This window comes from Pinus tabuliformis, chromosome 6 (assembly GCF_031772625.1).
Source record: "Pinus tabuliformis cultivar Carrire ecotype Pingquan chromosome 6, CPIR1, whole genome shotgun sequence".
NCBI classification, from domain to species: Eukaryota; Viridiplantae; Streptophyta; class Pinopsida; order Pinales; family Pinaceae; genus Pinus; species Pinus tabuliformis.
In genome coordinates, this window is record NC_142292.1 from 622,873,114 (window position 1) to 622,945,202 (window position 72,089).

Consider the following 72,089-nt stretch of genomic DNA (forward strand, 5'->3'; position numbering starts at 1 on the left):
TCTATGTAGGAAAATAAATCCCAAACATAGTGTTAAATAAATTGACAACAACCATATTTGTGGTACACGAGTAAGTCAATCAAGTAAATTTTTATTGCATGTTGTGGATTTGGTTTGCAAGCTAAAGGGCAATGGTTAAATGAAATTGTTAGCGGGAGTACAAACTTCCCATTCTACAACACATAAGATAATTAAGAACAAATGGCCATTTAATGGAGGGTTGGTAAAATGTATGGTCCACACATTTATTCCGCAGTTGATATATGAACTACACAACATCTGTAAGTTCAAAAAATCACATTTTAGTACAAACTTCCATCCTAGGTTTTAAATGTCTTATCTTGTCATGTATTGAAATATTCAAAACGTATGCCTTAAACAAAGCAAGTATGTCGAAGTTTTTTCCTATGTGACAAATGTAAGTATGAGATGTCAAGGAGATAGAATAGTGGAGAAATTTATGGTCAACATGTCACATAATTTAGTTATAGGGATTACAGTAGGTTACTCTCCACAACTCCTAGTGGAGTGTAAATCTCAGTAAGAACTCATAGTTTTACTTCATGAAGCCTCCATTTTTCATATGGATGTATCTTTCATGTATTCAAAAATATACTTTAAAGTATATTGTTTTGTGATATCTTTCTAGAGTTTTTAGGCTTAAGTTTTATGGCACAACCACTTTTTTTTCCCTGTTCTCAAAGTGTGTAAATTTTCTTGTGTTTTTAGCTCTTTTTTATTGAAAAATTCAATTGAGTGAATTAATTTCCATGTTTTTTGTCCAAAATAGAACACTTTGTCTCAATTTCCATGCTAATCAGAAATGGGTGGGATAACATCATAATCATGGTTGTGAGTGGCATTGGCTTCTTCTCTAGTATTGCTTCGTTTACATCTCTCTTATATTGGGTGATATTGGAATTTCAACATATTTCCTTAATGTAAATAGTATAACTGAAGAGTCACTTGGATAAAATTGATGCACCTTGGAGGGCCTTGACTTATTTTCTCTCTCTCTCTCTATAAATTGTTTGTAGAGGAAAATAACCAAGATGGTCACTTGCGCGTTGGTGGTGTTTGGGACTATAGTGATAGCCAGGGAAAATTTGAAGGATCGAAAATTATCTTGAAGTTTAAAAACATTGGTGAATCTCACTAGTCCCTAATATGAAAATTATGAAATATTTATTGATATATTTGTAAAATTATTCAAATTTACAATGATTTTATATATAGTCTCTATATATTGGTTGTTATTTTTAAGGTAAATAGTTTTATATTGTAAAAATTAGGCGAATCATTTTCAGAAGAAATGGAAATTGGAAAAAAAAATTACTTTTAAAAATCATGGAAAATTACCCCACATGCGAATATTAGCCCCTAAAATTTTCCATGGCGATAGCTTCATTTTGTTTTGCAAATGATCAAAAGCATAAGAAGGTCCTTGTAGGAACTACAAAAATAGTAGCGACAATTATTGCATACGCTTCGCCGCTATCTGTAATTGTAAGTTTTACATTTCTTTACTCAATTTTCATAATTTTGGCACACTATACGAGCGATTTAAGAAAAATATTAAAAGGCTCAACAACTTTCAGCATTCATTATTTCTACTTATAATGCTTACAGTTAATTCCTTTTTACTCTGTTTATTACTATTGAGAGACTGGTAATCCAAACCAAGAGTGCATAATTCATGTTGAGCTTATATTTCTCGTTATTCGCTTTCATTAGAAGTGTGATGTAGATGGTGTATGTCTGTCTTAGCAGAGATATTGTCACCAAGGTAATATCATAATTAGGTAAATTAGATAAATGTTGATTTGTATTGTAATTTATTAAATTTAATTATTATTAATAATAATATTTAGAGTTTTCTTAATAGAAAAAAGTTTAAAAAAAGGATATTGTTGAGTGATATAATTTACAATTTATTATGAGAAAAATGTATCAGTTTTCAGTTGGTATATGATTCTTTTAATATAAAAATAATATAGACAGGCCCCATTAAATAAACATCACAACAGACATTGTTTTATTGATTTCAAAAACTAATATCTATGCAATGCAAAACCAGCGGGAGAAAATTATGTATGAATAACTTATCCATAAAATATTAACGTGAAATACATGGAAAAACTAATGAACTAATACTAACTAATATACAATCTAATCCTAAAGGATTAGTTAACTTCCCCCTCTTAATTCGAAGGGGCATCTCACATGCCAAGTAAAATTTTGAAATTTTCAAACTTTTCACGTCCCAATGCTTTGGTAAGAGTATCTTCAATTTCCTCGGAAGTAGGAAAATGTGTTAGACTCAATTGTTTTGGGATCTACATGATGTCGAATAAAATGATACTTTGTGTTGATATATTTGGTTCGGTTATGGAATCTAGCATTCTTCACCATTTGAACTGGTGATATGTTGTTAACGAAGGGAGGGGTTGAAATATTTTGTTTCTCTTCCAAATATTCAAGTATTTTTCAAAGCCAAATGATTCATTTTGTATCTTGTGTTACAGAAACATATTCATCTTTAGTGTAGAATGAGAAAATTTACAAATTTCTTTTGTGATCTCCAACTGACAACTACTGATCCAAGAGTCATCAAATAACTAGAAGTAGACACCCCATGCTCTTTATCACCACCAAAGTCAACACCTGAATAACTAGTGAGATGGACATCTAAAACTTTGTAATATTTGATGTCATATGATTGAGTTCCTTCAAAATATTTGAACACTAGTTTCATAGGAATGATTCATAAATCTTGAAAGTATTCCTACAACAAATTTATGTCAGGACGAGTAGTAGCAATATAAATCAAAATTCCAACAAGTCGATTGGACTTTTTTTGATCTTTTTCCTTCATTTGAAGTAAGATTTAGCTTTTTCTCTATTGGAGTAGAAAAAACATTACAATCCTGCATTCCAAATTTACTCAATAATTGAACAACATATTTTTTTGAGAAATAAAAATATGTTGAGATTTTGATCGAATTTAATTCCCAAATAATAATGAATTAAATGCAAAACTATCATAAGAAAAACATGTTTAAGCTCCTTCTTAACAGATTCTATGTAATCGTCATTGTTCCATGTCATCATCAAATCATTGACATAGAAAACTAGATATACAATTGATCTTCCAATTTTCTTGACAAATAAAGGTGCATAATCTAGATCAAAATGCTTATAATTCAAGTTGAGAAGATGCTCAGTTAGTTTTTCATACCATGCTTGGGATGTTTGTTTCAAACTATACAAGTACTTCACCAATTTGTATTATTTTTTCTCTTTTCATTTAACTGAAAATCCTTTTGGTTTAAACATGAAGACATCTTCTTTCAACTCACCATTGAAGAATGCAATTTTTACATCCATATGATGTATTTTCCATCCTTTTTTGGGCTGCAATAGAAAATAAGGTTCTAATAGTGCCCCATTTAGTTTTAGGGGGAAATGTTTATGTATAATGAACACCTTGTTTTTGTGAATACCCCTTTGCCACAAGTCTTCCTTCTGTTTTTCAACTGAACAATTTGCCTTATAATTAATTTTATAAACCCATTTGCAGACAATAGTTTTGATGCTAATAGGAGGATCCACCAACCTCCTCATAGAAGCAAGTCTTCCCCTATCAAAACACAACTACAATTAGGTACTAATGTATAATAACAAGATAGAAAACATGGATGACAAGAGGATCCCTAAAATTGATTTCTACTCCAACCAAAATAGCCAATGATTTAAGCAAGGATGCCATAAATATGTTTGAGTCTTGGATAAATAATTGGGCAATAAAGAAGTTATTTTGTAGAATATTGATGATATTAAAAATATTAATATTTTTATGTTTAAGGATAAACATTATGTATCTCTAATAAAAAAAATAGAATTTGGTTTGTTGTACCTTAGAGATGTGTCTTATGTAAGTGATGGTTTCTCAATGGTTTAGAAATCAATTTCAAACGGGTCATCTTAGTATTATTACTATCACATTTTTCTGAGACTTTTCATATTGTAAAAATCTTATAGATCATACAAGGCATACAAATGTACCTCAAGTAAACATTGCATAACTATATTTAAATAATTCGACATGTGAAATTTTATACAAGTTTTCTCTTAGGAAGAGGCCAAAAATCAACAAGTTTTAGGAAAGCTACCATAACATTTACTTGGAAAATCAAATTTTGGTTAGAGTTTTGGAATCGTAGAGAAGACATACCAAAGTATTATAGATTGATGTCTCATATTCATAAGGGCTTAAATATTAGAGATATATTAAGAAAATTGTCAACTACTAGAATATCCATTTTTTTAGGTGACTAGAAAATGTAAAAGATAGCAGTACTATTATTATTTTCTCGTGTGGATCCAAAGAAAGGTCAAAAACCTACAACAACAATTAAATCTCCAAAATTTTCATCCAAGAATTATGAAGAAAGTGGAGATTTTGAAATTAGGTTCTCCCAATTAGAGAAGAAATTTAATGAAATGGATGGTTTTATGTTGAAAAAGGTGGATTCATTAGGCTCTCAAGAAAAACTTAAAACAGAAATAATGGGTGAATTGGAAAAATAATATGAACACAAGTAAGGAAGAAATAAAAAAATCCATAAACGAATTATATGGAGATCTAAGGAAATCATGAACATAAGGAGAGGAATGGTGTTGAGACTCAATCACATATGGTAAGTATGTTATCACAATTGGAGAGAGAAAATATTGAATCATGAAACTATAATCATGAATTTTCAATCCAAGATACACATCATAAGGGCCTCAAATCAACACCAAGGAATTACTACATTCTGAAAAATATCTATGAGGAAGTTTGATGGTAACAATATTATAACATGGTTTTTCCAGATGGAGCAATATTTTGATATACACTAGGTTGCATCCTTAAAAAGGGTCAATATTGCATCCATGTTCTTAGGACAAGACCAACATGTATGGTATCAATGGCTTTTTTAAAGGAAAAAGGATTTTATTATACCATTCCATATTTTTACAAAGTGATATAAAATTATGAGGATATTAAGAGAAATAAATTCTTTAGACAATTGGTAAATATTTGACAAAAATTTCCAAATAGAGCACATTCAAAAATTCTAAAATTTGAGCCTCAATTTAAAGAGCAATTCAAAGAATAATTTTTTAGATATGGGAACTTGAAAGGAAAGCATCTAATATGAGATATGTCTCCTTAAATATAAATCCCTAGAGCATGCTTTATGTATAGGAAGGAAAGTTGAAAGTATAAATATGATGTTAGAAAATTTATCACCAACAATTGTAGGAAACATAGTTGATCATCAACATGCATCCATTATAAAATAACGTGCCTCTACTATAAAACCATTTAGGTACAGTTAGGAATTTTCTGACCAATATACTTGAGCTCGGAAAATCAACGGTTGACTGCATCAGACCTGATCCCAACCATGAATCCTTTGATTCCCCCCGAGCTATGACAACTTTAGAGGCATGATTAACCTCTACTTTGCCTTGATAATTCTTATTTATCATTTTCATGTTCACAGATTTTTCCCAGGCAACATCCTGCCGTCAGGTGTTTTGTTTCCCCTCAGCCTAGGCTTTTTCCATGTTTTTCCTTAAAGCTAAAAGCCTACCTTTTTCACTTGCAGCGATTTTATTCCTGGTATTTATCTCCCACCGGGTTAACACATATATATATATTTCTATCTATATATTTCTTTAATAAAAATCATGACAAATCTGATTCCTCTCAGATTCTGGCAAGTTTCATCCTCTTCTCTATGGTCAGTCCATGAATTTTTCATCATAACATTAATAACTTTATTAATAAAATATAAACATTCACATAAACATGTTTATCATATACTAGCATAGGTCTTTATAGCCATTACATAACAATTCAAGTTCTTGAAAATGGGAGGTGTTACATCATCCCACCCTTTAACTTAACAATGTCCTCAGTGTTATTATTCAACACATAATAACTTAGGATAAGAAGCCCTTATGAACTCTTATTTTTCCTTGGTTGCCATCGCAGGAGTAAAGTGTTGCCACTGCACTTTAACATGAGATATGACTCAATTCCGCACTACAGTTTCCCTCCGTTCCAGAACACAGAGTGGCTCGGGCAAGAAATCTCCTTTGGGCTCCACCTTTAGAATATGCCAATCAATTATGTGAGAGCTATCATGCACATATTTTTTTAATAGCGACACATGAAATACATTATGTACATTAATCTAAGCAGGTAGAGCTAATTGATATGCTACTAAGCCCATTCAGTCAAGCACTTCAGATGGACCATAGTACTGTGGTGCTAATTTAGCATAACTACCAGTACTCAAGGTACTCTTGCAAGGCCTGATCCTCAAATACACATGTTCCCCGATTTGAAATTCCTTCAAAAATATTTTTTTATCTGCATAACTTTTTTGTCTATCTTGAGCCGTTCTAATATTTTAGTGAATTTTTTGCACCGTCTCTTCCATTTCACCCAAAAGTTGAGGCCCAAGGATCAACCGATCCTCTGGTTGAATCCAAATGAGAGGGTTATGGAATTTTATTGCATAAAGAGCCTCAAAGGGGCTCATTTTAATGGAATCCTGATAACTATTGTTATAGGAAAACTCAATTAAATGTATATAGTCTTCCCATTTTGTGGGTCTATCCATCACATACATTTGAAGCAGGTCCTCCAAGACTTGGTTTGTTCCTTTAGTTTGCATATCCATCTATGGGTGGTACGCCATGCTAAAGTTTAATTTTCTACCAAACTTCCCAAACATTGATTTCTAGAATTTTGAAGTAAACTTGGAGTATTGATGTAATATGATCATTTTTGGTATACCATGTAATCTAAAAATATCTTTCATGAAGAGATTCACGATTTGTGTTGTTCCAAAGGTGGATTGTACATTAATAATGTGTGTTTCTTTTGTCAATACATCTACTATCACCATAATGGAATCATGCTGATATCGAGTTCTTGGTAATCCAGTTATGAAATCCCTGGAAATAATTTCCCACTTCCATTATGGAGCATGTAATGTATTCAACAGAGCTTCCGACTTTTGATGTTCTATTTTCACTTGTTGACATTATAGGCACCTTGCCAAGTAATCAACTACCTCCTTTTTTATTCTAGCCTAGAAAAATTGTTTCCTTAACATAGTTATCATTTTCTGGTATCCTCGGTGACCCAGATATGGACCTTTATCTTTCTCATAAAAAATTATTTGTTTGAGAGGGTTTCTATTAGGAATAACCCATATACCTTGGTAGGTGATCAATCCCTTAGAATTTATCACATACCATGTTGTCTTACCTTGATGTATTTTCTTGTGCAATTCTTGGTATTGGGGGTCACGTTGCCCTGATAATCTTACATGTTCCTCAAGATTCATTCTTACACTTACTCCCATGTGCCCAACTGTAGCCTGAGCATGTCGACTTAATTCATCAGTAATATTGTTCTCCTACCCCTTAATATGTTTGATTTCAAATTCAAATTCACTGAGGAAGGCTAACCATCCTTCCTGTCTTGCATTCAGGTCAGATTGACTAAAAGAATATTTAAGGCTCATGTGGTCGATCATTAAAAAAAACTTTTTTGGCAACAAATAATGTCTTCACATTCTTAATGCATGAATTACTATAGCCAACTCCAAATCATACACAACATAATTTTTCTCGTGTTTTTTCAATTTCTGGGATTCATAGGCTATCACAACATTGTTTTGTAGAAAAACCCATCCTAATCCCTCAAGGCACGCATCTGTGCATACTACAAATTCTTGATCTAGATCTGCTAACCATAAGACAGTAGTCGTGGTAAGAATTTTTTAAAGTTTATTGAAACTTTCTTGGCACTTTCCACTCCATTCAAACTTCATTCCATTTTTATATAATGAGGTGATGATGTATGCCAATCTAGAAAATTTCTTCACAAATTTGTGATAGTATCGTGCAATCCCCATAAAAGAATGAAATGCAGAGACATCCCTTGGTACTGGCCATTCAAAAATGGTTGTAATCTTCTCGGGGTCCATTGCTAATCCTTCTTTAGATATGATATGTCCCATGTACTATATCATGGTTTGGAAAAAATTGCACTTGATACTTTTTGTGTACAACTTATTCTCTCTTAATGTTTGTAGTAACATCCTTAAATGTTCTTTATGCTCCTCCTAATTCTTGGAATATACTAAGATGTCATCTATAAAGACCAATACAAAGTGATCCAAATACTAGTGCAGCACATTGTTCATGAGAGACATGAAAGTCACAGGATCATTGATGAGACCGAAAGGTAGCACCACGAACTCATAGTGCCCATACCATGTTCTAAAAGCAGTCTTCTATATATCTTCCTCTTTAATTCGCAACTAATGATACCCCATTCTCAGGTCAATCTTTTAAAAAACTAAGACCCCTCTCACTAGATCAAATATATTATCTATTCTTGGTAGGGGGTATATTTGTTTTACTATTAACTTGTTTGGCTGATGGTAATCTATAAACATTCTATATGTATTGTCCTTCTTTTTCACAAAAAGAATCGATGTCCTTAAGGAGAAATGTTGGGTCTAATATATCCTTTGTCCAATAACCCTTGTAACTACATTCTTAACTATAATAATTGTTGATTTCTCATATGATATGGAGTCCTAGACACCGAAACAACCCTGGGTGTGAAATCTATATCCCTGGATGGTGGTAATCCTAGAATTTCTTTTGGAAAAAAAATTTAGGAATTCCTTGATCACTTGGATTGCTTCCAACTTTTCTTGTTCAAACAGCTGAGGGTTGGCCTCCACCTATTCCAAATATAGTTTACAACCTTTCCTGTCTCTTCTTTTGGGCTATAAGGTGGAAATTTATCAAACATTACCAGTTTTGGCTTTCCCTTAATGACCATCAAGACCACTTAAGTTCCTACACATGTCATTATTTTATCGAGACAATTTATAATAACAGCTTGTTGTTCTAACCAGTCCATTACCACTAATATGTCATATGACTCAAGTGGAAGAAGATTGAATTCAAATTCTGAGAAATAACCATTAAAATCAACAGGGCACTATTTCACATACTGAGTTATTTTTCTCTTAGTTCCCATGCCTAGTTGTACTAGCCATACATTTCTAATTTTTTATTTTTTTAGATTGCATCTCTCTATAGCTTGGGGGCTAATATAGTTTAAGGTAGCTCCCAGATCTGTTAAAATAAACACAGTCTAGTTTGATATTTTACTTTCTATTTCAAGCATAGTGGCTTGATGTTCAACTTGCTCATTTTCCAGGGTAACGCTGATCCTTGGCATTCTCCTTGCAACATCATTTACTGTAGTGGCCTCCTGAACTGTCTATATGTTGTACATAGATTGGGAGTTATGTGGGTATTCTCTCATCATATGAGGTCCCCCACATCCCCAACACCTTAGTGATTTTTTGGTGGCATCATACTTTTTGCTATTTGGTTCAGTTACTCTTGAGCCCATGTGAGACTGAGATGGAAAGGTTATTTATTCTCTAACCCCCTTTTTTCGATGATCTCTACCAAAATTTCTCAAATAGAGTGGATTTTGCTTCTTCACTCCCCACTAGTTCTTCCACCATCCTTGGTCTTCCATGGTTTTCCACCTTCATTTTTATATCTTGAACTGTTGATGACATAGCCTCGCTTTTCTGATTACTTTTTCCATGGTTTTTGGGTTATCAAAACTCAATTATCTCCTTATAAGAGACTGGAAAACAGTTTAGGAAACAATGAATTTTAGCTTTCTCTTCTTTCATATAGGGTTCATAACGCAACAAATTGGTGAATTTGTTTACAAATTTGTTCACAGTTAGTTCCCCAATTTAAGCTCATGAAATTCCTTAGCCTTATCATCATAATACCTCTCACTTAAGAATTTGGCCTTGAATTTCTATGGAAACTCTTCCCACGATACTGTTTTTTCTTCTAGCGCTTGAACACTCTTTCACTCCTCCCACCATAGAGTGGCTTTACCCTACAATTGATAAATTTTCAATCGTGTTTTCAAGTTGCTTTCATATTCATATACTAGAAAATATTTTGTCATATTCAACAACCATGCCACTGCATCCTCCTCCATCTCACCATCAAACACTGGTGGTTTGATCTTTTTAAATTCTCCTTGTAGTTCAACCTTCCTTCATTTATTATATGCCTTTGGTGATTCAGGATCGATTTCTCGCCCACTTCATGACTTTTCAGATCCTATGTTCCTTGTACCTTCTCAATTTACACTTTTTTTACTACACTTCTCTCTCCATTCTCGAATTAGCTTCTCCTGATCTTCACTGGCTCTCAACAATTTTTTGTTACTGCCACGAAGTTGAACTAACTCTCATTGTAGTGTCTTTACCATTTCCACCACTGAGAGATTATGCCAGTAGTACTGGCAACTTCCCCCATTTCAACTTACAATTCCTCATTTTTAGTATTTGGCAGCAGAGATATTTCCATACTTGTTCAATTTCAAATTTTCTCACCTACACCATCATTCAGATTTGATAAAAATAGTTAACATAGTAAGTTTAAACATACACATACATAAAAAATAATTTATTTTCTGCAGTGTTTGTTTTGTGTAGATTCCCCTATACAAGCAAAAAGTAGAACTATGCTCTGATACCATTTGTAACGAACCTAACTTTCACTCCAAGATTTTTTTTTATTTACCATTTTTATTTACTACATTTGCAATCTATGCTATTATAGGAGTTATAACACCCCAACCCTAAACTCACTAGTCCTAAGTCCTCACCCTTAACATTAGACTATGTGGTTATTGGTTGAGTAGATGAGGCATGATCCACGTTAGTCATGATGCTAGAGTACATTAATGTGGTTAAGCTCAGTAATGATATTTTGATTATGATTTGATGACATATATGTTACCTTACTCTATCCTCCTTACATCACTTCGCTTGGTGTAATGGTAGAGGCGCTTGTCGTTTTCCGGTGCATAATAGTTGTATACATTTAATTCATATTTTATGAACCAATTTGTACTCCATGCTATCACCATGCCATTTTTAATTTATGTCACTTCAACAGGACTACACTCTGTGCATCCATTCTGTAGGTGTGCATCCCAAACATTGAGTGGGTCGAGGAGAGTTTCAATGCTCAAGATCGATTATGATCAATCTACAACTCAGATTATCCTCACCAACACTAACCTCGTTTGTCTATCTTCTCCATTGGGTTTGTCATTTCCTCTTGCGACCTACAAAGCCAAAGTGGAGAGGAGGGTTTCGGCTTCCTGTTGTGGTGCTGATACCCTTCTCTAATCAGAGAGTGGACATCTACCTTTCCTCCTTCCACCCTTGGCTTATGACGAAGAGAAGGTTTGTCCTGTGATGACACAATTAGGAGATCACTGCAGGCAAAGTAAGGTAATTCTTTGATTCTCTAGTTGTATGCATGAACTCTATTTTTTTCTTTTATCATTCACATTTTCCTTTTGTTAGACTTTGTTTTGGTTTATCACTTTTTTTTTAACGCTGACAGAGGAATACGTGGACTTCCTCACTATCATGCTTCCCTTTGTAAAGGCTCTTCTCCAGTCTTAGGTGAGTCCTTCCTTGGATAGTTTGAAAAATCTACTCCTAGTGTTTACTTGTTTTATTTTCTCTTAACCTATTATTCTAATTCCTTTCTTTTGATTCCTCATGCAGGTCTGAGGAGCGGTGATAGGTTCACATGGTTCCACAGGTAACCCTTTTACCAATGATTTCTCCCTTAAAATAGGGTTGCTATTGTTTAATCTCTAACCCAATTTTGTTTTTCAGTTATTCTACTGATGTGGGTGTTTTTTCTTATCCCAGTTATACCCTAGGTCGATAAATCTGAGACAGAGATATGCAAGATTACAACATATAACTCATGATGGTTGTCTACTGAACAGGTTGGTGACTCCCGCTGAAAATGGGTTCTGATGCTTGAAATTTTATCCCCGTTGCTTCTGTTCTACTATCTGTAGAGGTTGGTTTGATTCCGACTTAGTGAAGTCGTTTAGGATCCACAATTTGCTTAATTGTATTTCTGGTTCTTTAGGGGTTTTTACCCTGGACTCTTGACGTTCATAATTTTGGTGGTGGCAGTTCTACTACCCAGAAGTGACTTTACATCCCTAGTTACAGGGCTTGAGTCCCCTTTTGTTGATCCTTTATTAGTCATGTTTATATGTACATTTGATTTCTAGCTTGAATAGAGGAGTGACTATGTTGAATGTATAGGTGCTATTGAAAGTCACCACGGTTGTTCCAGTCTGTCCCTGTCTTTTCTCTAATATGAGATTGATCTAGACTGTAAGATATCTTGTAATTTTTTTTTTGCTAAAGAGTTGAATTAAACACCGCTCATGAATATGGATATCTAAGTCAGTTTGCTCGTAATTTAATGGATGCTGTTTTCAAATTTCAAAGTAACTTAGGTTCCTTTTGATTCGCATCTATATTTTTTTCTTTTACACATGTGAATGGAAATACTTTATGAATGCCAATGGAAGAATCACATTTTCCCTCTTGTTTAATTATCTTAATTATCTCTTGTTGAATTACCAGTTTATCTTATATCTACAGTTAGAATGGTATGGTCGTAGGGTATCGATTAATTACATTTCACCTATGTAGTCTCACTCATCTTCATCTACACTTAATTAACTTCTTCATGCATATACAGAAGTGGTCACTGTACCATTTCCCTTAAATAGAAGACCATCTCAAGGATGAAATTCCCATTCAGAACCCCTACATGCTCGTTTCTGTGGTATTCTCTTTACTACATTGGCTGCATAATTTCAATTTAATTAAAACAAAATACCTATATTCAGTATTCACTATATGAGCTTTAAGATTTCCTACATGCAACCAAGTCGTTCATAATACCATAATGGTTAGCATATTCCTTTGCAACTGTTCATGGAACACCTTAATATGCAAGCCCTTCTTCAGCCATTATACCTTATACAATTACTATTCAATACACTACCCATCATTTATATAAACTTGTACCAAGAAGAATATCTAACTATAGTGGTTAACCAAACATTAGTATGACTAGATACAACACAATAATTTAACTCTGCAACTGAGAGGAAATATTTAACCTCAGCTGGTAACAATATTTAGCATGCATCTAGTATAGGACAATATTCCACTCTGCAACTAGGAAGAAATAGTAACACTACTATGGTTATCTAACCTATAGCATGCATCTAATATAACACCATATTCAACTCTATGAAATATTAACACTACAATGATTTTCTAATCTTTAGCACCCATCTAATAAGCACAATATTCAACTTTGCATCTAGGTATAATATTTACACTACAACGATTATCTAACATTTAATATGCATTTAATAAATATAGTATTCAACGTTTCAACTAGGAAGAATATTAACACTACAGTAATTATCTAACCTTTAGCATGCATTTAATAAATATAATATTCAACTCTGCAACTAGGAAGAATATTAACATAACATGCAACTCTGCAATTAATTTGAATAATTATCGACGAAAGATAGTTGATCATCAACATGAATCCATTATAAAATATCATATATCTACTATAAAATCATTCAGTCACACTTAGGAATTTTCTTACCAATATACTTGAGCTCAAAAAATCAATGGCTGGCGGCACCAAACCTCCCAACCATGAATCCTCTAATTCCCCCCGAGCTATGACAACTTGTGAGGCATGAGTAAACTCTACTCTCCCTTGATAATTTATCATTATCATGTTCAAAATTTTTTTCCTAGGTAGTGTCTTGCCTCCGGGGGTTCGGTTCCCCCTCAGCTTAGGATTTTTCCATGTTTTCCCTTAAAGCTAAAATTATGTCTTTTCCACTTGTAGCGCTTTTACTCCCGGTCTTCATCTCCCACGAGGTTCACACACACACACACACACATATATTCCTATATATATTTTTCTTAGGAAAAATCACGATGAATCTAATTCCTCTACAATTTTGGCAAGTTCCATCCTCTTCTCTGGTGCCAATCCACGAATTTTCCATCATAACATTAATAACTTTATTAATAAAATATAAACATTCACATAACACATGTTTACCAGATGCTAGCATTGGTCTTTATAACCATTACATAATAGTTCAAGTTCTTGAAAATGGGAGGTTTTACAGAGGTCTTCAATATTATTCTTATATGAGAGAAGATCTAATTTAGTATTTAAACCTTTTAAGGAAAGGTCAAGTTTATTTTTGTCAAAATGCAAGTGCCTTTATTATCCAAGTTCTCTTCAAAGAGACTTTTATGCATGACACATTTTAGAGTTTATAGTGTTAAAGGTCTATGATTAGAAGGACTATGGTAATTTAAAATGTCAAAAATCATTATTTACTTAGATATAGTGATATGTAATATTACATAATTCACAATAGTGATGCCTTGTCCATGTATAAAAGTTTCTTGTTGTCATTTTCACCACCTTATTAGACAGGTGGAAATTATTAGGTCTTGGATAATTGTATAATTTAATCAGTCACCTAAAACAAGGACCTTATCTAATTATAGATAATCATAGTTAAAATCATTAAATAAAATAATAATTTGTTTAGTTATAATTTCACGATCAGGAAAAAAAATATTACCATAATTATAAAAAAATGTTATTTTATTTTTTTCTAATTAAAAAAAATATTATTTTATTTTTTCTATATTATTTTATTTTTTCTATGTTACTTATTTTCAAATAAATAAATAAATAAATAAACACTCAACTCAATAACTACATAGTCATATACATAATAACATTAATCTGTAATATGTAAACTCTGTACGAAGTAAACTTTTCTATTTAAAAAAAATAAGATTAATAAACAATGAAGACAAGGTGTAATATACATCATAACATTAATATTGCAAAAGTGTAGTTGACGGGTGCATTTGAATTGTCGAGACAAAAGCACCTTGATATTTTAATACGGAAAGGAATCCAGGATAATTCGTAATATAATGCATCTGGGCACCTTTTAAACTCCGAAATGAATACCACGTACCTATGAAAACTATCGTAAGATACCTGTAAAGCAAATAGAAAAAGATTCAACGGAGAGAGATGCCCCTGCACATATGCGGTCAACAAGAAAAGCAAAGGTGGCGACACTTTAATACTAAATAACTAACTGAATGTCCATGGGAATAGGAACACAATATCAAACTCTGAAATGAATACAAGGTACCTATGAAAACTATCCTAAGATACCTATAAAGCAAATAGAGAAAGATTCAACGGAGAGAGATGCCCTGATAAGCATTAGTATATGGAGAAAGTAACATGACCCTGAGAGAGAGGCCCTGATAACCATGAGTATATGGAGAAAATAAGATGACCCTGCACATATGCAGTCAACAAGAAAAGCAAAGGTGGCGACACGTTCTGAATACTAAATAACTAACTGAATGTCCATGGGAGGAACACAATATTAAACATTGTGTTGTTGACAGTCGCCAAGAAGGCAAGGGAGGGATGAAATGCATTTGAATAATATGTACTATTCTGTTTGTTTAATGTGCTCAGGTCCACTTTCTCACGCTGCATGACGGTATTTTCTAAGTGACGAAACGGGTTTTTGCATTTGAGGTAGTCGTGTTCGTCGTATATGAAGTAAAATGTCAATCATGTTCACTGATTTATTTGATTTGACATGACATTACAGGAAGTGCTTTTGCTTTGCTCATGTATAGTGCACCAATGTGAGTATAGTGTGCAAATATTACTAGACTAAAATTCAAGTCGGAATAAAGCACCATATAGCTTTTCGGGGTTACCATACACAATAGCGCTGTTCAATATTCTTCTCTATACGTTCTATGGGTCCCCTCTTATCAGCAACGGGTGGGATAACATTGTAGTTATGGTTGTGTATGGCATTGGCCTCTGCATCTATCTTATATGTGCTCCACCTAAACCCAAGTTAATATTGGAATTTCAGTATATTACCTCTGATATAACTAGAAACTGAAGAGACAACTGCGTAAAACTAATGCAATCTGGAGGGAACGCACTTACTGTCTCTCTCTATAATTGTTGCAGAAGAAAATGGCCGGGATGGTCGCCTGTGAGTTGATGCTGTTTGGGGCTATTGCGATAGCTTCATTTTGTGTTGTCAGTGACCACAAGCATAAGAAGGTGGTAGGAACGGCATGAATGGTAGCGACGGTTATTCTCTACGCTTCATCGTTCTCCGTAATTGTGAGCTTTACATTGCTCTCTTCAATTTTCATAATTATTAAAAAAATCTCCGAAGGCTCAGCAGCTTGCAGCATCGATTATTGCTACTGATGGTGGCTATTGTAAATGTCTTTTTACTATGCTTATTACTATTCGGAGAATGGTAATCCAAACGAAGAGCGTGGAATTCATGATGAGCTTCTATTTCTCGTTGTTCGCTTTCCTGGGAAATGTGCTGTGGATGGTGTATGGCTCTCTCAGCAGAGATATGGTCATCATGGTAATAATATAATAATTAAATTGTTGTTATAAACTGATAAGATTCTTGTGATCAGTTTATATGACCCAACAATATCGCGCAGCGAGAACCGTTAATTTGAAACTACCGCTAACTGGTTTGTTGCTTTGTGTGTACTTCATATTCTGCGCAGGCACCAAATTTTGTTGGAGTGCCATTGTGGTTGGTTCAGATGGTTTTATACTGTTTTTATCACAACAGAAAGAGCCCACGTGTTGAAGATGCAAAACTAGTGGATGGAGGGCAGCCGTTGGAACCGAGGAAGGAGAAATATGAGGAAAAGTGGGAGGAGGACAAAGGAAAATGCCAATCCGATGAACAGGACATCGAAATGCAGTTGATATTATGAGCACAGGGGAAGTAAAACACGACTATCTGCAACTTGCATGTTCATTTATCCGTGTATCGAATTCTTTCATCCGTTATTACTGTTTATACCAGCAAAATATAACAAATAATCGATTATTTATATCATAGCACTTCGTCTTTGGTAATGTGGAGAAATTTAGGTATGAGAGGGAGATGTTTAAAAAACAAATTTTAAATCTGTCAAAATGCTAGTCACACAATTTGTCATTGGTCATTTCTCATGGGCTTCGTTTTTCTCATTTTAATTTCGATCTATAGTGCCACCGATAAATGAATGGAGTTTACTTAATTAAAGTAACTCCAAAATACGATTTATTTAAACATTTTTTCGTCCAAATCTAATTAATAAATAATTTAATTTTCATTTAAAAGTAAATCCTATGTCACCATGGTTACAAGTACAAATATTGACCAGGAAAACCTTAAATGTGACTATTATAGTTAATAGATTGTGAAAAGGAAAGAGTATATTGCAAAAACGAAAGAGTGACATGTGAGAATCATAATCATTAATGTTATTGATATAATGTTAAGGATCATAATCATCAATGTTATTGATATAAAGTGAAGTGAGATAAATTTTGATTTGGAATTATAATTTATAAAATTTAATTTAAAAATAATAATAATATTTAGGTTTTTTAATATAAAAATATATTGCATCCAGAGATGTATAAAAATAAAAATAAATGTATATATATATATATATATATATATAATTATGTTTTTTTATAGAAAGATATTTTATAATATATGGGGAAATGTATGGTGGTGTGTAAAATAAAGGAATATATCAAACACACAATGATAATAAAATATAATGTAAGTAATGAAAATAATACATTGATTAAATTTAATTTTCTTATTATTAGTTAGTTTTTATTAATAAAAATAAGAATAGTTTAATTATTGGAGAGAATGATTTTTTTTTATTTTTTTTTTGGCGAAAATTAATAGAGATTTTTAATAAACATAAGTTTAAGCTATGTAATTTGCAAAGTTCAAGTGTCTCATACCCTTGCATATACTGAATCTATTGATGCATTTTTAAACGACAAGAAATCACAATCTCATTCAAAATTATATTGCTAGACTATGACAAGAATAAGTCATTTTATCTATTAGTTAAATTACCCCATAAAACTATACATGTCACATCAAAATAATAATAATTCATATTCATAGGCATGATATTTCATAGACATATAAAAACTTAATAAATTTAATTAATAAACATATAATTAGAAATATAAATATTATGTATAGAAATATAATATCTATATAAAATATAAATAATACCATACAAATTAAAATAATGATTCACAATATTATATTTCATTGTGAAGTAGGTCTAGCTTGGGTGGTAAGGAGGGGCTGCTATTATCCTCCCCACTTAACGTTAAAAAATAAATAAAAAACATGTCAAAGAATAATGTCAAACATATGTGTGTGTGGGGGCCTTTATGAGTGATTTATTAAGATTTTAATGAAATTATAATGTGTTCATGAGCGACATACTATTATTAAAAATCAGTATAAATATATCTTAGCTCCTCATTTATCAAGAGCTAAAAGGAATAGGTGAAAACCTTTCCTGGATTTTTTACACCTTGACAACTTTGATCTTTTAGAGCTATTGTAAGATCCACACTTAGGATGACTCTATGCTAGGTTATATTACAATTGAGTATAAAAGAGACGTGGTAAAATTATTTCATTCACACTCTTATCAACAAATTAAATATTTCAGTTCATGTAATAACATGTAGTAACATAAGACCTGTAGCATTGGCCTAATGGTAACACCCTCCATTGATGTGAGGGAGGTCCTGTGTTCAAAACTTACCAACGCCAAAAGTTTTCCTGGATCCAGGTGTCTGACGACAACATAGGTACGTGGTCAGCGGTTTGGACGGGCACGTGGTTGATCTTCACTACCACACATCCTCTCACGGCTCCAGTCATAACTCCTCCTCTGCTCCAGCTTAATGAGACTTTAATGAAGCGAGTACATCCATTTACGCCAGTTAATTTTTTGATCATGGCACTATCAACTTGTCATAATCGCGTTTCTCCCCTCCGCTCTAGCTCCTCCTCCATTGTTGTTGCAGTGGTTTTCTCTCGTCCTCTCTCAGGAGTAAACCAGGCTTTGGTTTGCTGGAGGAGCCTCTGGCTTTGCCCTCAAACCATCCTTTGTTTCCCCTGTTCTTTTGCTTGCCACCCACTTGCTGCACTGAGCACTGAAGCCAACTTAGTTTTTATCATTTACTGCTTCCATCATCTTCCAAGAAGCCCGGATCATCCCATCCCTGCAGCTATGCCGAAACTGCGACGGCGGATGAGTTGCAGAAGAGGCAGCTCTCGAGGGCAAATTGGGTACTAGGCTGCCTCCTCCACGACAGACTCTTTAACCTCCTGCCCATACTTCTACTCAGACAGGTACCTTGCTACTCGGAGTGGACGCAGTAGGGGCAGAGGATTACAGATAATAGCACCGAGCTCCTTCCAATCCATGACTAATGTCGCTCGGTTACGTTTCCCCTGCAGTCATCGCACTTCTTCCTTTATGGCCACAGTCACCATTGAGCTTAGCGAGCTCAATTCAGGTCAAGGGGTTGGTTCCCTCAGAGCGACTTCGGACAGGCCGGTGGAAGAAAAACCAGGCCCCATCCAGACAAACCTCGATCAAAGCAAAGCTTCTCAAAGCATGAAGAATCAGGCGGGCTCCTCTGATGACAAAGATGATTACAAGTATGGATGTCGCATCACCGAGGAGCCGCCTGATCCCTCTCTTGATGCTTAAACAAGTTGGTTCTTTCTGGTTTTCTTGGACTTTAGCGATCTGGAGAAGGTTCACTCATCACTGTCCTAGATATTACGACATATGCATTAGCTCATATTGCCATTTTTTCATACGAAAGGGGCATTCTACTAGCCTTCAGTTTTCAGTTTCGGTCGCAGTCACAGTTACCTCTGTTTTCAGTTATGGGTTGTCGCATAGCTAGTCACAGCTACCAAGTCTAGTTTTACCGTTTTGGTTGTCATATAGCTCTGGTTTAATTCTCAATTCCAAGTACAACTATGGGGTTTTCTGTATTTTCGCCTTACTCATGAACAGGCTCTCTACAGTTCTTGAGGGCAATACTCTACTCGATTTTTGAATACAGATATGCTATGCTTGCAATCATGCCGCATTTTTTGGCTAGCTCTACGAGGTCAAGGCCTCGGTGTAAAATATTTTTGTATTAATATAGAAGTAGCCTTATTCAGAAAAAAATAATAATTGTAAAAGAAAATAGTAATAATAAATAAATAAATAAAATAAATAAACAAAATAAAAAAAAAATAACATGTAGTAACATAATTTTATATCAATTTATAAACATATATTTTAAATAAAAATAAAAGATAAAATTATATTTTCACTTCTGAGGGTAATGAAAATATTTATTTCTTATACATTTTAAATCTATTTCAATATAATATTCAAAATAAATTGTTTGAATATTCACAATAACTAATTATTTTAATAAAAAATTAGAGATATTAAAAAATAAAATTTTAATGTTTCCAAAAAGCAATTGAAAGTAAAAAAAGGCATTGTCTAGCTAGGCTATGATTTTCCATGATGACAAATTTATCCAACAAATCTGAACATGGGAGTGTTTGAATCAATTTTTTTAATGGTGCAAACATATTCAACACCATGAAGAAGCCTTAGGGCACCTAGAATTCAAAAGCTTAACAATAGTAACCAGGACTTCCAAAAAGTTATGCCTCGTTTCATCAAAATTATGCTTCCTTTTCAAGGAAAACATCACCTCCTTAGACTATAAAAAATAATTACTTTACGACAAGGATAATAAGTGGAATATGTGTAATTCATTCAAATTTTAACATAAAATTAATATGTGGCATTTAAAAAATATTAAAATTAATAAAAAAAAATCAATATTAGACATAAATAAAATATATTTCAATGTGAAAGATTAAATAATATTGATGTATATCTAAAAAATGTGATCCTTAAATAAAATATTTCAATATTTTAATGTCAACTATATATATTATGTATATGGTTTACAAAATGTATATATTATATAAAGAAATTTAAAACATTAAATTATTATGGTTAAAACAATTCAATTGGTCTCACTATTCTATAATTTGGTACATTTTCTATAAAAATTTTCTAAAATCAAATAAATATTTGTTAGAGCTGTAAGTTTCAGTTGTGTAAAAGTAAAAATGTATAAACACTAATTCATTAATCAAATGATGTTACATGTATAAATACATGAGTGATTTACCTTGATTTCACAATCAACTAATTGAGGAAATATCTCAACAATACTCTTATTTAGGAAGCTAATTAACTAGAGAATTTTTTTCAACCCAACTAAATCGAACCAAATCTACATAATAGTGACATGATACTTCTCAAATGAGTGATCACACCTAATAAAGTAGGACTTATGTACTCTGACACTCTAACTAGTGCTTCTCTTAAAGTTGTCAGACTCATAAGGAATACCTAGCAACAAGTTTATAGACATAAGATGAGTGACATCTTACACCACTTGTTCATAATACTAGAGAATGATAACAAAGGTGATGAGACATTGTGATGACATGAATAAGCAGTGAAGATGGTAAGCACAAGAATGACGAGTAATTGGTATAGTTAATAACTTAACATTGGTAATGAATAGAAAATTATTTTGAATACCATTGTCCACAATCTACATGACCACTCAATTTTTATTATATTAGTTGTGGGTAAAGGTCATAGCAGAAATGGGCTAAGGTATTTGGTGATTTGTTTATATAAGTTGAATATCAAGATCAACCAGACTTTCCACATTAATAATGTTCATGAGAGGAGTTTTTATCTCACAAAATAAGGATTTAAGATTTCATGGAAAAGTGTAATGCTATATTCTACTATATGGGGAGGATGAATTGCAAGAGGAGCTTACTAGAGTGGGAGTCAAGTGGGATAGATATGATATGTCATGGTATGGTTACCCAAATTTGTTTTTGTTAGGAATTCTATTTTGGAAGGATAATTAAAGGGATTAATTAGACACCAAATTAACTGCATGGTGGAGAGAAAGAAGTAAATAAAATATTAATCTAATTATAATTACTTGTTCAAAACCAACAATGGAGAGATGCACCTATAACTTGTTCAATGATTTAATGTATTACTATAATGATTAAATTATGATATAATAAAAGTTGAATATGATTTACATAGAGGCTTTATGCATAGAAAATATTGTATATTCTTGTAAGAGCTATTTAGAAAGTGTCACAGCTACTTATGGTCTTGAGATTATGGTAAAAGGCCCCATTATCAAGTTCAACAAAAAGGAAGGCATAATTATATAAGGTGTGATGATTCTCACTCAGAATTGGGTAGTTGATCCTTGAAAATGATAAGCTACTAAAGTCATTTTGTTTCACTTTAGCAGACACAAATAATTTTGAAGAAAACTTGGTGTCTCGATGTAATATGATCATTTTTGTTATACCATGTACTTTGCAAATATATTTCATGAAGATATTAATGATTTGTGTTGTTCCAAAGGTGGATTGTATAGGAATAAAGTGGGTTGCTTATGTCGGTACATCTACTACCACCATAATGGAATCATGCTAATATCGAGTTCTTGGTAATCCGGTTATGAAATATATGGAAATCATTTCCCACTTCCATTATGGAACATGTAATGTATTTAGTAGACCTGTGGGATGCTAATGTTCTATTTTCACTTGTTGACATTGCATGCACCTTACCAAATAATCAACTACCTTGTTTTTCATTCTAGCCCAGGAAAATTTCTTCCTTAATGTAGTTATCATTTTCTCGTATCCTCGGTGACCCGCATATGACTCTTTATGTTTATCATAAAAAAATATTTGTCTGAGAGGGGTGCTATTAGGAATAACCCATCTAACTTAGAAGGTGATCAATCCTTTAGATTTGATCACATACCTTGTTGTGTTACCTTGTTGTATTTGCTTGTGCAATTCTTGGTATTGGGGGTCATGTGGCCCTGATAATCTTACATGTTACTCAAGATCCGTTCTTACACTTACTCCCATGTTCCCAGCATGTCGACTTAATGCATCAGTAATATTTTTCTCCTTCCCCTTAATATGTTTGATTTCAAATTCAAATTCACTGAGGAAGGCTAACCATCTTTCCTATCTTGCATTCAAGTCAGATTCACTAAAAAAATATTTAAGGTTGATGTGGTCGGTCATTAAAACAAACTTTTTACCCAACAAATAATTTCTTGACATTCTTAATGCATGAATTACTATAGCCAACTCCAGATCATACACAACATAATTTTGCTCTTGTTTTCTCAATTTCAAGGATTCATAGGTTATCACAACAATTTTTTGTAGTAAAACCCCTCCTAATCCCTCAAGGCATGCATCTGTGCATAATACAAATTCCTGATCTGGATCTACTATCCATAAGATAGGAGTCGTGGTAAGCATTTTTTTAAGTTTATTGAAACTTTCTTGACACCTTTCACTACATTCAAACTTACTTCCCTTTTTTTGTAATGAGGTGATGAGGTATGCCAATCTGGAAATGTCCTTCACAAATTTGCGATAGTATCGTGCAATCCAAATAAAATAACAAAATGCAGACACATCCCTTGGTACTGGCCATTCCAAAATGGTTGTAATCTTCTCAAGGTCCACTGCTAATCCTTCTTTAGATATGATATGTACGAGCTACTGTATCTTGGTTTGGAAAAATTTGCACTTGGTACTTTTTGCATACAACTTATTCTCTATTAATGTTTGCAGTAACATCCTTAAATTTTCTTGATGCTCCTCCTCATTCTGGGAATATATGAAGATGTCATCTATAAAGACCAATACAAAGTGATCCAGATACTAGTGCAGCATGTTGTTCATGATACACATGAACATCGCAGCAGCATTTGTGAGACCGAAAGGTAGCACCACGAATTCATAATGCCCATGTTGTGTTTTAAAAGCCATATTCTCTATATCTTCCTCCTTAATTCGAAACTGATGTTACCCCATTCTCAGGTTAATCTTTGAAAAAACTGAGGTCCCTCTGACTTGATCAAATAGATCATCTATTCTTGGTAGGGGGTATCTTTTTTTTACCTTTAAATTGTTTAGCTAATGGTAATATATACACATTTTGTATGCACCGTCCTTCTTTTTCATAAAAATAACCAATGCCCCCAAGGAGAAATGTTGGGTCTGATATATCCTTTGTGCAGTAACTCTTGTAATTGCATTCTTCACTCTCATAACTATGGAGTGTTCATATGATATGGATTCCTAGACACTAGAACAACCCTAGGTAGTATATTTATCATGAAATATATATCCCTGGATGGGGGTAATCCTAGAATTTCTTCTGGAAAAACATTTAGGAATTCCTTGATCATTGGGATCGTTTTCAACTTTTCTTTTTCAGACAGCTGAGGGTTGGCCTCCACCTATGCCAAATACAGTTGACAACCTTTCCTAGTGCTTCATTTCAGATGTAAGGCAGAAATTAGTTAAACAGTTACCAGTTTCGCCTTTCCCTTAATCTCCATCAGGACCGTTTCAGTTCCTACACATGTCAATGTTTTCTTGAGACAATTTATAATAGTAGCTTGTTATTCTAACCAGTCCATTAGCACTAATATGTCATATGACCTAAGTGGAAGAAGATTCAATTCATTTTCTATTTTTAGATTACATCTTTCTATAGTTTGGGGGCTAATATAGCTTAAGGTAGCTCCCAGATCTATTAAAATAAACACAGACTAGTTTGAGATTTTACCTTCTATTTCAAGCATAGTGGCTTGATGTTCAACTTGCTAGTTTTCCACGGCGGCGGTGATCCTTCGCATGCTCCTTACAATATCATTTACTGTAGTGGCCTCCCAAACTGTCTGTATGTTGTACATAGACTCGAAGTTATGTGGGCACTCTCAATATATGAGGTCCCGCACATCCCCAACACCTTAGTGATTCTTTCGTGGCATCATAATTGTTGCTATTCGGTTCAGTTAATCTTGAGACTATGTGAGACTAAGCTGGAAAGGGTATTTAGTCTCTAACCCCTTTTTTTCCAATGATCTCTACCAAAATTTCCCAAATAGAGCGGTTTTTGCTTCTTCACTCCCCCACTAGTTCATCCACCATCCTTGGTCTTCCACAATTTTCCACCTTCATTTTTATATTTTGAACTGTTGATGACATAGCCTTACTTTTATGATTACTTTGTCCATGGTCTTTGGGTTATGAAAACTCAATTCTCTCCTTATAAGAGACCGTAAAAAAGTTAAGGAAACACTAAATTTTAGCTTCTTTCAAATACGGTACATAACATAACAAATTGGTGAATTTGTTTACAAATTCTTCCATAGTTAGTTGCCCCAATTTCAACTCATGAAATTCCTTAGCATTATCATTATAATACCTCTCGCTCAGGAATCTAGCCTTGAATTATTATTGAAACTCTTCCCATGATATTGTTTTTTCTTCCAGTTCTTGAACACTTTTTTGCTCCTCCCACCACAGAGTGGCTTTACCCCGCAATTGATAAATTTCCAATCGCACTTTCAAGTTTATTTCATATTCATATACTTGAAAATGTTTTGTCATATTCAACAACAATGCCTATGCATCCTCCTCCTTTGCAGTTGTTCATGGAACACCTTAATATGCAGTTCCTTCTTCAGCCATTATACCTTATACAATTACTATTCAATATGCTACCCACCATTTATATAAATTTGTACCGAGAGGAATATCTAACTACAGTGGTTAACCAAACATTAGTATGCCTAGATACAACACAACAATTTAACTCTACAACTGAGAGGAACTATTTAACCTCAGTTGGTAACAATATTTAGCATGCATCTAGTATAGGACAATATTCCACTCTGCAACTAGGAAAAAATAGTAACACTACAGTGATTTTCTAATCTTTAGCATCCATATAATAAGCAGAATATTGAACTTTGCATCTAGGTAGAATATTAACACTACAATGATTATCTAACCTTAATTGTGCATTTAATAAATATAATATTCAACGTTGCAACTAGGAAGAATATTAACACTACAATAATTATCTAACCTCTAGCATGCATTTAATAAATATAATATTCAACTCTGCAACTAGGAAGAATATTAACATAACATGCAACTCTGCAATTAATAACAATAATCATTGACGAAAGATAGTTGATCATCAACATGCAACCATTATAAAATAGCATACATCTACTATAAAACCATTCAAGCAAAGTTAGGAATTTTCTGACCAATATACATGAGCTCGAAAAATCAATGGCTGACAACTTGCCAGGCATGAGTAACATCTACTCTTTCTTCAATAATGCTTATTTATCATTATCATGTTCATAAATTTTTCCTGGGTAGCGTCCTACCTCCAGGGGTTCTATTTCCCATCAGCCTAGGATTTTTTCATGTTTCTCCTTAAAGCTAAAATCCTCCCTTTTCCACTTGCAGTGCGTTTATTCCTGGTATTTATCTCCCACTAGGTTAACGCATATATATATATATATATATTCTTAGGAAAAATCATAACGAATCTGATTCCTCTACAATTTTGGCAAGTTTCATCCTCTTCTCTAGTGCTAGTCCATGAATTTTCCATCATAACATTAATAACTTTATTAATAAAATATAAACATTCACATAAACATGTTTATCACATACTAGCATTGGTCTTTATAACCATTACATAACAATTCAGGTTCTTGAAAATGGGAGGTTTTACAAAGGTCTTCAATATTATTCTTATATGAGAGGAGATCTAATTTAGCATTTAAACCCTTTAAGGAAAGATCAAGTTTATTTTTGTAAAAAAACAAGTGCCTTTATTATCCAAATTCACTTCAAAGAGACTTTTATTGATGGCACATTTTAGATTCTGTAGTGTTAAAGGTCTATGATTCAAAGGATTATGGTCATTTAAAATGTCAAAAATCATTATTTACTTAGATATAGTGATATCTAATATTACATAATTCACAATAGTGATGCCTTGTCCATGTATAAAAGTTTCTTGCTGTCATTTCCACCACTTCATTAGAGTGGTGGAAATTATTAGGTCTTGGATATTTGGAATTTACAGCGATAAGCTTGAAGGCTATTTAGATGAAGCAGGATGTGATGGCACGATCTTAGCTGGGATAGTCGTCATCCTTCTTCTCTATGCTCACAATATTGTTCTTTTGGCAAGGTGCCCATCTGATCTTGATAAGCAACTTAGGCTTCTTAAGGATTTCTGCTCTACCATGGGTATGATTGTTAACACTAACAAAACAAAATTTATGATTATCAAATCCAAGAAGTACACTTATGCTAATTTTATGTATGACAATAATAACTTGGAGGAAGTGTATTCTTACAAGTACCTAGGAATTGATATTCATCACAAGCTCAACTAGAACCATAGCATTGAGAAAATGATTAATGGGGGTGGAAAGTTTATTTTGGTCTTGAAAATAATTGTAAAACAACAAACCTCATAATGTGGGATAAAAAGGAGTTCCTCTTTGAAACTTTAGTCACTCTTGTTATCTTATATGGCTGTGAGGTTTGGGGTTGCAACATCTCTAGAGAATCATGGAGAAAGATTGAGCAAATCTAGAAGCGTTTTATAACTTATAACCTAAAAATTAAAAGTAATACACCCTATCTTATTCTCCTTATAGAAGAAGGTCTTTCCCCTATTGAGAGCCTAGCTATGGTTAGGTTTTTGTTGTACAAGCACAAACTCAATAACATAGATGATCATAGAATTTCTAAGCTAGCTTTAAATTCCAGCCAAAACCACCTAAGGCTCAATAGGGGGTGGCATAAAGACACAAAGGTCTGGTTATACTATTGGGAGATCAACGAGAATGATGCATTGCAAAACATAAATAACATTAAAGATATTGTTACTTCTAAGTTCAAAGAAAAAATGTGGTGTGAGAAATATTTAGTGACTAAAAGAAAATTAAGTTATTATAAGAAGGTCATCAACCCCACCCTAGAAGATCAAAAGTATCTCTCTATTTTAACTAGCTCAAAGAAGAAAATAAATATAGCAAAGATTAGAATGAATTCTCATGAGCTCCATAGTGAAACAGGTCGTTGGGCTGTTCCAAAAATGTCATGGATGGAAAGGATCTTCCATATATGTGAGAATAGGAACATCGAGGATGAAAACCACTTCCTCTTAAATTTCCCTGTGTACAACCACATTAGATCTCAATTTCACAATCTTTGTTACAATACTGACCTTCCTAGCCTTTTACAATGTCAAAATTATAGTGAGCTCGGGAGGCTTCTCTCCAAGCTTTTTGAGCATAGGAATAAAATCTTAAATCAAAATAAATAATATGTTTCTTTAGGTCTGATAGACCAATGTTTGGTCTCAGCAAACGTTAACCACCACCACCACCACCACCATCATCATCATTTAATTAGTCAACTAAAACAAAAACCTTATCTAATTATAGATAATTATAGTTGAAATAATTAAATAAAATAATAATTTGTTTAGTTATAATTCTAAAATTACAAAAAAAATATTATTGAATTGAGACTTCTGTGATCCATATCAAATTTTTTAAGAATTCTTCGGCGAAAATCACATGGAGAAATTTTTGTCGACGCGTTTCGAACCAACCAGTGTGGTTCATCGTCAGGACAAGTTGAATGAGCAGATCTGGCCTATGCACTTTAAATAGACCGGGCAGAATATCCAATGACTCAAATTACTAGAAAGACAAATCGATTTGGCCTGATAACGGCTTGTTTGAGCTGTGGTCTTTCTAGTAATCTGAGTCATTGGATATTCTGCCCGGTCTATTTAAAGTGCATAGGCCAGATCTGCTCATTCAACTTGTCCTGACGATGAACCACACTGGTTGGTTCGAAACGCGTCGACAAAAATTTCTCCGTGTGATTTTCACCGAAAAATTCTTCAAAAAAGATATTAACATAATTAAAAAAAAAATCGTTATTTTATTTTTTCACATTAAAAAAATATTATTTTATCTTTTTTAATTAAAAAAATTACTATTTTATTTTTCTCATTTTTCGAATAAAAAATGTTAACTAGATTGTCATATACATCATAACATTAATCTGTAATATGTAAACTCTATACGAAGAACACTTTTTTATTTAAAATAAAATAAAATTAATAAACAATGAAGACCAGTTGTAATATACATCATAACATTAATATTTAAAATCTTCCCCACAACGTTTTACGTATGTAAGGTTAATATGATTTGGAAATATAAAATGCAGAAGATGGCCTATTATGTCCACTATGGAGCGTGCAATAAAATTATGCACCATATAATAAAACTTCATGGGAACAAAAGTGTACTGGAATAGATTATAAAAGTTCATGGAAACAAAAGTGCACTGGAATAGATTGCAAAAGTATTGCAAAAGTGTAGTTGACCGGTGCATTTAAATTGTCTAGACAAAAGCACCTTGATATTTTAATACGGAAAGGAATCGAGGATAATTCGTTATATAAATCGAGGAAAGATTCAAGTGTAGGAATAAAGATTTGGGCAATACTTTTTAGTTACAACGATACCCACAAAAGCATAATGCATCTGGTCACCTTTTAAACTCCGAAATGAATACCACGTACTTATGAAAACTATCCTATGATACCTCTAAAGCAAATAGAGTCTCTATTTAACTCACATATGTGTTTTGATAACCATCAGGGTATATGATTAGCATAATCATATTTATCAATATAGTTGATATATATCGAAAAATGTATATCAAGCATATATACAATTATATTTTCGAATTTGTTTGATATACGTCAATAAACTTATATCAACCATATTAATAGTTATTATGGATATTCAAGATTATTAATAACTATATATAATTATTAATAACTATATAAATATTAACAACCAGATTATTTATACATATTACTGTATAAATATTATATTAATATTATAATAATTATATAAACTCATAATATATATTAATTAATAATAAGAATAACCCATAATAATATTAGATTATCATTATATTATTTAAATAATCTAATAATATAAAATTATAAAAAAATAATAACAATTATATTGTATTATAATAATAATAATAATAATAATAATAATAATAATTGATTACTCGGATGCGGGTGTTAATAAATGTTATTTATGAGGGGCCGCACAAAGCAGGCAGCTAGCCCTGCACCTGGCTGGCGGACGACCCCCATAGCATGCGCCTCGGGCTGGCGGACAATTTCAAAGGCACGCGAATTTAATCTTCTGCAGAACGGTATGTTGGTCACACAATTCAGCATTTATGAGCGCCTGGTTCAAGAGCTTTTGTGTAAGGTTTTATGTATGGATTCATATCTAATTCACGCCATTGTCACTGGTTCGTTTCACCTCCGCTCGGGGTTCTTCCCGCACCCTTGCCTGGCTCAACTTGTTTGGAAGCTCGCCTGGTTAACTGGTGTTGTTGGGCTCCTCTGCGCTCAGATTCTCTCCCGTCAGCTCTGCCTTCTTCCCTTTCTCAGTTGGCCTGTCATTCAGAATATGCCTCGCCATCGAGAAGTCCCGCGCAGAGGAAGTACCACTGGGAACAGAGGACGAACCTCTCGGCCTGCTCCGGAGAATGTCATACCCATTGCGTCGGCCTGCCCTTCATCTCCGCCCCCGGGTCAAGCTGGGCCTCTTCCACACAATTCCTTTCAGACTACCAGGTTCACCTTCCACAGTAGGCTCAACAGGCCCGTATTGACTACCAGCATCACAGTCACTCTCGCTGAGGAAGACAGTAATCCTACCAGCTCGACTCACACTACTTCCTCTCAATCTCAGGAAGATAGTGTCTTTCAGGGGAAAGGGCCGGGGTGGTGTCTAACGCTGACAATATGCAGGATGACACCCCTGTTTCTGAAGCGCCTCTGCATCCGGCCGACTCAACACAGAACGAGATTCTGGCCTGTGGACCGACTCATCGTGCAGGCTGCATTCTCAACCTGGTAACTACTCCTGAAGGCGGCATTGAAGGAAATGATGACAATGGCTTCGTCACCTGGGTCGCTTCGTCTAGCCAGGTGGATAAGGACATGCCTGACTCTCCGCAGCATGCAGACTAAGGCTGGTTCATCACCAACGGGTGGCACTCTTGCCTTTGCTCTGTGTATTTTTTGCTATGTGTCTTCGTTTCTAGGTCTCTGGTCCTGTGTCTAGTTTATGTTCTTGTTTAAGCTTGTGGCACTAGCCAACCTGCTCTCTGTTTGCAGTTACAACTATGGGTTTGATGGGTACCATTTTATCTTTTTTGTTCATGGCGGGCATGATAACATGCGTCTCAGTAATGTCATGTTAGAATCAGAACAGAAATATTTCAGTTTGTCATGGTCCAACACAAAATCTTTTGAAGTCTGTAATCTGAAGATAGCAGAAAGCATGAAATGTATGTCTCTGAATCTCTGGCTAAGGGTTGGCATCTGCCCCCTCTGAGGTCTCGACCTCTTTGTACATAATTTTCTCTTTTTAATAGAATTAGTATTTACGCAAAAAAATAATAATAATTGATTATAATACTATATTATTATTATTATTATATTATTATATTATTATAATAATATACAAATATAATTACCGTATTATCATAATAATATAATGAATATTATTATAATATTATTACGAGTTTATATTATTATTATAATATTAATATAATATTTATATAATAATATATAGAAATAATCTGGTTGATAATATTTATATAGTTATTGATAATATTGGATTATAATAATATTATGTTATTATTATTATATTATAATAATATACAAATATAATTATTAGTATAATAATAATATAATCAATATTATTATAATATATTATTATAATAAGAACAATAAAGGCTATTTATTTATTATTTGTGATAATTAATAACTATACAAATAATAGCAATTATGTTTTTAAATGATTATATATTTATGGTTATTATATTAATATTATTATAATAATATAAATTCATAATAATATTAGTATTATTAATTATTACTATTCTTCTTCTTAAGCTTTAGTATTTTTAATATTTAGCTCAAGGTTTGTATAGATTAATTATTATCAATATTTAGGATTATTAATAACTATATAAATATTAACAACTAGATTATTATATATATTACTGTATAAATATTATATTAATATTTTAATAATTATATACACTCCTAATATCTAATTAATAGTAATAAGAATAGCTCATAATAATATTAGATTATCATTATATTATTTAAAAAATCTAATAACATAAAATTATAAACAAAATAATAACAATTATATTGTATTATTATAATCATCATCATCAATAAAAAAATATAATAATAATAATATAATATATTATTATATATATTATATAATAATATATAATATATAAGTAAATTATATCCCCTCTAATTATCGGACCATTATTATGAGCCCTCCATTAGCCAAGCTATATGGTATTATTTTGGAAAAGAAGTTGAGCATATGGCTTGAAAGTGAAGGTAGGTGGGCTAAAGGCCAAGTGGGTTTTAGAAGGCACCACTCAACAAAAGACCACCTCGTTACACTTAGGATCATTGTGGAGGAATGTCGTAATGCTAAATCCAATCTCTTTTGTTGCTTTGTGGACTTTAGAAAAGATTTCAATACGGTTCCTAGAAACAACCTTTGGAATAGATTAGAAGAGCTAAAGGTTCCTTTTGAGTTGAGAGCTGCCACTATAAGATTATACGAGAATGTAATTGCCAAGCTAAAAAGCAATGAGGGGTGGTTGAAAGATAATAGATGTAATATTGGAGTTAAACAAGGTTTCCCCCTCTCCCCTACCCTATTTGGAATTTACATCGACAAGCTTGAAGGTTATTTAGAGGAAGCAGGTTGCGTTGGCATGATCTTGGCTGGGATAGTCGTCATCCTTCTTCTCTATGCTGATGATATTGTTCTTCTCGCAAGGTGCCCATCTGATCTTGATAAGAAAGTTAGGCTTCTTAAGGAGTTCTTCTCTACCATGGGTATGACTGTTAACACTGACAAAACAAAAGTTATGATTATGAAATCCAAGAAGGACACTTACACTAATTTTATGTATGATAATAATAACTTGGAGGAAGTGTATTCTTACAAATACCTAGGAATTGATATTTATCAAAAGCTCAACTAGAACTATAGCATTGAGAAAAGGATTAATGGGGGGTGGAAAGCTTATTTTTGTCTTGAAAATAATTGTAAAACGACAAATATCGTAATGTGGGATAAAAAGAAGTTCCTCTTTGAAACTTTAGTCACTCCTGTTATCTTATATGGATGTGAGGCCTAGGGTTGCGTCATATCTAGAGAATCATGGAGAAAGACTGAGCAAATCCAGAAGCATTTTATAACATATAACCTGTAAATTAAAAGCAGTAAACCCTACCCTATTCTCCTTATAGAAGTAGGTCTTTCCCCTATCGAGAGCCTAGCTATGACTAGGCTTTTGTTGTACAAGCACAAACTCAATAACATAGGAGATCATAGACTTCCTAAGCTAGCTTTAAATTCTAGCCAAAACAGCCTAAGGCTCAAGCGGAGGTGGTATAAAGACACGAAGGCCTGGTTAAACCTTCGGGAGATCAATGAGAATGATGCTTTGCAAAACATTAATAACATTAAAAATATTGTTACGTCTAAGTTCAAAGTAAAAATGTTGTGTGAGAAAGATTTAGCAGCTAAAAGAAAATTAAGTTATTATAAGAAGGTCATCAACCCCACCGTAGAAGATCGAAAGTATCTCTCTGTTTTAATTAGCTCAAAGAATAAAATTAATATAGCGAAGATTAGAATGAACTCTCATGAGCTCCATAGTAAAACAGGTCATTGGGCAGTTCCTAAAACACTAAGGATGGAAAGGACCTGCCATCTCTGTGAGAATAGGAACATCAAGGATAAAAAACACTTCCTCTTAGAGTGCCCTGCATACAATCACATTAGATCTTAGTTTCATAATCTTTATCGCAATACTAACCTTCCTAGCCTTTTACGATGTCAAAATTATAGTGAGCTAGGGAGGCTTCTCTCCAAGTTTTTTCAGCATAGGAATAAAATGTTAAATCAAGCTAAATAATTTGTTTCTTTAGCTCCGATAAACCAAAGTTTGGTCTCAATGGACGTTAACCACCACCACCACCATCATCATCATATTATATATTATAATAATATATAATATATTATATTATATATATATATATATATATATATATATATATATATATATATATATATATATATATTATTATATATTGTCGTATTATTATTATATTTATTATATTATATTATATAATATAATATTATATAGTATTATTATATTATTATTATAATAATAATATAATCAATATTATTATTTAAGATAATTAATAATTATACAAATAATAGCAACTATATTCTTATATATTTATATATTTTTTATTATTATATGAATTTTATTATAATAATATAAACTCATAATAATGTTAGTATTATTTATTTATTATTATTATTAGGCTTAGGCTTTAGTATTTTTAATACTTATCTTAGGGTTTGTATACATTGGGTTCATAATATTAGTCCCTTTTGTTTATTATTACCTAAGGGTTTAATACTAAAATCCTAAAGGATTATGAACCAACGGGAATAATATTAAACAAAAAGGACTAATATTATAAACCCAAGGAACTAATAAACCCAACTCTTTAATATTATAAACCTAAGGAATTAGTGAACCCAACGGATAAATAATAAAACCTCAGGGATCAAGAAACACAAGGAATTGATATTACAAACATAAGAGAAACATAAAGATGATGATGATTGATATTATAAGCCCAAGTTAATAATGAACCCAAAGGATTAATACTAAAACACCAAGGGATTATGAACCAAAGGAAATAATGTTAAACCCAAGGGACTAATATTATAAACCCAACATTGGTAAACCCTAATATAAATATTAGAAAGACTAAAATAAAAAGGGTTTATTTTCATGGTGAGAGAATCCTTGTCACAATGTGACATTCAACCATGGTTGACCATGATTGATATTATAAACACGAGGTAATAATAAACCTAAGGGATTGATATTATAAACCCAAATGAATACTAAACCCAAGGGACTATATTATAAACCCAACATTCGTAAACCCAAATATAAATATTGCGAACACTAAAATAAACATCATTTATTTTCATGGTTAGAAAATCCTTATGTTAATGTGACATTCAAGCATGGTTGACCATGGTTGGCTATGATTGACAATGGTTTCCCATGATCGATATTATAAACCTAAGGTAATAATGATGCCAGGTTACCCTTGCTTTACCCACATTAAGCATGTAAAATGCATAATCACATTTATCCTAGGAATTGTTAACTTTCTGCCGAGTTAAATCCTCAATACATTATATGATTAAGGCCCCCATTAGTTAGAACTCACGTGGGAAAATTCATCTATTAGCACGTAGTCTAACCCTTCATATTCTTTCACTATCGGGAATTAAATCAACTCCCAAGCCTTAATTAACCCTTTTATTAAATCCTTTCCCTAAATCATTCCTATCGTTACCATCGGGACACATACACCCTTCTAAAACCTTTATAAACCTCTTTAACCACATATATAAACAAAACCCCCTTTTAAACTTTCGGTTATAGCTAGACTAAACCATAAAAACCTTTTATCGGCGCTTTAATCCTTTGTAAACCATTTACAAAGGAAATAACCCCAAACACACAAATACTTACCTTTTTCTACCTTTCATAAGCCTTGCACGATAATTACCTTTATCACAATTAGCCATCACAGTTACCCATGGTGTTATCACATATATGCTCTGTCGCGCTTCCGATTCAGATATGCGACTATCAGAACAATTAAACCACCTTTTAATATGAAAAGAAAGAAATACACTAAAATTCTGCTCCGAACCATATGGCATAGCTCAGAATTTATACGTTTGCACTTATATTTATTGTCGAGTCTACCCCTCCATATAAACATTCCGCTGCACTACTCCTCCAATCTTCGATCGTCGATCCGCCCAATCTCCTATCAACGCTTATCGCTATCGACTATCAGCTATTGCTTGATCCCTACAATTTAAAACTTTCGATCCAACATGTGTTTACAGACCTAATGGGTTCCAGGTCACATTAAATAAGGTTTTGGGTTCAGCCATACATCACATGTGTAGGAATTTACAGGGTAAGTTCCACAGAAAGAATACCAAAAGGACACCGCTCACAACCAGATCTCAAATCAATACACCAGTATTTTTGACGTGGTTAAAACCCTCAGAGTGCAAGGAGGGAAACAGTCCACGACCTGTCCCAACGTGGGTACTACAGGCAATTTATTAATCAAAGAATGAAAATTTACACAAGCTTCTCTCATGCACGGATTACCCGAACAATGACCCTCCATGCGCTTTAAATAGAACTCATGGACCAATCGGGTGTCAAGCCACGGATCAAGTGTCGGTAATACCGAGGTGAGAGTGAACCGTCGGATCACTACATATCGTGACCATCGGATTGTAAGTTACAAAATGTACAACGGTAAAGAAACACACTTTACCTAACTCTAACCTAACTCTATACTAGACCAAGTTGAACTTAACTATATCTTATGTGTCGGAATATCCTAACATCCCCCCTTAAGAACAACTTGGGATAGGATTGAAGGATTTACAAATATGACACAATAGGAGAAGGAAGGAGGCACTAGAGCCTATCCCCCCTTAGTGACAACTTCCTGAACTCCAAGCATATATCGAAGTTTAGTGAACTTCGCCTCTGTGAGAGCCTTTGTGAAGATGTCTGCAACCTGATCATCTGTTGGACAATATTGCACTTCAAGAACATGGTCATGAATGAGCTTTCTGATGAAGTGCATGTGTAGTTCAATGTGTTTGCTGCGCTGATGCTGGACTGGATCTTTGCATAGCTGAATGGCACTTTGATTATCACACCAAAGTGTGGTTGGATGCTGCTGCTCAAAGCCAAACTCTGATAGGATCTGACGAAGCCACAAGGCTTCCTTACTAGCTTCCACGGCACCACGATACTCTGCTTCTGCTGACGAAAGAGAAATGGCAGCCTGTTTCTTACAAGCCCATGTAATAGGTCCTGAACCAAGAGTGAAGACATAACCCGCAGTAGACTTCCGATCATCAGGGTCACCAGCCCAATCAGAATCAGTGAAACCAACTAACAGAGGAGCTGCTTTGGCACTGTAATGAATCCCAAACTGTATTGTACCTCGAACATAACGAAGTATTCTTTTAGCTGCTTTCCAATGACTTTCACGGGGATTTTGCATAAAACGAGCAACAAGGCCAACAGCAAAGGAAAGATCAGGACGAGTATGGGTTAAATACAAGAGTTTTCCGACAAGTTGACGGTATAAGGTAGCATCAACTTCAGGAGAAGTACAAGAGACTGAAAGTTTGACTCCAGACTGAAAGGGAGAAGGGGCTGGCTTACAGTCTTCCATGTGAAAATGACGAAGAATATCACAAGCATACTTGGACTGGGAAAGGAAAATACCCTCTTGGGATTGCAAGACTTGAAGACCGAGAAAATAGTGTAAGTGTCCTAAGTCTGTCATTTCAAATTTCTTTTTAAGGCTGGACTTCACATGGTTTATAAGGTTGGGATCACTACCAGTAAGAATAAGATCATCAACATAAAGAACAAGGATGATAAGAGAGTTGCCCACTTTCTTGGTGTAGACAGTATTGTCAGAATGACACCTAGAAAAGCCAGATTCTAAAAGAAAGCTATCCATTTTGGCATACCAAGCCCGAGGAGCTTGCTTGAGGCCATAAAGGGATTTCTTAAGTCGACAAACAAGGCTGGAGTCTGTTTGTATGAAGCCAATGGGTTGTTCCATATAGATTTCTTCCTGCAAGTCCCCATGCAAGAAGGCAGATTTAACATCCATTTGATGGACTTCCCATTTTAAAGAGGCAGCAAGGGAAAGAACAAGGCGGATAGAGTTCATTTTGGCAACAGGGGAGAAGGTTTCAGTGTAGTCAATGCCTTCAACCTGTGAAAAGCCCTTAGCAACGAGACGAGCTTTATGTTTATCAACTTTCCCATCTGGTCCATACTTGGTTCTGTAAACCCATTTACATCTAACAAGTTTGCGTCCCTTTGGTAGAGGAACAAGATCCCATGTATCATTTGTCATCAATGAATGATATTCTTCATTCATAGCTGCTTCCCAATGTGGATGGCCTGAAGCTTCTGCAAAAGTGTCAGGATCATGATTTACTGGAGCTTGAGCCAGTAAAGAAGAGGCTCTTTCAAACTGAGAACGTGTACGTCGCTGATCTGTAGGATCACCGGCAAGATCACCTGCTGCATCCCGAGTAGCACGGACCCATCTTGGAAGTTGAGGATCCTGAGAAGGTGGGGGAGGATTATCATCCTCGCTTTCATCATCTGAAGAAGAAATGTTTTCAAAAGTAGAAGAGATAGGAAGAGGTGGCACATCCGCCGGACTAGGCTCGCAGGCCGATTTATTTTCATCAAATTTTACATCTCTTCTAATGATAACATTTTTGGACTTAAATGGAATAAGTCTATAACCTTTTACATCTTCAGAATATCCAACAAAAGTACATTTCTCACTCTTAGGTTCTAAAGCTTTATGCTTTTCATCTGGAATATGGGCCCATGCTTCACTTCCAAACACACGAAAGTGACTTACATCTGGTTTAATGGAACTCCAAGCTTCTTCTGGAGTGATATTCTCTAGAACCTTAGTAGGAGTGCGATTGATTATATAATTTGCACAATTAATTGCTTCGGCCCAAAAACTAAGACTGAGTCCTTTAGATTGCAGCATACAATTAGCCATTTCCTTTAAGGTGCGATTTTTCCTTTCAGCTACACCATTTTGTTGTGGAGTGTATGGAACAGTATGTTGCATTTGAATTCCATTTTCGGTGCAAAAGTTGATGAATGTGTTTTTAACATATTCTCCACCATTATCAGTTCTTAGCTTAAGAATTTGATGTCCAGATTGTTTTTCAACAAATGCTTTGAAGGCCAAAAAAGTGGTAAATACTTCGCTCTTGAGTTTTAAGAAGTATACCCAAGTGCGTCTGGAGAAATCATCAATGAAAGTTAAGAAGTACTTGCAGCCAGAGAATGAAGCAACAGGAAGAGGACCACATAAATCACTGTGCACAAGCTGTAAAGGGGCTGAGGCGTGCCAAGAGGCACGTTTGTCAAAACTGTCCCGATGATGTTTTCCGAGTACACATCCGAAACAAACACCATCTCTGCAAGATACCATAGGAAGACCTGTCACCATATTTTCTTTACATAGATGCTGAAGGGAGCGATAGTTTAAGTGACCAAATCGCTCATGCCAAAGTTTGCTCACTTCATCATTATGAGCAACAAATACTGAGGGAAGATTGGATGACCCAAAGTTGTGAAACTTATACAACCTTTTGGAATCATCAGCAAGACCAGTAGCTAGAATCTGTTTAGGATCTTTTAGATCCTTGATTACAACATCATGAGGTGAAAATTCAACAATTTTACCTTCACCTGAATGAGTTATCTGATAGACAGATAGAAGGTTGCAGGATAAGGTTGGAACACATAATACATCATTAAACTGACCATTGTCTAGATGAACAGTTCCAGTCCCTACAACATTAAGAGATCTATCATCACCAATATATATATTTTTGGTGTTACAATCATTTAAAGAAGAAAACATGGCTTGGTTTTTGGCCATGTGACAAGAGGCTCCAGAATCAATGAGCCACTCATGAGAATGAGAAGAAGAAGAAGATACATTTAATGCATAACCAGACTGAGATGATTGACAATGACATGCAGAAAGTGCCATTCCGGAAGTTGAAGTTGAAGTAGGCTCCACATGGATGTTATGTTTCTTCATTGCGGCTTCCAAGGCTTCCATCTTCTTAAAGCATTTAGATTCTAAGTGGCCATCTCGATTACAAAAGTTACAATGTCTATCAGTCTTCTTCCATTTGTTTTTATTGGTCTTATCATTTTGCTGAAATGATCTTTCATTTTGAGGCTGAAATGGTTTAGGACCATTCTTTTGAGGATATGACTTCTTAGGATTCTTTGAATTTGGTTGCTGCTGGGCGGCTAACGCTTTCGTGGAAGAGTTTCCAAGATTAAGAAGACCAAGGTGTAAGAGTTTTTCTTGTTCTCTTATTAAGGAATCACAAAAGGAGTCAAAGGAAGGGGGCTTGTAGTCTTGTCCTTGACAAATGAAAGCTTCTCTTGTAGAATGGAAAGTGGAAACAAATACAGAGTAGGCTGGTCCCAACTTAGTAAGGATGGAATAAATAAGGTTACCATCTTCTTTCTTAACTTTAACACCTTCCAAGAGATATCTAAGGTTCTTGAATTTGGACAAGAAATCTTCAATGCAAGAAAAATTATTAGGATCCAAAGTAAGCAGCTCATTTTCAAGTTGATGGGCTCTAATTTCATTTTTAATCCCAAAAACTTTAGCAAGTTTTTCTAATGCTTCATGAGGAGTCTCAAGTTCTGCAATGTGGAATCTAAGATCAGGAGAAATAGACATCCCTATCAAACCACGTGCTTGATCTTGTCTATTTTCCCATTTTGTCGCCTTGTCTTCATCTTTTGGTTTCTTCTCTTGGTCTGTGGCTATTCTGAAGAGACCTTTACTTCTAAGTAAATCTTCCATGTAGGCTACCCATTGGAAGTAGTTAGTGCTGTCAAGAATGACTTGGCATGGACTTTCCATTTTTTTTTTTAAAATTGAAGCTGAAGATGCTGAAAGTAAGTGTTCCAATGGATAGATCTCGAAAAAATAGGCGGTTTTAAAAAAAACGGCTCTGAAAAAGGCTTCCGGATGAAGAAGTTATGGCTTTTTGAAAAATAATTGTTGAAGTTGCCGGCAAAGTGCGCGAATGTGCGGGAATGAAAAAAATCCGCCCCCACAAAATGGAGACTTGAACCCAAGACCTCTACTCTCTTAAAATAGCTTTGAACCAATTGATCTATACAAAAAATTTGAGAGAGAGAGAGAGAGAGAGAGAGAGAGAGAGGGGGGGGGGGCCTCGGTTTGCGTGCTTGCCTTGAGAAAGCTCTTTTTCCCTACAAAACACAAAACACAAAACCCAACACGAATATGCAAAGAAAAACGAACCTTGTGGCTCGAAGTTAGCTTTAGCCAAAAAACTAGAAATTTAAAAAAAATCTCAAAGTTAGCTTTAGCCGAAAAACTAAATATTTTTCTCAATGTTTCTGATTTTCCGAGATCACACTAAGGTGCAGGGAAAAGAGCATACGCATGAGAAAAATCCTTCCTTTCTGTTTCTGATTTGCCCAGATCGCACAGAGTCGCAGGGCAAAGAGCATACGCAGAAATGAAAGGTATAAATCCGGTTAAAAAAAAAGGCTAAATAAACTAAGACCGAAATAAGCAGAGAGAAAATAACAGTAAACTGCAAAAAAAACACTGTATACCTCCCGATCTGAAAAATGACGCAGCTAGGGCTACCGGAAACCTTTTCGCGTGAAACGAAAGGGGTTCCTCACTGGAACAGATGCTCCGAACGCAACAGAGCAGTCCTCTCGGCCCGAAAGCAGTCAGAAACAGCAGATCTAGGAAACGACAGCCGCATGCAGTTCTACCGGCTTCAGATTTGGATCACCAACGGACGCGGCCCTCAAATAGCTCTGATACCATGTAGGAATTTACAGGGTAAGTTCCACAGAAAGAATACCAAAAGGACACCGCTCACAACCAGATCTCAAATCAATACACCAGTATTTTTGACGTGGTTAAAACCCTCAGAGTGCAAGGAGGGAAAGAGTCCATGGCCTGTCCCAACGTGAGTACTACAGGCAATTTATTAATCAAAGAATGAAAATTTACATAAGCTTCTCTCATGCACGGATTACCCGAACAATGACCCTCCATGCGCTTTAAATAGAACTCATGGACCAATCGAGTGTCAAGCCACGGATCAAGTGTCAGTAATACCGAGGTGAGAGTGAACCGTCAGATCACTACATATCGTGACCGTCGGATTGTAAGTTACAAAATGTACAACGGTAAAGAAACACACTTTACCTAACTCTAACCTAACTCTATACTAGACCAAGTTGAACTTAACTATATCCTATGTGTCGGAATATCCTAACAACATGTCGTAATCGCTTCCTCCCTTTGAAAGATTGCGATGCTATCCTGAAAGCAATGTAAAGCGTTGGATCTCGGGAGGAAATCAATGGCAAAGGATAATGCGAAGGCCAATGACTGGACCTAATGATATTTATAAATGCAGATGTATAGACTTTGAGATCCACTTATATGGTTCGAAGCGGAAATTTAATGTATTTCCTTTGTATTTCTATAAAGTGTTGTGCTGAGGGATTTTATGCAAAAGCGTTATTCAAACATTCCGATAGTCACATTTCAGAGTCGGAGGGGGATAAAGGTATGTATGTTGTATGACCACGGTAACTGGAAATGAGCGGCTATGATAAAGGTGACTCTTGGGAATTGTGCAAATATTGAGGATTGGCAAAAAAAGGTACGATGTATGTGGTTTTATGTGTTATCAATTATAAAGAAATGGATTGAAGCGCGATAGAAGGGTTTTAAGGTTAAGCATAATTATAACCCGAAGTTTAAAGAGGGTTTTGTATACATTTCATAATAATGATTTAATGGTGGCTTAGAGGGGTTGTATGAGTCCTGCTATTAAAGAGAATGAAGGTTAAGAGGTGATTAAAGTCCCGATAATCAGGGTTTAGACTTTGGGTTTGTCTATTAATATGTTTCCACATGACAGATAATGGAAAGGGCCTTAACTATTAATATTAATGAAGTTTTGACCTGGTAGGTCATATCTATTCCTAGGAAAATGGTTTATGAATAGGTCTACATGCATACTATGGGTAAAGCAGGGATAACCATGTGTCAAATGTTGGACCATGGTAGACCATTAATGAAACTGCATATACAACCATTGTTAAATGTGGTTTAAAATGGTTGACCATGGTTGATTTTCATATTAAGACAATATTTCTCAAATCTTGTGATGTTGGAACATGGATATGAATTTCCATGGTTGATGATGGTTGGAAATTGTTTATGTTAATATTGATACAATATTTGTTATAATGCGATGTCTCGTAAAGAGACCTATCTAATTAATAAACCTGAGCGATTAATATGAAAAAACCAAGGGAATAACATTAAACCTTATTATTAACATGGTTGACCATGGTTGGCTATGATTGACAATGGTTTACCATGATTGATATTATAAACCTAAGGGAATAGTAAACCTAAGGGATTAATAGTAAAAGCCCAAGCGATTTTCACTAAAACCCCAAGGGATTATGAACCCAACGGAATAATATTAAACCCAAGGGACTAATATTATAAACCCAACGTATATAAGCCCTAAGAAAAATATTATAAACATTGAAATAAACATGATCGACCATCATTGATGTTCATATTGAGACAATCCTTATCACAATTCCATGTTGGACCATTGTCGACATCATAATAAATCATGTTTGACTCAGGAATAATAAACTCCGGCGATTGATATTATAAACCCAAGGGATAAATACTAAAACTCCAAGGGATTATGAACCAAAGGGAATACTATTAAAAAAATGAGACTAATAATATAAACCCAAGGGAATAATAAACCAAAGTGATTGATATAATAAACCGAAAGGAATAATAAACCCAAGGGATTAATACTAAAACCCCAAGGGATTATGAACCAAAGGGAATACTATTAAACAAAAGGGACTAATAATATAAACCCAAGGGAATAATAAACCCAAGGGATTGATATAATAAACCCAAAGGAACAATAAACCCAAGGGATTATTGTTTATTTTCATGGTGAGACAATCCTTGTCACAATGTGACATTCACGCATGGTTGGCTATGATTGACAATGGTTTACCATGATCGATATTATAAACCTAAGGGAATAATAAACCCAAGGCATTAATATAAGAAACCCAAAAGAATAATAAAATGAAGGGAGTAATACTAATACCACAATGGATTATGAACCCAAGGGAATAATATTAAATCCAAGGGACTAATATTATAAACCCAACGTATATAAACCCTAAGAAAAATATTATAACCATTAAAATAAACATGATCGACCATCATTGATTTACATATTGAGACAATTCCTATCACAATTCCATGTTGGACCATGGTCGACATTATAATAAACCATGTTTGACTCCGGAATAATAAACCCAAGCAATTGATACTATAAACCCAAGGGATTATGAACCTAAGGCAATATTATTAAACAAAAGGGAATAATAATGTAAGCCCAAGGGAATAATGAACTCAAGGGATTGATATAATAAACATGAGATAATAATAAACCCAAGGGATTGGTATTATAAACCCAAATGAATAATAAACCCAAGGGATTAATACTAAAACCCCAAGGGATTATGAACCCAAGGGAATAATATTAAACCCAACGGACTAATATTATAAACCCAACATTCGTAAACCCAAATATAAATATTACAAACAGTAAAATAAACATCATTTATTTTCATGGTTAGAAAATCCTTGTGACAATGTGACATTCAAGCATGGTTGGCTATGGTTGACAATGGTTTACCATGATCGATATTATAAACATAAGGAAATAATAAACCCAAGGGATTAATATGAGAAACTGAAAGGAATAATAAAACAAAGTGACTAGTACTAAAACCCCAAGGGGTTATGAACCCAAGGGAATAATATTAAATCCATGGGACTAATATTATAAACCCAACGTATATAAACCCCAAGACAAATATTATAAATATTAAAATAAACATGATCCACCATCATTGATTTTCATATTATAAACCTAAGGGAATAGTAAACCCAACTTATTTACATTAATACTAAAACCCCAAGGGATTATGAACTGAAGGGAATAATATTATAAACCCAATATTGATAAACCCAAATATAAATACTAGAAACCCAAAAATAAACATGGTTTATTTTGATCGTGAGACAATCCTTGTCACAATGCAACATTAAAACATGGTTGACCATGGTTGGCTATGATTGACAATGGTTGACCATGATTGATATTATAAAGCTAAGGGAATAGTAAACCCAAGGGATTAATACTAAAACCCCAAAGGATTAATACTAAAACCCCAAGGGATTACGAACCCAAGGGAATAATATTAAACTCGAGGGACTAATATTCTAAACCCAATATACATAAAGCCTAAGACAAATATTATAAACATTGAAATAAACATGATCAACCATCATTGATGTTCATATTAAGACAATCCTTATCACAATTCCATGTTGGACCATGGTTGACATCATAATAAACCATGTTTGACTTAGGTATAATAAACCCAGGCGATTTATATTATAAACCCAAGGGATCAACACTAAAACCCCAAGGGATTATGAACCAAAGGGAATACTATTAAACAAAAGGGACTAATAATATAAACCCAAGGGATTATTGTTTATTTTCATGGTGAGACAATCCTTATCACAATGTCACATTCAAGCATGGTTGGATATGATTGACAATGGTTTACCATGATCAATATTATAAACGTAAGGGAATAATAAACCCAAGGGATTAATATGAAAAACCCAGAGGAATAATAAAATGAAGGGATTAAGACTAAGACCCCAAGAGATTATGAACCCAAGGGAATAATATTAAATCCAAGGGACTAATTTTATAAGCCCAACATATAAAAACCCTAAGAAAAATATTATAAACGTTAAAATAAACATGATCGGCCATCATTTATTTACTTATTGAGACAATTCCTATCACAATTCCATGTTGGACCATGGTCGACATTATAATAAACCATGTTTGACTCCAGAATAATAAACCCAAGAAATTTATATTATAAACCCAATGGATTAATTCTAAAACCCCAAGGGATTATGAACCTAAGGAAATATTATTAAACAAAAGGGACTAATAATATAAACCCAATGGAATAATCAACCCAAGGGATTGATATAATAAACCCAAGGGATTAACACTAAAACCTCAAGGAATTATGAACCCAAGGAATTATTAATATTAAAAAGTTGAAGAAAGAAAAAAACCAATAATTTGATATTATAAACCATTGTGAATTAATAAAGCCAAGGGAAAAATATTAGAGACCAAAGGGATCAAAAATGGAAAGGGATTAATAGGAATTATTTTTTTAAATCAAATGGATTGATCAACCCACATGACTATGAATATTATAAGACTAATGGATCAGTAAACCCTAGGGATTGGTAATATTTTGAAACTAGCATGTCAATAAATTGAAGAAATAAACACTGTAAATGTAAGGGATTAATATTAAACCTTAGGACTATTATTTAAACCTTAATATTTGGGATTAATAAAACAAAGGGAATAAATGATAAACCGAGGGAATTATTAACATTACAAACTTAAAGAACAAATAAACCAAATCATTTAATATTATAAACTCGAGGAAATAGTAAACCGAACCTAAGCCCTAAATCCATGGCATCAATATATAAACATAAATAATGCTATCACACAAAAAAATAATAAAAAACATAAATGAAAACCAATATAAGAAGCACATTTCGAACCATAAAGCACTAAAACATGATAAATCATCATTGCATTAATAATAACACATTTATATCACTACATTATAAACAATAAATAGAATTTAAGCCATAAATACATTCATATCAATACATGAATGTATTAATAGTATAAATGTCAAGAATATTGATATAAACACGTAGAAATTTAAATCCCAACAATAATATTATAAATCTAAACCCTGAAGAAAACCCCAAACCCATAGAGAGAACAATGAAAATAGTGTAAAGTCAAAGTAAAAAGGGGACGAGTAGAGAAGTGAGGCATTGTCGCATAGTAACCGTTGCATCTCAGTGATCAATGGTCCAGATTAAATAACATAGTAACTTAAAGGAACTATCGGAACCATCTAATGGAGTAGATAAATGGTCATCACATATGGAAGAGTGCAAGACTTAACACAGTAAAAAGGCGAGTTTATAACCTCCAGTGGCATTTTGGGTGGCAAAGCAGTGGTAAGTGGTATTGAGAGTTTTGGCTTTGATTCCACAATTTGGAGGACACGTAGCAGCGGAGAAGTGTGGGGAAACCACTTTATCGGGCAGTTAACCCCCATGTGTCTTGTCAACCCAAAATCTACCGTCAACCATTGGATCTTTCAAGAGAAGATCAAAGGCAGCGAAGTAATGCGACATACAAAGGAGCGGACCTGATGGTATTATATGGTGTAGTTAATATGTTTTGAGTTCCAATGTTAATCGCATATTGGTGGAGATGGGAACCACATTCTAATGTGACTGCAGACTATGGTGATAGCGACTAGCGATAAAGGTGGAACCTTGAAATTTGTGCAGAGGTCATGTAAAGCAGAAAGGTATGTTTTGTGGGCATTTCCTTTGTAAAAGGTTTATAAAGTAAAATAGCATCGATGGAAGGTTTATGCGTTTAAACATGTATAACCAAGGTTTAAAGAAAGAATGGTTATATATATATATGTGTGTGTGTGTGTGTGTGGTTAAGGGGTAACGAAGGTTTAGAAGGGTAAATAAAGTCACGATATTAACATATATAAAGGTTAATGAGAAGGTTTTAGTCCGATAGGAAGGATTTAAAGGAAATGATTTAATAAAGTATTATTTGAAGGTTAAGGGGTGATTAAAGTCCTCAAAAGTGAATATTGTATGATGGTTAGCCGATTTTTATTAATAGGGCCTTAACCATTGGAGGTTAGAGATTTGACTCCTTAGAGAGTTAAAATACCTGGGACAAATGGGCTGATGCATTTCACATGCATACTATGGGTGTAAGCGGGGGTAACCCTGCATCACCTTCTAACAATGTGACATTCAACCATGGTTTACCATGATTGATATTATAAACATGAGGTAATAATAAACCCAAGGGATTGATATTATAAACCCAAATGAATAATAAATCCAAAGGATTAATACTAAAACCCCAAGGGATTATGAACACAAGGGAATAATATTAAACCTAAGGGACTAATATTATAAACCCAACATTCATAAACCCAAATATAAATATTATAAACACTAAAATAAACATCATTTATTTTCATGATTAGAAAATCCTTGTGACAATTTGACATACAAGCATGGTTGACCATGGTTGGCTATGATTGACAATGGTTCACCATGATCGATATTATAAACCTAAGGGAATAATAAACCCAAGGGATTAATATGAGAAACCGAAAGGAATAATAGAACGAAAGGATTAGTACTAAAACCCTAAGGGGTGATGAACCTAAGGGAATAATGTTAAACCCAAGGGACTAATATTATAAACCCAACGTATATAAACATGAAGATAATATTATAAATATTAAAATGAACATGATCGACCATCATTGATTTTCATATTAAAAACCTAAGGGAATATATCCTTAACAAAACCAAGTGCACCATTCACAAGCCAGCTTCAACCTATAAATTACATGTGAACATAACACACTGACCATGACACAACAAAACTTCACAGTCCAATTGATCATCATCAACACCACTGATTTTTGAACACCTTTAATGCTCAGCAACACATCGCGCAATTGGAGAATTTAATGATTTTAACATATGCCTATTATGGAAGGAGGCCAACTTATTTGTTGGAAACATGTGAACTACTACATTAAATAAATCTCTTTCTATACGATGCAACCTCATATCAGCCTGAGACATAAGAAACTCCCAATTACCCAAGGGATTGATATAATAAACCCAAATGAATAATAAACCCAAGGGATTAACACTATAACCTCAAGGGATTATTAACCCAAGGAATTATTAATATTAAAATGTTGAAGTATGAAGAAAACCAATAATTTGATATTATAAACCATTAGGAATTAATAAACCCAACGGAAAAATATTAGAAACAAAAGGGATAAAAAATGGCAAGGGATTAATAGGAATTAATTTTTTAAACCGAATGGATTGATCAACCCACGTGACTATGAATATTATAAACCTAATTAATCAATAAACCCTAGGGATTGTTAATATTATGAAAGTAGCACATCAATAAATTGAAGGAATAAACATTGTAAATGTAAGGGATTAATATTGAACCTTAGGACTATTATTTAAACCTCAATATTTGGGATTAATAAACCAAAGGGAATAAATGATAAACCAAAGGAATTATTAATATTACAAACTTAAAGAACAAATAAACCTAATCATTTAATATTATAAACCCAAGGAAATAGTAAACCGAACCTAAGCCCTAAATCCATGGCATCAATATATAAACATAAACAATGTTATAACATAAAAAAATAATAATAAAAAACATAAACCAAAACCAATATAACAACCACATTACAAACCATAAAGCACTAAAACATAATAAATCATCATTACATTAATAATAACACGTTTATATCACTACATTGTAAGCAATAAATATAATTTAAGCCATATATACAATTATATCAATACATGAATGTATTAATAGTATAGATCTCAAGAATGTTGATATAAACACCTAGAACATGTAATCCCAACAATAATATTATAAATGTAAACAATATTTTCATTTATGAAAGACATGAAAAAAGTGAAGGGATCCACACAAAAGACCACAACAATCAGAAATGCAAGAGAAAGATATAAAATAGTAACACTCCCATTGCAACAAAGCAACATAAATGAAGAAAACACATCTAAATTGCACACATTAGATTTAAAGAAGAACAACATAGTAGGACATTTTAAGACCAGATATATACAATACAAAAACAACATTAATGTTTAAAATAATCAATTTAACCAACATTGCAACCACAGAAAGAACATTGAGTCTTAACATATATTTCTTGTTTTGTTTACATCAAATAATTCCACTACAAGATTGAAGTTCAAAACTATAAAGAAGCTCACAATGTTATTATTTGTATTTCATAGTGATATGGACTTCAATCGATCCTCTTCCGTCTTCCTAATTGTAACGTATCTGCTATCTTTCATCTTGGCATAAGGTTGGAAATAAAAAGGCGTGCAATGTGTAAACCATCTATTTGATTTCACTCTTGATATGGTTGTGAAGGTAAGGCCTTGCTGCTCTTTTTTCCTGATATCAACTGACGCTCATTCTAAAGACAATCCCTGTGACTTGTGGATTGTAAGAGCCTATGCCATCTTCAAAGGAATTTGTTTTCAATTTCCTCTTATCATTGGGGTGATAGGGACAATGTTTGGATTGCTTGCATCAAATGGAACACCAACATACTTATCAAAAAAAATAGTTGTGAACATTGGAAGTTGAGGTGGCTTAGAGGTAGGCAGATATAATATATCCTTAACAAAACCAAGTGCACCATTCACCAAGCCAGCTTCAACCAATAAATTACATGTCAACATAACATGTTGACCTCGGCACAACAAAACTTCACGGTCTAATTGATCATCATCAACACCACTGGTTTTTGAACGCCTTGAATACCCAGCAACACATCGTGCAATTGGGGAATTTAATGATTTTAACATATGCCTATTATGCAAGGAGACCAGAATATTTGTTGAAAACATGTGAACTGCTGCATTAAATAAATCTCTTTCTCTATGATGGAACCTCATATTAGCCTGAGACATAAGAAACTCCCAATCTTCAAGAATAGGTTCTACGTTTCTTATGTTATTGAGGACTCTATGAAAAAAACATTGTTTCTCATTATTTTTCCGTGTTGGCAAAAGATTGTGTCAAGAGTGACAACAATGTTGAATTTGTTCCACAAGACTTTCCCTGCTATATTACTTGCATACAAAGGCTTATCTCTGATAGGAGGCAGTTGGCCAAGGTCACCCACAAGGATGATGGATTTGTCACCAAAAGGACAATTCCTTTTCTCTGGAAATGCTTCTCGTAATCGAGCATCTATTTGCATAAAAAACCTTGATCCTAGAAAGCTCATTTCATCAATCAATATATATCTAACATGTCACATTTCTTCTTGGAATACTACAAGTGACTACCCCTGTAGTGGCTACATATATTTAATTGGAATTTTTAGAGCTGAGTTTATTATTTTTGCATATATATTAAAAGCGGTTATTCCTGTTGGGGCAAGAAGAAGCAAAGGGTGTCTTCCATCACTTGACAAATTAGAAAGAGCTTCAAAAATAATATAAATAGAGCTTCACCATTGTAGAGGTGAATGGGAGATTCTGTGTAAAGGATTCATAATGACATTTAGTTTTGAAGATGCGTTTGACAGTACTGATGAAGTGCTACAAGAGGTGAAAGGAACAATCTTTAGGATACGGCAGGATCCTTTAGACCTGATTCAACCTAAGTGGGCTACTCAGCTGAGTGACATGCTAGAATGTTATAATGTAACTGCTGGATAAGAGGACGAGGATCCATGAATAATTAACATCCTTGAAACAGAAGGTCACAACAAGGTTGAAGGTCCGCAGGCTGAGAATCTTGATATAACTACGCCGCTGAAAATGAAGAAAGTAAACATTGGTATGGAGGTAGAGCCCAAATTCGTGAAGGTTGGAGATTACTGGGACAATGCGACGGTGGATAAGGTCGCTGAATTACTTCACGAATACCAGGATTTATTCCCTACCAAGTTTACCGATCTAAAAGTGATAATCGGGGACCTAGGTGTTATGAAGATCACGTTGAAGCCCAAAACCAAGCCGGTTAAGCAAAGGCCTTACCATCTCAATCCGAAGTATAAGGAAAAGGTCTGCTTAGAGCTAGACAAGATGCTCGCAGTAGGAATTATTGAGCCCGTGGAAGAATCTGACTAGGTAAGCCCCATGGTGGTACAAGAGAAGAAGCAGAAGGATGAAATAAGGATATGCGTGGATCTCATAAGGATATGCATGGATCTCATAATGCTAAATGACACTTGCGTACATGATCCTTTCCTGACTCTATTCGCTGAGGAAGTGTTGGACAATGTAGGTTGCCAGGAAGCATATTCCTTCACTGATGGGTTCTCGGGGTACCTCCAGATCAAAATCGCGTCAGAAGATAGGAGCAAGACAACCTTTGCGATAGAGTTGGGTTGTTTCCAGTACACTGTAATGCCATTTGGGTTGAAGAATGCACCTACAATTTTATCGCGCGTAGTCATTGTTGCATTTAAGGAGTTTATTCATAAGTTCTTGGAAGCATACTTTGATGATTGGACTATGTTTGGGCTGGTGAAATGCCATGTAGCAAGCTTGTGCCTAATGTTGGATACCTGTCGAATATACCATATCACGCTCAACCTGAAGAAGTGCTTGTTTTGTGTTCCCTTTGGGACCCTGCCAGGTCATGTGGTTTGCAGACAGGGACTGATGCTAGGCCTTGCAAAGATCACAATGATACTAAACTTGGAGGTGCTAAGGAGTGTGAAACAGTTGTGCGCTACCCTAGGAAATGTGGGATATTATAGAGAGTTTATCAAATGCTATGCCTAGATCGTCGCACCTATGGAAAAGTTGTTCAAGAAGGATGTCACATTCTGCTGGAATGAGGACTGTAAGAAGAGACTCAATGTATTAAAAGAAAAGATGGTCACTGCGTTGATCCTAGTCTTCCCCGATTGGAAGAAGGAGTTTCACATACACGTTGATGCATCATGTATAGCGATGGGAGAAGTACTCACACAGGCTGGTGGAGAAGACTTGGACCATCATATCACGTTTGCAATCAGAAGGTTATCCAAGGTAGAGAAGAACTATTCCACTACCGAGCACGATGGGTTAGCTATGTTATATGCACTCCAGAAGTTTAGACACTACTTGTTGGGAGTCCATTTTAAGATGTATACAGATCACTCTACACTGAAGTACCCAGTCAATAAGCCTGTGTTGGGGGGTAAAATCTACATGTGGCTTTTATTATTTTAGGAGTATGATTTTGAATTTATTGTGAAGCCTGGATGACTAAACGCAGGACTAGACCATCTGTTGTGCATCGAAATAGGGGAATAACCCACTAATTTGGAGGAGGGATTACCTGATTCGTAGCTATTTGCAGTGTGCATAGTGGATGGTCATTTTGAGGATATAATAGACTTCCTAATGACATGGACTACCCTGGAAGGATACATTGTCCAACAAAATAAGGAATTAGTGGTGTGCGTGACAAATTTCTCTATCATTGTTGGGCATCGATACAAAATGGGGTCTGATGAGATATTGTGAGGATATGTAGCTGAGGTTGAAAGAAGCAGCATCCTCGCGGATGCTCATGGGTGCACCGTGTGAGGACATTATGTAGGGATAGAAACTGCGTAGAAGATTATACGTGCAGGGTTGTGGTGGCCAACCCTCCATCAGGACTCAAAAGTGTATTATAAGGTGTGTGATGTGTGTCAAAGGACTAGCAGGCCATCACTAAGGGATGAGATGCCTTTAAATACACAAATGATGTTGGAACCCTTTGAGAAATGGGTGGTAGATTTTGTGGGACCCATTCAGCCCCAAGGAAAGATAGGAGTGAGGTACCTTATCACCATGACAGAGTATTTGACTCGTTGGGCAGAGGCACAGCCTGTGAAGGATTGCATACGTGCGAATGCTGCAAAGTTCCTCTTTGAGCATGTACTAATACGATTTGGCTATTCGAAGATCTTGATGAGTGATCGCGGTACACACTTTCTGAGTGAAACGATCAACGCGCTAATGGAGGAATTTTAGGTATATCACTAGAAGGGCACGACTTATCACCTGTAGGTTAATGGGACAGTGGAAGCATTCAATAAAGTGCTAGAGAATGCGCTAACCAAGGTTTGCAATGCTCAGAAAAGTGATTGGGACCTACGCATACCTGTAGTACTATGGGCTTATCAAATGACATGTAAGAAGTTGACTGGATAAACCCCCTTTAGGATTGTCTATGGTGTTGAAGTGGTAATGCCTATGGAATATATTGTGCCTAGTCTAAGCATAGCAGTGGTCACACGTATGACGGATCGTGGAGACTTGGAGGAAAGGCTCGCACAGCTGGATGAGCTTGAGGAAGAGAGATTTCTAGCGGGATTTCACCAACAGGCTCAAATGCAGCGCGAAAAAGCATGGCATGATCGGCACGTTAAGTTGTGCACCTTTAAGGTAGATGACCTAGTTTTGTTATATGATAGTGAGTTTGATAAATTTCCAGGGAAGTTTAGGATGCACTGGTTAGGGCCCTATGTCATTAAGGAGATTACCGACGAAGGAGCGGTACAGCTGGTCAAATTGAATGGAGATCCCTTCCTAGGAAAGGTGAATGGCAGTTGATTGAAGCCATACACCAGTGGTCCGGCCATGTGACTAGATGAAGGTAGCATAGTCTTAATGCTCCAGGCAGCTGCAAGGAGGTACAGGAATATAAACTACACTGCCCGGGTTGGGGAGCTGCGCAATTGGAGGATTGTGTGAAGCAAGGGAGCGTCACAGGCTTCGCAGCAGTGCGAAGGGAGCTGCGATACCCATGGAGAAATCGCGTAGGTCGACTGGAAAGTGGCCCTTAAAGTCAATGTTCATGGTTTGATGGTTGAAATGTGGCCAAATGGAGCAGGCGACCAACATTTAAGACGAAATTTAAGGCTCAGATCCTTGAAAATCTACCGCCAATCTGGCATTAATGAACCAAATTTCTGGGGAACAGTTGGATTTGAATTCAAAATACCCTATAAATTACAAGTGGTTGTCCAACAAAAAACACTTGGCATTTTGAGAATTGAGTTGTTGAGCTTTTAGGCACTCATGAACCAAGAATTCTTCAAAGTTTTGAAAGAGACTCCAGAATTTGCAAACTTACCTGAGATGTTGCAAGGACTGTTGGGGAGCATTATGACGCACCCGCAGAAAGTATAAATACCGAACAAATAGTAGAGGAGCTAGTGCTAGAAGTTGATATGGAGGCAGAGGAAGTTGTTCCATAAGTGGCCAAAGTATTGGCAGAGCTCCCTAAATCATTGAGGACGACGAGACCAAAGCTGACCCCAACCAAGGAAACCATGAAGGAAAATAAGGGCAAGAAACCTACTATACTGGTGTGTGCATTGCCAAGGAGAAACCCACTGAAGCCCACCGCATAGGAGAAGGGAAAATCTATAAATTTGGAGCCGGATGAGGAAGACATTAAAGACATCCCAATGGACAATGAGTATGTGGGAGTCGAAGTAGAGGAGGTTGAAACCCAGAGTGCGAACCCTATTACTCGATTGTTTGAGTACATCCCTCCACACAAGCCCAAGACCAAGGTGCCAAAGGACATCGATGAGAGTAAGACTCCCCTGCGAACCCCTCTGTTGTCAGACAAAATTATTTTTGACGGACCGCACTTAGCACGAGTGCCACTAATGAAGCTTGAAGATTGGGACTTGGCCGATCACGAGAAGTTCCCACACCTGACGACCAAGTAGTTGATGCATCGTATCATTGATATGAACTCTTGAATGACCACATTGGAGCCGTGGAGGTGGCTCCGAGGAGTAGACAAAGCAAGGTTGCTCAACCCGCTTTCGATGCCACACTACAACCTCACCTCGATGAGAGTTTTGGTTATCAAGCAGCTGTTATGCTTGGTGCATGATGGGTGTTTGTGGATGGAGGAGCCAATACCCATCACAGATCGGCTGATTCAAAGGATAACATGATTACTGATTACAGGCGAGAATTCGACAATGATATTTGGCAGAAACTGTGGTGAACAGGCTCTCGCGGAGTCTATGAAGGAAACATTTAAGATGGTGAAGAAGTCACATGGATACGTTATATCCAGCATCTATGACCATGCTGTGAAGGTAGCCACGTAGATCCTCATAGGAAAAGTGATGAGGAAGTGTCACGCCGATGAGGTGCCGACGTCTGTTGTCATGCTAGCAGCATAATGCACTAAAGGAGTCCAGTTCAACTGGTCGGACTACCTTCGCGGAGAGTTCCTGATGAACGGTTGTGAAGAACAACAACTCAGCAAGACGTTCCATCACACGTGGCTCTTTCTGTCAATTGTGTTGCTAGCATGGGAGCTACGAGAGGATAGCCAGTTTCCTTTGGTTGCACCAGACCTCCCAGAAGCAGTGAAGTACGCTTCATTATGGGTGACCAAGGATACATAGCGAGTTAGGGACAACAAGATATTTTGGATGCTAATGGAGATGAACATCTGTATGGCCATCAAACGCAAACTGCGATTGTCACCTGTGGTGTACGCCAACTTGTAGGGCTACATCGAATTTAAAGTAGACTTCCATCGAGTATCCATGAGGGGGTGAAAGGACCCTGTGTAGAAATGGCATGACTTGCCTTATCTGGCAACGGATGAGACCATTAATGCGGTGCCTGATCAATGGCCAGCAAAGTGGTGCTCTACAATAGACTTGGCGGCGGGAGGAAGCAAGTCCGCCGCGCAGAAGGAAAAGGAGGAGGCTAAGCTTAAGATGGCACAGCTGGTCGAAAATAGGAAAAGGGAGGCCACTGATAAGGCTTAGGTAGAGCGCGAGGCCACACAGTAGATAGGGAAGCAGGTAGGTGGGATAGAGCAGGGCTCTGACAAAGGCGCGAGGTCACGTTCACCTGAGATAGAAGAGGAAACAAAACAACACAACACAAACCCTAATGAGACGTCCGCTCGCATCAAGCGCCCAAGAGAGTTGGATAAGGGAGGGCCCAGAAAGAAATAAAAGGTGACCAAGACATCATTGGACCCTATCACGCTAACAGATGGCGACTTGCATGATATTGGTGACACAATGCAGGATGTCACCACGGAGGCCCTTCAACAATTTGAGTAGCAACAGTAGAGCATCCTAGGGGCTATCCAGATAGGGTTACAGGAGCAATAGACCTGCGCGTCACAAGCTAGCACGATGTCTACCAACCTGCCTATCGGCACTTTAGAGGCTGCCGATATGCAGAGAGCAAAGGCCACTAGTGTGATGGTGCGCCTGATGGAGCACTAACCAAAGAGAATAAGGCTGACAAGCCCACTGTCAGTGCCCTAAGGGGAGTAGGATTGAACCTGGCACCGCTCCCACGAGAGGCACTCCACCTCTTATAGGATGGAGTGATTGTAGAGCTAAGAACCCACCAGCACTGCGCCCTCTAGGTGATCGTTGAACAATGGATCAGCAACGAGTAGATGACCCTACAGAGAAATGTTGCCATTACTGTTGAGACCGAGGTGACCAATTAGGGAAAGCACATTATGCAGGTCGTTGAGGAAGCATGTTGAATGGTCCTAGAGTTGGCCATTTCGGAGGATGAGCCAGTCGAGGTACACATCCGTAAGCTGGCCATAGGGGTGCATGACACTCGTACTAAGATGGCGAGGGTTCAGTTGGAGTTGAACTTGCAAATTACAGAGTTACAGTTGAAGGCACAACCTTCAACTTTGCTAGAAGTGAAGGAACAATGGGTGACCACTGTCACAAAAGCAGTAGTGGTGGTGGATAGTGCAATAGCAAACTGCATGCAACTGTTTGAGTAGTCATTTTAGATCTTGACTAGTTTGCAGGAGGACCCCAATGACAACAACTAGAGACAGAAGCACATGAGCTACAACAATGTTATGATGAAGTTAAGGGCATAGCAAGGACTTTCACGCTGACACAAAGACTAGCCAAGTGGTAGGAGGTGAAATAGCTGAAGGAACAGGTAGACGAAGCACTACGCAAGGAAGCAGTGTTGAAGGCAAGACCAAAGGCCTAGCTAGATGAGGCTTACGGAGTGACAGGATCTATCGAAGGTAAGCTTGTGACTCTGCAAGTGATGCAACAAAAGCTTCAGGCCGATAGTGTGGCAGAAATGATTGAGCAGACAGTGGGAGATGCGAAGTAGGCAGCTGCACACTACATGGCTGAGGCTGTGGTCATACGAATTGAGCTGGAAAGGCTTCACGCAAATATCTTTGTGCCTACCGAGTGACTCGAGGGCGAGTCACAATGTTTGTGTTGGGGGCCTGTTGGGGGCCTGTTGGGGGCGGGATCCCCCAAGGATAGTTTTGGGGCTAAAAGCCCATGTTTTGGTCAAATTTTGTAATAAACTAGTAAAGGCTCTACATTCTGTGATCGCATAGCACGAAGGTGTCATAAGTCATAAAGGGTTGTCCACCCTTAGTTTTGTAAAGTAAAGTCAGTTGTAAAAGATCCACCCATGGTTCGCGGACCATGGGATTGTATAAAAGGAGCTAAGCCCTAAGTTGTTTTAGATACATCAATGTAATGAAGAAAAGAGTCATAGATCTAAAGTAAGAAATCTAATTTTCAGGTCATAAAGTAGGTAGAGGCTCTGTAGCTGAGTGCGCAAAGGCCTAGGGTATAAGTCCGCAGCTGAGTGCACGGACCCCTGGAGCTATGTGCGCAGGGCAGATAGAGTCTGTAATCGCTTGAAGATATCAACAAAGAGAAGTATTCTGCAATTTCTGTTTCTTTGTTTCGATTAATGCATCTTGTCATTTTATGTATGAATTTCCCTTATAATGCTTATATGGTGCATGAATAAATGTAATTATGTTAGATAACTTAACTCAAATAAGAATATTTCATTATGTGGTGCTAGCTATGGGTATCTAATAAGAGAAGTAAGATTCTTAAGATAACTTGACAATTTGAGCAATACACTGCCTTAGAAGCATGAAGTATCTAAATCAACGGTTATGGCTGTGTGAAGGTCAGTTGTACCCTTTCGCAAAGGTATTGAAGGGAGGAATAAGGGGTTAGGTAGAAATATCCCCAGAACTAAGTGACCTATGTGAAGGCGGGAATAGAAGGAATAAAATGACATCATGACCATCTCAGGGTGCAGAAACTTGGTTCCAGCATCCCCCCATACTACTTCGGGTGAGACTTCAGTCTGCACTCTGTGGGTTGATTCTGAAAGGGCCATTAGTGTAGGGATTTGTTTGGCTAATTAACGTTGAACCTGGGTCAGGCCCCAACAAGCCAACATTAGCATAGATGCTCTTCTCTCCTGGTTGGATATTGGGGCTAAGGCTATACTTCTCAAAAGAAAAAATAAAGGGGAACTTGATTCTATTTTCGTTCTATTTTCACTGACTGTTAGGGTTCTTATTCTGAGAAGGATGAAGAATAAGGAACAATGTTACCACTAGGATCATGCTTCTCAGAAGAACAAAGAAAATGGAAGTAATGGAAGAATGGGAGTAGGAGTACTAGCCACATAGATTCACTCACAAGGAGCTAAGAATTGCCATGGATGGGTTTTGGGAAGAAAACATTCTATTGCACGGGGTTTCAACAAGGTTTACAAGGACATTCTCCATAGAAAATATGAGGTTTTGACAAGGTCTAAAAGTTTTTTCTCCCCAAAATGATTAAGAAATTAATGCATAATCAAATTGTTCATGGAGGTAATGGAGGGTTTCATTACAAAGATCTCAAGCATGGGACACCTACAACACCATAACATTCCTTTCTGATCTCCTGCCCCCCTTCCAGATCTAGTTTGTTGTAACTGTGCAAAAACACTATTCTAAGGTTCATAATATGTTCCAATCGATTGCATAAATTTTAACTCTTCAAAACACAAGTACCGCCATGGATTATTGATTAATTTGATTTTTAATAGTGAATTAGGATTCATGTCAATTGATGGCGATAATATAGATGGTATGTTATTAATGCTTCCAACTATTCCTCTTATAGGATGGAGTGATTGCAGAGCTAAGAACCCACGAGCACTGCGCCCTCCAGGTGATCATTGAACAATGGATCAACAACGAGTAGATGACCCTACAGAGAAATGTTACCATTACTGTTGAGATCGAGGTGACCAATTAGAGAAAGCACATTATGCAGGTCGTTGAGGAAGCATGTTGAATGGTCCTAGAGTTGGCCATTTCGGAGGATGAGCCAGTCGAGGTACACATCCGTAAGCTGGCCATAGGGGTGCATGACACTCGTACTAAGATGGTGCGGGTTCAGTTGGAGTTGAACTTACAAATTACAGAGTTACAGTTGAAGGCACAACCTTCAACTTTGCCAGAAGTGAATGAACAATGGGTGACCACTATCACAAAAGCAGTAGTGGTGGTGGATAGTGCAGTAGCAGACTGCATGCAATTGTTTGAGTAGTCATTTTAGATCTTGACTAGTTTGCAGGAGGACCCCAATGACAACAGCTAGAGATAGAAGCGCATGAGCTACAACAGTGTTATGATGACGTTAAGGGCATAGCGTGAACTTTCACACTGACACAAAGACCAGCCAAGTGGTAGGAGGTGAAACAGCTGAAGGAACAGGTAGACGAAGCACTACACAAGGAAGCAGTGTTGAAGGCAAGACCAAAGCCCTAGCTAGATGAGGTTTACGGGGTGACAGGATCTATCGAAGGTAAGCTTGTAACTCTGCAAGTGATGCAACAAAAGCTTCAGGCCGATAGTGTGGCAGAAATGACTGAGCAGACAGTGGGAGATGCGAAGTAGGCAGCTGCACACTACATGGCTGAGGCTGTGGTCATACGACTTGAGCTGGAAAGGCTTCACGCAAATATCTTTGTGCCTACCGAGTGACTCGAGGGCGAGTCACAATGTTTGTGTTGGGGGCCTGTTGGGGGCGAGATCCCCCAAGGATAATTTTGGGGCTAAAAACCCATGTTTTGTTCAAATTTTGTAATAAACTAGTAAAGACTCTACATTTTGTCATCGCAGAGCACGAAGGTGTCATAAGTCATAAAGGGTTGTCCTCCCTTAGTTTTGTAAAGCAAAGTCAGTTGTAAAAAATCCACCCATGGTCCGCGGACCATGGGATTGTATAAAAGGAGCTAAGCTCTAAGTTATTTTAGATACATCAATGTAATGAAGAAGAGAGTCATAGATCTAAAGTAAGAAATCTAACTTTCAGGTCATAGAGTAGGTAGAGGCTCTGCAACTGAGTGCGCAGAGGCCTAGGGTAGAAGTCCGCAGCTGAGTGCGCGGACCCCTGGAGCTATGTGTGCAGGGCAGATAGAGTCTGTAATCGCTTGAAGATATCAACAAAGAGAATTATTCTACAATTTCTGTTTCTTTGTTTCGATTAATGCATCTTGTCATTTTATGTATGAATTTCCCTTATAATGCTTATATGGTGTGTGAATAAATGTAATTATGTTAGATAACTTAACTCAAATAATAATATTTGATTATGTGGTGCTAGCTATGAGTATCTAATAAGAGAAGTAATATTCTTAAGATAACTTGACAATTTGAGCAATACACTACCTTAGCAGCATGAAGTATCTAAATCAACGGTTATCGCTGTGTGAAGGTCAGTCGTACCCTTTCGCGAAGGTATTGAAGGGAGGAATAAGGGGTTAGGTAGAAAGATCCCTAGAACTAAGTGACCTGTGTGAAGGCGGGAATAGAAGGAATAAAATGACATCATGACCATCTTAGGGTGCGGAAACTTGGTTCCATCATCCCCCCATACTACTTCGGGTGAGACTTCAGTCTGCACTCTGCGGGTTGATTCCGAAAGGGCCAGTAGTGTAGGGATTTGTTTTGCTAATTAACGTTGAACCTGGGTCAGGCCCCAACAAGCCAACATCAGCATAGATGCTCTCCTCTCCTGGTTGGATATTGGGGCTAAGGTTATACTTCTCAAAAGAAAAAGTAAAGGGGAACTTGATTCTATTTTCGTTCTATTTTCACTGAATGTTAGGGTTCTTATCTAAGAAGGATGAAGAACAAGGAACAATGTTACCACTAGGATCATGCTTCTCAGAAGAACAAAGAATATGGAAGCAATGGAATAATGGGAGTAGGAGTACTAGCCACATAGATCAACTCACAAGGAGCTAAGAATTTCCATGGATGGGTTTTGGGAAGAAAACAATCTATTGCACGGGGTTTCAACAAGGTTTACAAGGAAATTCTCTATAGAAAAGACGAGGTTTTGACAAGGTCTACAAGTTTGTTCTCCCCAAAATGATTAAGAAATTAATGCATAATCAAATTGTTCATGGAGGGAATGGAGGGTTTCATTACAAAGATCTCAAGCATGGGACACCTACAACACCAAAACATTCCTTTCCGATCTCCTGCCCCCCTTCCAGATCTAGTTTGTTGTAACTGTGCAGAAACACTATTCTAAGGTGCATAATATGTTCCAATCGATTGCATAAATTTTAACTCTTCAAAACAAAAATACTACCATGGATTATTGATTAATTTGATTTTTAACAGTGAATTAGGATTCATGTCAATTGATGGTGATAATATAGATGGTATGTTATTAATGCTTCCAGCTATTCCATTCGTTTCATAAACCTCACACTTTAAAACCTAAGTGTAGGAAGTTCTAATTCTATTTGATATCCAACAAATAAAATACTACAAGATTGTCTAAAATTCATTTTCACTTCTAATCCACTCCATCAAATAAACACAAAATCCTATGTTTGTAGGCTCGTTTCATAGTCATCAATAAACTCATAAAACTTTCAACATCTGGCTCTTATCAAATGAACAAAATTTATATAGAAATTAAACACGTAGTTATCAAAACTATTAAGAAGCACTGCTAGATATTTTTGTAGTTGTGCCATATCTTTAAACCTCATTCTAGCATTTTCTCAAATAGAATAAGACCACTTGTGTTTCATCAAGAGGTATCCTCACCATGAAATCCTCCTCATACTACTCTTCTTTCGAATAACTAAAACATCAAACCCCCTTTCCTTCAACGTACATTTCCACAGGGATTTCTTTGGCATACATAAAACGACCTCATTTCAAATCTCTAGTTTGGACCTACATCCTCACTTTCAATTCACTAATTCTTTATGTCCAAATACAAAGTTTTCCTTTCCTCATTCAATTTTGAATGTCTCCCCGTCGATTTGGGAACATTCCTCTTTTTCCATACCAAACCCATGATGTCATAGAAGTGCAATAAATATCCATAAACCAATCACAATTATCCTTGCCAAGACAACATTTCCCTTACAACTAAGATTTAATAAATCAAAAATTTCCATTAGTTACTATGATAGATCCAATCCTTGGAAATAGTTTTGGAATCCTTCAGTTGATGGAGGATTCCTTAAACACTTAATCACGATTTGTGACTAGGTGATTTTTAGCGAGAACAAAGTGGCTCTCAACATATTTCCAATACAATGTAGAGGATTACCAATACCCTCCTTTGTAAGCTTTGCATTCGGAAAATTTATTCCATAATTTCATTATAGATTCCTTATATCTCCACGAAGACCTTAAATCATAGAGTCTCGATCAATCTTCTCCTAACTAGTGAATTTCCTTCACTCTTTGACAATTCCTATAACCAATTTCTAGGTTTTCTCTTTAGTTTCGATACTTGACTATTTTTCCCAATACAATGTGCCAATACAACTATAGTCGATTCTCATTACAACCATATGAATTTTGATCAATATTCATGCCCTTTCATTGGAAATTAACGCAAATAGCATCAACACATTCAAATGACCTACCATTTTTCACACAAATGGTTTGATCTCTCAGTAACAATCTGATAGGAATTGATTATGATTCCCAAAAATAAATCATACCTTTTTATAGGAAATTCCTATAGCTAGTGTTTACTGGAATAAAAATTATAGAACCAAATACCAGAGCAGGATCCATAGTCACATTTGTTTAACCAAATACCAAAGTTGGACACATACAAATTTCTGTGTATATATTGACACTCAAATGTCATTAATCACACATAAAGTGACTCACAAAACACACAAAAAATTATTAATTCAATGCACATAGAAACCCCATTCTATCACAACTATTACATAAAATTAATGGCCTCATCAACCCAAGATGGGGGTGATTTGCCCACACATTTTTATCTAACATACTCTGCTACCTCCAATCTCTCATATATATATATATATATATATATATATATATATATATATATATATATATATATATATATATATATATATATATATATATATATATAGAGAGAGAGAGAGAGAGAGAGAGAGAGAGAGAGAGAATGCTTGTAAGCTTACATTGTACATGAGAAAATTAGCTTCAAATTTCATAGATACACAATATCCTCACCTAGCCCTATGATCACTCTAGAATCAAAATGAATTTTATTACATGCATTAGTAATATCAATCCAACTAATCCTTATCTTCTACAATCTTCTTGAATTAATAAAACTTAAAAAATTACATTTAATAAAATTTAAGGAACCCACTCCTTTATTAAATGTGAAGGCCCCTTACGTCAAATCAACAAAGTTAATTTTAAGAGCCTATTCTCCTAGATCATCAACATTATTGCAGATCTGTTGGTCTTGATTAATCTTAATTTCCATACATGTTTGGAAGGAATCACAAAAACACTAGAATAGGGTGTGAAATTGGATATTATAATGGCTATTGTGTCACCACTTTCCGAATAGAAATTGGATTTCTTAGGAGATCTATCTATGGGGAAGACCATCATTATCACTTGCTTCATGTACAATAAGTTTGACAATAGTTCCTAGGTGACTTTTTTAGAATTTTGAAAATAGAATGTATGGGAGAAGCCCTTCATTTGTATATTTGATCCTTGAAATGCCTCGATATGGAGTCTCTGTGTTTTGGCAGGGTGAGGGTAGGGAGAATCCTAAATTATGAAAATGAAGAAGGCTATCAATTAGGTTATGAGGTAGGGAAGCCCTGGTGAGAAACAACATTTATGGTATTAATATTACATGTGTGAAGGAGGGATCAATTCCATGACATTCAAGGAATATCAAGAGGGAAGGTGGGAGTAGAGGAGGAGGTGGCAAGATTTTTTAAGCCACTGACGTTGGGTTGAGGGGTGTATATGCTTTCTAGGGTTGAGGTTGTTAAGTGGAAGTGAGTGAGGTTGTTTGGATTGGAAATGCAATTACAGTTGTAGTGGCTTCACATGATGTAGAGGGATGAAGCAACAGAGTCACATTCTTCCAAACTCCTCCGCTAAATTCAAAAAGAAAAGAAGCCATAATTTCCACATTTGTGAATCTAGCTAATGAAGTTAGCCAACAAAGGCGTGAAGTCCCATGGACATGTTTTTCTTACCGTCTATAAATCCCTATTTTTTCGTGGCATAGAAAGTGGAGTGTATGTACCAAAAGCCTTAAAAAAAAAATTATCTTTATTTTTTTATTTTTTTTTAGTTAGTTATGGATAAGATGCTTCCTATCATCATTGTATTTCTTTGGGTGTATTATAATGCATAGTAGTCGGCTTACAACACTATAGGAAGATCCCTTCCAACACTCTAGGGAGATCCCTTACAAAATCAAAATTAAATTGTTGTTTCTGTTGAAACTAACCAATACAGTCCATGATTTGTAGGGATGGGTCATGGCATGTTTAGAAATTGAAACTTTTTGTTTTAGCTATTTTCTATATGCCCCATCTCAAAACCCTTAGTAAGTAAAACATAAGTAATGTTACAAAATTAACTTCTGGTTGGCACAATCTATATTTTTAAGTAATGGTGTATGGTGTGTCTAACAATGGATAGGTCTGAAAACTACTTTCTTGATCTTCCATCAAAAAAACTTAGTAAAATAAAGGTAACGTTACAAAATTAGTTTTATCTTGCCACTCAAATTAACTAGTACAATCCACAGTTTTCAAGAATGGTACATGGCATGTCTCTTAATGGGAATTTTTTTAAAGCATTTTTCTTACAATTTTCTCGTGCTCTATTATAGCAATTTGCAAACCAATTTCGAGGATTTAAGCCATATTTTATGATATAACAATACCCACTTTCACACACCGAATTTTCCTCTTGTGGATAAGGAGTCATCCATTGTACTAAGATATTGTCCATGCTCGACATTGGAATCTTCTTTTATAATCAAGAATTTTGTTTTACCTTTCATTGCCTTTTTGCAGTATGATTTTGGAACTAAAAACTTGTACACCACGGAATTGTTGTTAGTGTTTGTTTCAAATATTGGGGTATTATGATTTTTCAATACTCGGGTCCAAAAGAAAGGCGAAACATTAGTCCCTGTTCAAATTCCCACTTAAAAACTCTGTTGTTTGGTATTGATGTGCTAGTACCATATACCTTATTACAAATGTCATTGGCATTGCGTTGATAACTTCAATAGTTACCTTGAATCAAGGAATTTTCAACTTTATATCCATAATCTTAGTAGTTACCTTGACTCAACTTTGGGTAGTTTCACCTCTATTCCATATTACAATTATTATGCACCATCATTTGCTGAACTATACACTTAGACACATAGAAAACAAATTTTTTTATTTATCAAACTACTATGTTGGATGCTTTGCATTGCCCATTTTTATTCTTTTAGCTAAACAATCACTAGTGAAATTTTATCCAGTTTGACATGTAAATTGTTAGCATCCAAATGATTAGATCTTATTCCATTTGCATAGGATGCTTCATGTATTGGTTTGAGGGGCCCAGTTGAAGTGTCAATACATCAATTTTCAATTTCTAGGGCTTTGAAGGGATGTGAAATATTAAATAATTAGTAATGTTCAATTGTCAAAGCATATAAACTAGAAATGAGAAAACTTCCTTAGTTTCCCTTGATATGTGCAGACAACTGAGGCCTATGAATTATTTTGTTTGAAACATTGGACATCAAGTCTAGATGTTTCTTGAAAAGGAACAAAATTATTCCAGCAGACCCCCAACTTGGTTAGTTTTAAATGGGACAAACAATTTATCTATTCCTTACACCTTAAGAAGTTTGATTATGAAACTATGGGATTATAGTTTTTAATCAAATTCTTCATGTTGCATGAAAATTTAATTTCAAGATGCCACTCATAAAGATTATAAAGTCATGATTCTATATGACACACACATTTGCACCGTACCAAAACTTACCTGGGTTATAAATCCAAATTTTATCTTGGAAACAATGTATGTCTGCATATACTACTTTCTAAGTCACCAAGTTTCACATAGGGGTTCGGATACAGATCCATCAAATTTTTGAAAAGTCAGGATTTGCATCTCTCATGAATAAATCTCTAGGGGATAATGTCTCTTGGATATTCTACTAAGATGCAGATTTCAAAAATTAATAGAAATTTTCTACCACTGATGTATTCGAACCGAAAAACAAGATATTACAAATTTCCTTTATTATTCTGTGGAATGGAAGCCACAATTTAAAAACACATGCAATGACATGAAAACATTAAAACACCATAATAAAACAATGATTTACAGGGGAACCGAACTGGGAAAAAATTCTTCACTACTTTTCAATAACGAGATGAGAAAGAAAAAATATTATAATATCTTGCTTCAATCCTCAAGCACACCTTGCACTGTAAACTTGTTCTCTCGCAGAATATTCTGTGTTAATTTTGGTAGATCAGTGAATTATTCCAATTATGGGACTAGATTAATATTTTCGAAAGGACCAATTTTAACTATTGAATCACTCAAATTCAATAAGGGAAAGTGAACTTATGAAGAAAATCCCACATACGCGCATTTGGATAGGTAAGCCCTAACAAGAAATTGGTCACCCTTGGAAGCCTATAAATACAGGTAATCTCAAGCTCATTTGGATATCAACAAGAAAGTTTTTCTTCTCTTCTTCATTGATTGGTTCACATAGGTTTGAGAAGGGGTCGAGGTAATTGGTTCACACAAGTCTGAGATTACACGATCTGAAGCTAGCGCATGTTTCTAGGGTTTTGGGTCATATTCGCATGCCTACCAAAGGATAATTTTGGCTACACTCACAAGATTGCAAGCTTGAGGGAGTGATTAGAAGCTGTTAGTTGCATGCATGAACTCTTCCTCCATGTGACCGTAAACTAGGGAAAAGTTGATAGTTGACCACAGCTCAACATAGTTGACCGAATACAAGAAAAGTTGTCTCTCATATATATTGATGCTAAGAACATATTTCCAAATGTTATTGGGTCAATGTTTCTAGATGAAGTTTGTATTGGGCTAATTATACTTTCTACTGAACATTTTATGACAATCTAATAGAAGAAGATTTTTTAAAGGGTTTCCCCCCTACTGGGGTTTTTTCCCTGGACTTTGACCAAACCTGGTGTCTCTTGTTGAGGTGTTGATTGTATCCTTTATAATTTCCTTTATTGTTCTATCTTCAATTACTTTTGATGATTGGAAATATTAATTGTTATTGAAAATATTTATAATTGAAGAATTGAATTGGTCTAAATTAATTGAAACAACATAGAGTAGTATGAAAATTAACATGATATTAGAGCTAAGGTGAAGGACAAGACGAAAAGGAGACAAGTATTGAAGAAATCATCTTTGGAAATTCAAAGGTGCTAATCTAGTCAAGTCAATATGTCTTCCTTCTTAAAGAAAAATTAGAAGTTCGGTGACTCATCTAATTTTACTGCATGGAAAGTGAGGTTAGGGATTATAGCTAATAAAAATGATGTTATAGATTACATTCAAGGAAAAGTTCTCAAGCCTCCGGAGAATTCTTCTGTTGCTGTCAAGAACAAGCACAAGAAAGGTGAGTTAAAGGAAAACTAAATTATAGCTAATGGTTTACAGGATATCTACTTGTGTATGTTGGAAACTTGAGAAGGTCTAAGTATATGTATGGTAAGATAACTAGCATGTATGAAGTCAAAAATTTGAATAGACACAAAGATGAACAAGGGAGAGTCTGTGCAATCGTGCATTATGAGGATATCTTATCTTTGAGATCAATTGCAAAGAGTTGGAAAAATTGTGCCTGACAAGGAATTGGTGATCGTAACTCTTAGAGTTCTCCCTCCTATTTGGGAAACCTTCATCACTACCATAAGTAACAATAATTCCTTTCTGTCGTTTGATGAAATAGTTGGAAATATCACTCAAGAAGAATCAAGGATGATATCAAGAGGAAGAATTCCAAAGCATGAAGAGGGAGAGACCACTAGATCCATCACTCAAAGAAAGAAGATGAAAGGAAAAGGAGGTCCATCAAATTCAAGAAAGCCTCCACCTCGAGAAGAAAATATAAGGTTTGATAGAACATCATCTCACATTGAATGCTACAATTGTCATAAGAAGGATCATTATTCTAGATATTTCCCCGAGAAGAACAATGGTCCACATTACAACACTGGAAGCAACAACAACAGATTTGATGATCAAAGAAAGAAGATATGTGTGAAGGAATGATCACAATGGAAGGAATGAAAGAAGAAGAAGAGATTCTCCAAGTGACCATGAAGAAGATTGTTTTCCTCAAAATAACTCAATATGCCAAAGTATGAAAGTAATGTTGACAAGCAATCTGAATATATTCTTATTTATTCCCTCACTAGTTCTTCTCCTCCGGATTCGTGAGATAGCTGGTTGGTTGATAGTGGGGCCACTCATTATTTCTGTGGGCATGTGGAATTTCTCTATAATTTGGTAGAGAGGGAGTAAAATTTGAAAATAATTCTTGGTGAAAACTCCACTTATCCTGTGAAAGGATTCAGGTGCATAGAATTTCACTTGGATTCTAGAGAATCTATTATGCTTCACGATGTGATGTATGTGTCAAGATTTAAGAATAATTCGGTATCAATATATGCTTTGGAAGATAAGGGGATGAGGGTTGTGTTTATTAGGGGAGAGGTTATTAATTGGATGGTTGGATCACCTATGAGAGATGCATTTAAATTGAGATCAAGAGTTGAAGAACTTTACAAGGTTAGTGGAAGACCTCTTCTAGCATTAGCCCATGATACAAATCATCTAAGAGAACTATGGCACCGAATATTAGCCCATCTACATTATGATGCTCTTCCGAAATTAGAGAAATTTGTCTAATGGATTCCCAAGGTTCAAGCCCAACATGATGGAGTATGTCCAGGTTGTGACAGTGGAAATAAGATAAGGGGACCATTCCCCTCCAGTGAGAAGAAGAAAAATGACATCCTCCATCTCATTGATTCTGACATATGTGATCTGATGCCCATGCATTCTATTGGTGGTCATCTCTACTATGTAGGTTTTAACCCCATACAAAAACTACTTGCATACGAATTCTAAAAAAATAAAAATAAACAATGGTGAGATCATAACACATAAAAAAAATATACACAGATATTTTCTACTGGATCCCAAAACCGTGATTACTAGATTGATTTTTCATTATGTTCCTTTCAATGGTACAATACATATATATACATGCTGAAGCATCCATTAACCCTAGATTCGAACATAACCATAGTTCACTTGACCGGATCTACAAAATACCATGGACCAAAAACCATCGCCCACAAAACCAGGTGCGAAAAACATGCACAAAACCATAGGTAGCTCCGCCCACCTAATATAGGGTCCAAAAAAAAAATTCCCAGGGCATTACCCTGAACCCCGTAAAGGGAGGCTACTGCCCCCGTCAAAGCTCTCGACAAGGGGAGGCTCCAGCCCCCCTCTAACCCCTCGGTTTAACTACTAGGGATAGTCGTGGAAAAAATATAACACAACCCAACATACTACATCACCTTTATTGATGAATTCCACAGAAATACTTGGATATATTATTTGAAGCACAAGGATGAAGCCTTTGAAATTTTTAAGGAACTCAAAGCTTTGATCAAAAATAGAACATGAAAGAAAACACAAGATATTTTGGACCTGACTTGGCAAATCCATCCGAGTATAGAAAATTGATTGGGGCTCTTATTTTCTTAGTTAAGACTCGTCCAGACATATGATATGTACTAAACACATTGAATCAGTTCATGACCTAGCATCTCCATGTATATTGGGTCACTGCCAACTACATTCTGAGATATTTGCATGGGACGATCACCCTTGGTTTGAGATATACTACTAGAGATGTTTGACTTCATGGATATATTGATGCTGACTGGGCAGGAAATGTTATTAATAAGAAGAGTACATCATGATGTTGTTTTGGTCTCAAATCTGCCATGATATATTGGATGAGTAGGAAGCAGCAGTCCATAGAATTTAGTACCATCGAAGTAGACTATAATTCTTTTAACATGGCTAGATGCAAAGAAATTTGGTTGAGCAATCTCTTTGGAGAGATATTTGAGGAGTTCTTAGACATTACAATGATATATTGCAACAAAAAGAGTGGTATACATATGGAAAAGAATTTAGTATTTCATGAAAAGTCCGAGCACATTGAGATTTGATATCATTACATTCGAGACATGGTGCAGAGAGGGGCCATTAGACTCCATCATATATTGACAAATGAGCTGATTTTAAACATTGGGCCATTAGACTCCATCATATATTGACAAATGAGCTGATTGTAAACATTCTTACATAGGATTTAATGAAATGGAAGTTCTTGGTCTTCATAGGGTAGCCTGGACTGATGCATGTGACCCCTCCTAATAAGGGGAATCACTGGTTGAGAACACGGAGCTGACTCTTCCCACGGGTCTAAGCTCCCAGGGTGAGGAATGGAGATGGAGGGCTCCTGTATTGAGGGATCTCTGGACAATAAGGTCTTATATTTTTCTCGCTTATCTATTACCCATACGGTTGGACATGTTTCTCCCTTATCTTGGTATTTATAGAGTATACACCAGTTGGCATCACACCCATAAGCTAGGCTTGTTGGGATTACCATTCCCCGTTTGGCCAATGGGTTGAGAGTGTACTTGGGGTGTACAATCCAAGATGATTATTATGCAGGTGTTCTACCAAATGAATATTGAGGGTCATTTTTTGGAAGATCCATGGGAAATAGGATGGGTTGATATGTTCTCCCCTATATCCCCTATTGGTCAATATGGGGTTTTAGATGTTTAGCTCCCCCATGATATTTTGGGTTGAGATGTTCTCCTCGATGTAGATTCAGGTTGAGATGTGCTCCCTCATGTTTATTTTAGATTGAGATGTTCTCTCTAATTTTATAGAGGGTGGAAGCTAATGCTCCTTGTTTCTTCTTCTTTAGATTCGAGAATGTTTCAGCAGATAGAGTTGAGTAGAGATGGGACATGATATGATGATAGGATATACATGACAGGATACAAATGGAATTTCTCCCTATCTAGGAGGGAGTATTAACTTTTGTATCTCAG